Below are 61,046 nucleotides of genomic sequence, written 5' to 3'. Positions count from 1 at the left end.
ATTTTGAACCTTTTTGTTTTCATTATTACTTGAAGGTTTACCAACTTATTCAGAAATTTTAATATTTTGGCTATTCATGACCTATTACATTACAGTTAGCAGACAATATAAAGTTTTAATTAATCATTTTTGTGTTGGGTCATGGGCCATGTCATTGCGTTAGTTGACTTGCATATTATTAAAGTTTCAATTATAATCTACAATGTGATTCTAAACTTATTGACAGATTCATAAAATAGTATTTCAATAAAATTTTGAATATAAGTTACATTCTTAATTTAAAAGTAAATATTAAAAGAACATCCAAAAATATACTGATTTTAGTTAGTCCCATGGTTTGTTGAATGAAATGTGAGGCCAAATTAATAAGTTTATAGAACCCTCTGAATTATGAACTCGAATTACCAATATTGACAAGCTAAATTATAAAATTAGAACCTTGTATTTTAGTATACCGAGATATGGGTTATGTACTGCATAAAACACAGCAGGCCCATGAAATATGAATAACCAATTGAAAACTTAGATTCCTAGTGGTTTTCTCAGACATTTTATTCTGTGAACAGGCCACCACACTCTTTAAAACTAAGATTTCAAGAAGGTGGGTTGTGTCTTTTAGTTTGCTTTAAGTTTCATATTTTATTAAAGCTAAATACAGCTTAGTTTCTTAGCTTAATAAAATTATAGTAAAATTCTATAGTATTATAGTTATGATTTTTTGTTAAATGTGTGTGTGTGTATAATATACAGTTGCATAAACAAAAAATTCATAACTATGATACCATAGAATTCCACTATAATTTTATATATAAAATCTAAATTGTACATCTTCCACCTGCAAACTTTAAAAAGGCTTAACCCGTGTCCAGCAGCAACTGCGTTTCTTAGGTGTAGCTATAAGATAATTTTTTTTTTATATTGTTCTATATTTTAAGAAAAATATGTTTAATAACTTATTTCCAAATAGTAATAATCTATATACATGTATAATAAATGAAATATGACTGAATGTTACAAAATACTAGTCTACCAAGACAGGAAACATAAGGTCAGTTTTATACTATTGTACACAGTAAAACGAGTGCACACGTCCACTGCATGAATGCAAGTAATTTAACCTTAACAAGACATGACTGGAAGGTAAATATAATAAATATATACAATAATGTTATGAGACTAAACATTTGTTTATAATAATTAGCCATTCTAACAGGAAAAAAAGCATATTTCCTATTTTTTTATGGTTGTTACAAGGTTGGTCAGTTGACAGACCCAACAGAGGGTAAAGAAAATATTTGTTTGTATGTTTTGGAATTTCGCACAAAGCTACTCGAGGGCTATCTGTGCTAGCCGTCCCTAATTTAGCAGTGTAAGACTAGAGGGAAGGCAGCTAGTCATCACCACCCACCGCCAACTCTTGGGCTACTCTTTTACCAACAAATAGTGGGATTGACCGTAACATTATAATGCCCCCACGGCTGGGAGGGCGAGCATGCTTTGGCGCGAACCCGTGACCCCCAGATTACGAAGCGCACGCCTTAACGCGCTAGGCCATGCCGGGCCCAGGTAAAGAAAATAAAGTATACAGTTTTACTGAAAACAAGCATTTGAAATGTGTTTGGAAGGTTTTAGAGATTTACATAAATAATATTTGAAAGTTTTGGGATGAAGAATTATTTTTAATCATAACATGAAATCGCTTTGCACTTGGACTAGTTACCAAACACACTATTTCCACAAACAAATCTAAGGAAATATTTCATCAAATCAAATTTTTTGGGTACAAAAAGTTTAATCTTTATTAAAATCCTACCAAATTTTGTAGCCTTCATGTAGCTTTGCGAGGAATTACATAATAGTTTTTTGTTTGTTTATTTTTAAGTTAATAGTACGCTACCTGATTGTACTAAATTAATTTCAAAGTAAAATATACAATGCATTCGTCTAAATTTTGTGTAAATTTTTTATATCCTACAACTTTGTTATGAAAATACTTAGATCTTTTTAATTATGTTCTTCCCATTAGCTTCTGGTAAAGTATGAAAAGTTTTACAGATTAGGGAAGATATTTTGATTTAATTTCATATGTTAGGTAATTGTGAAATTATTTTAGACAAATTCACACACCCGTACACAGTAAGACAACAATATTGATTTATTTCTTGGTATATTAGGGCTGCAACAGAAATGAAAAATCTTAAATTGAAAATAAAGCAATAATGATGTTTCGTGTTTAAGGCCTCTTGGACCCCTCTGGAAAGGCTTAGTCACTTACACAACACTGCATGATGAATTTCCTTCGTTATTCTGTCTTCTTACTCCAAATAAAATGATTCGTCAGTTGTTGCACAAACTCGGTTAACACATTTTGTCTGCTCCTTGTTGCTTAAATTAAGTCGTGCGCGTGCCATCGGTTCCTTTGAGGTTGCACTGCTAAGGTGACCTAATTTTAAACTATGATGAAATTCGTTTATTTTTACTTATTAAACTAGATGTCGAAATTCAACAAAATTTATTTTTGTGATATTTGACTCAATTCGCATTCCTATTTAACCACATCTTACCAAGGTTCTTTTAAGAGTTCTCATGTCTAGAATGAGGAATAAGATAAGACCAGAGATTTCTGATACTCAGTTTGGATTTATAGCCGATAAAGGCACTAGAAATGCAATTTTCGCTCTAAACATGCTCATGCTCTATGTTTTATCGATTATTCTAAAGCCTTTGACAAAGTGAGACATGGTGACCTATTCGACATGTTGTCAGACCTGAACATCGATGCTAAAGATCTAAGAATCCTTAGAAACCTTTGATAGCTGCCATTTGCTGCCAGTAAAATTGAAAATGAATTGAGTGAATATAGACCAATTAAAAGAGGGGTGAGGCAGGGATGTGTATTTTCACCAGATCTTTTTAACTTATACAGCGAAATAATCCTACGAAACATCAATGAACATCAGGGAGTCAAAGTAGGCGGATGCAATATCAACAACTTGCGCTACGCTGATGACACAGTCCTCATTGCGGACTCCGAACGAAATCTACAGACTCTCCTCACAACAACAGTAGACGAGAGTGAAGAAAAAGGCTTGCAGTTAAACGCAAAGAAAACGGAGTGCATGGTTATCTCAAAACAATCAATTACACCCACATGTAGCATAACCGGCAAGGACGTGAGAATAAAACAAGTCGAAAGTTTCAAATATCTTGGATATACTATAACATCAAATGCAAAGTGACACAGAAATAAAGAAAAGAATTGCAATGTCCAAGGATATACTCAATAAAATGAAGTCCATATTCACAAACAGGAACATAATATATGTCACTAAAATTAACACCTTGAAATCATATGTATGGTCTGTTCTCGTATATGGCTGTGAGAGCTGGACACTGAACAAAGATACAGAGAAGAGATTAGAAGCTGCTGAAATGTGGTTCCTTAGAAGGATGCTAAAAATATCATGGACTGAAAGAAAAACAAAAGGTCCCTCATGAAAACTATAAGAAAGAGACAAATGGAGTTTCTAGGACACGAAGGAAGAATGGGATAGAGAAACAGATGCTATGTGGAAAAATAGAAGGGAGGAAAAGCAGAGGGTGCCAAAGAACTAAATATATCGACAGCTTCAATAACTGTCACCAAGAACTCAATGAACAACATCGAGTTGATTAGGAGGATTGACAACAGAGAAGTCTGGCTTGCCATGGTCGTCGATGTCTACCGCAGATTTGACACATTAAGAAGATTTAACCACAAAACTTAATTATTGGTCGTTAAGGTATGCTTTTTCTAAACCTTCTTTTAAAACTAAAACCCAACTGCACCTTAAGTTTCAGTCGTGTTTACGCCCTTTAACAGTGAAAGAACTTTAACACTCATCCTTCAATATTTTGAATTATTAACACACATTTTCGCACATGTTAACAATTCTCAGAACTCAACACACACTGAATGTGTAAACACTATTAGAAAAATACATTTTCGAAACTCGCAACGTATTGTATGTAAATTTTACTTAAAATAGTTTTTGAAGTTTTATGTTAATAAAAATTTGACAATAGAAAGATTTATGTTTATGTACACAGACGTTAAGATGAATTCATAAATTTCATGCGTAATAGGCCCATACAATTTTACATACTGTATTTGCGTATTTCGCTTCTCCTTCCCCTGTATTCATACGTAATACATCGATAGACATTTTCCCAAATTATATTATGCTAAAAAAGAAGCATGAGGCTTTTCGAGTAAATGTTATAATTGTAGTATTTCAAGTCCCGCTCTAAAAAATGAAGGCTTTTGAATTCACACTGGAAAACTTTTCAAAATATCTTGTAAACATTTGCGGTATGTGACTAAGGGTCATAAACGTTACCGACTGAATGACTGTTCCCGTGGTACAGCTGTCCGTCAGAAAGAAAATCACTACTCCGCATACATATTCCCATTTCTAGTTTTAAATCACAAATACGTACATTTTCGTTTATTTTAAAGAGCATCGAGATAAAATATGTAAATAGGATTTCTTGTATTCCACCTCTTGTTGCAAACGTGTATCGTGAAAACTGATCATTTCAAAGTCTTTTTTTTCTTTTATTTCAAAAATTTATATTGAAAATATCTGAATTATTCAAAATCTAAAAGTGAATTATTCACATTTCCTTGTTCAAATTTGGTAGTAAAGAAATAACAAAAATGATCACGTCACTGGCGGATTCGAGACCAATGGTCAATTCGGTTTTACTTAGCTATTTTATAATTCGAGCTCAAAAGAAATAACACCTGCAGTGGTCATACAATATTAGTTTTTCTAAAAACTAAATTTGCCCAGTGTCTTTTGCAAGTGATGTTTGAAATATTTGTTGGTAAATATACATTGTGAAGACCTTTTGTATTTAATGACTATTCTTTTCAAGTATAAAATCGCAGGAATATTATTCACCGTGTTTTTGCTGCACTTATTAAAGATGTTTTTAACGTAGAAAGGTAGTTCGCTAGTGTCATACGTTAGTAGAGAATTTGTGTTATTAATTTGAAGTGATAAATTAATTTTTAAACTAAACTTTGTTAGAAAAGTTTCCTAATATGTGAAACTAATTTCATTGTTATGCGTTCAACGAGAGGAAGCTGAACTTATTAAAACTTTGTTCTTCACACTTTTATGCATCCCCGTCGCACCAAACAGCAGTGGGGGCGTTATATATGATGGTGAATTCCATTATTCGTTGGTAATAGCTTAAGAGTTGGCGGTGAGGGGTGATGACTAGCTGCCTTCCCTCTAGTCTTACACTGCAAAATTAGAGACAGCTAGTGCAGATAGCCCTCGAGTAGCTTTGTGTGAAATTCAAAAACGCACTTTTATGTAATAGCCCCCTGTGGCATATGTCTGCGCACTTACAACACTAGAAACCTGGTTTCGATACTCGTGGTGAGAAGAGCACAGCTAGCCCGTTTAATAACTTTGTGTAACTTGTAAGAAAATAAACCTTTACTTATTGTGAAGAAAGCGGACTTTCCCCTGTACGTGTTCCTGTTTTCTTTCTCCGCGTAGACCTACTCGTTGATATCTACGCTTGATTAAGAAACGATCTCGTAACGTAACAGCTGCGACTTATAAACGAAACCTAATTGTGATCAGTTCTTAATATATTGAAATTGTGTTTTAATAGTTTGGATTGCATTTACTTTTCAACCAGTTTAATAATGATAACGGAGCAAGAAACAAGTAAGTGTTTTCGACCTGTGCCTTCGTGTGGTTACTGGCAACATTCTGAATGCGAGTATTGTGATGCTGTATTCGGCCCTTGCTTGAAAAGGATGTTTTTAAGTTACTAGTTGATAACAAACCTGGAGCTTTTATGATAGCCAACGTCGATGAAACTTTATACGTGGGAATAAGTGAGATTTCAGTGAAAAGTTATTTAAATGAAACTTTAAGAAATATATCGTTAAATGAAAAGCAAAATGGTAAGGAATGCCTTAGGATTCGTTTTACTTCAGACTTGGGAAATAAACAACTTGACAAATGCTTTTTGTGCTCATTGGTTAAACAGTAGCGATTCTCCCCTACGGCAAAATAAATGGCCTGATTGGCAGGAAGATGGAATGAGGTGGAAATTATGAGTAATAACAATTTTTACCTTCGATGTGAGGGCAGAAAATGGGGTAGGTTTGTAATCAAACGTAATTAAACCTTAACAGGTAGTTCTCGTACGTTTACGCAAGGTTGAAGTACCAGTTATTTTTGCCAATTGATTTTAGGTAGAAGGTAATTATCTTTTGGTCAGTGATATAAAATGAAAATTGTGAACCATAATCTTTCAGTTAATAACTTTTAATTATGCGGACGTATTTAATTTTAAAATTTAACACCTTTATGATTAGAACTATTTGCATTATATTCCCAGTTACACTTTGTTACAAGCGCTTTCGGATTCCATTCATTTAATATATATATATAAGGGTGCGTCAAAAAACAAAAAGTTGTGACACTCAGTCGCTCGCTTATAATTTGATTCCATTCAATGAAAAAAATATGCTAGCGTAAAAATCAATCCAATACATTAATATTTAGGGGTTGCGCAATGCGCACAAAATAACAACGTGCTTCCGGAACCAAACGAAAAGTTGGCATTAGTGAAAGGCTAGCTTCGGCTTTAGACAGAACCCAGATCAGTGACCGAAAAGCCGCGCAAATTTTGCTTCTTTTTGCAGCTCATATTGGACATGATATCGAGGATCTTGCCATTAGCCCAAGTTCCATAAGGAGAAAACGAATTACTAACCGTACTCTTCTAGCAGCTGAATTGAAGGAAAGTTTTTCTCCAAACGTTCCTTTGACATTACATTGGGATGGTAAGCTGATGCCTGACTTGGTTGGCAGAGAGAAGATCGAACGTTTGGCAATTTTAGTTTCAGGTGAAGGTGTAGAGAAGATTCTTTCAGTGCCCAAGATTGATAGTGGGGATGCAAATTCAGTAGCTTCTGAGATCGGATCAGTTTTAGTAGAATGGAATGTAAAAGACAGAATTAAATCGCTTTGCTTTGACACTGCGGCGACCAATACAGGATCCAAATCTGGTGTCTGTCTGAGGATTGAAATGTTATTTGAACGTGAGCTCTCGCACCTTGCCTGTAGACATCACATTTTGGAGATTCTTCTGAGCGCTGTATTCTCTACTCTCGTGAGAAACATAAAAAAGTCCAGATATTACTTTGTTTTTAAACTTTAGAGATTAATAAAACTAAGTACATAACAGCAGTAGAAGCAATGCCACTCCGAATACAGCCTTGGAAGGATGATATTATTCAATTTTGTCAGAATCTCCTTCAATCTCATCAACCACGGGACGATTATAAAGAGCTCTTGGAATTAGCTGTCATTTTTCTTGGATCTCTTCCACACCGACGTTCTTCAGTTTCTTTCCGTACTTCTGGTGCCGTACATCGTGCACGATGGATGGCTCGAGCAATATATTCTCTAAAAATTTGGATGTTCCAAGAGAAGTTTGGTAGACTGCAACCACGGCCTGCTTCATCTCGTGTTTCATTTCACGCACATTTCTGCAGCAAACTTGGCGATTTGTGTGTCTTTATAACTAAACATTACTTGCTCTCATGGTTTACAGCTAAGGATGCTTCCGTGGCAGCTCGAAGGGACTTTACACTACTCAAGGAACTTGCATTGCATGAAAATCATATGATTAAGGAAGTTAGTACAAAGGCAATGAATCGGCATTTATGGTATTTATCTGAGGTTGGAGTTGGGCTTGCGCTCTTTGATGACGGTGTAACGAATAGCGACAAACTCAAGATGGTCTCATATATGAATACCGTGAAAGGATCTCCTAGGCCAACTCCGCGTTTAACAGTTGATGCTGCAAGCAATGCTGTTTCCAGAAAACTTCCAGATTGTTTTACCTCGGCAACGAACAAAATTTTCTACCATCTGGATATTAGTAGCGCATTTTTATCATTACCACCGAAAGAGTGGAGCGCCTCCAAAGAGTACAAACAAGGAAAGGACAGAGTAAAGAAACTTTTTGTGACAAATGACGCAGCTGAAAGAGGAGTAACTTTAATTCAACAGTTTACGGCAAAGGGCCGCACCAAGAGCGAAGATCAATTTCAGTATATGATTCAGGTGGCAGAAGAACATCGGCGAACATAATGCAAAGGGGGCAGGCAAGATAAAACTTCAATGAAATAAATTTTTCTTTCAAGTTTTTATGTTTTTGATAATTGTATAATCAATAAGTATTAAATAATTTAATTACCATTAACAATGTAATGTAGGGTAAATTTAAGGAAAATAGTGAACTTTGTGAGGGATGCGCGACCCCTAAATACTTCGCGATTGAAATGAAACTTTGTCTATGTTCTTTTCTCATGCAGTGGCACAACTGAGCAAAAAAATTGGGACATTTTAATTTTTATCCTTTATCCGCTGACGCACCCTAATATATATATATAAGCCAATTGTCTTTCGGTAATGCACGTGCTGTTTACCTCTTTCGCTTAGCAACAAAAGTAGAACCAGATATACTCGTATTTAAGACATCAGTATTAGTTTGTTCACAAAGACTGGCATGAAGTCCACTTTTTTGTGTGGTTTTACTTTATGCATGCACTTATCATGATGTAGAATTTTGGCGAATTTTAAAAAGTTAGAGACGAGTGATTGTAATTCTTGTGTGTTCATGAAGTTTTTCAGTTTTTGTTTTTATTACTACCGTTTTGTATAAACGTTTCTTAAACGCATGGCCCTTAATCTTCAATAATGATGGTACTCAAAGTTAATTTTCAGGTTTAAACTGTATGATAGAATTTTTATCAAACCTTAGGCTTACTGATTTTGGGTGCTTTTGGCGTTTAAATCGGAATTAAAAAATATGTTCTGGTATATGTGAAATATCAATGGCTTTGTGATTTAGGTGTGGAGAATAAGCTGAAAATGAAGGAAAAATTTAAAAGTTTGATACGATTTTCATAAAATTCATGATATTTGGTGTGATACTACTTTTCTCTCAATTAAAATAATTTGCCATCTTGTATGTGTTTGTAATGTTTTCATCATTCTTATTAGTTGTTTGGGAGAGTACTTAAACTTTTGGTTTCATAACAAAGAGGGAAAGATCAGTGAACAATGCTTGGTGGGTGGAAGGTTCCCACCCTGCCTTTAGATTTTTACTTTTTTTTTTTTTTTAAATGACAATTGCAGTTTGTATAAAAGTCAGACAAGACTAGTAACTATTAATAGCTTTAAATTAACATACTAGGTTCTACTTTAATATACTTATAAAATTATTTCAATAATATATCCTCTTATTTTTCATAATACAGCACAAGGAAATTGAGCTGCAGGTTGTAAAATTCTTGATCAGTTGTGAGGATATTATCCAGAACTTTAATGAACATAACTCCTCCTATAATTTTGGGGTAAATGTTTTATTTTTTACACAAATTTTACTTAAGCATTATTTGTTTGCTGGTGGTATATGCTATGTGAAACGTTGTCTGTTTTTTTATTCAGAAAATTACTCGTTTTTGCAGTTTTCTAAAACTGACGAATTTGGTGAAAGCAGTATATTCCTTGAAATTTTTTGTAACTTACATTAAAGGTGTTGTTTCTGAATCCAATTTTTGTACATATAGAAGTAGTTTAGTTTAGACAATTTTAGACTTCATTGTAATATATATTAGCAAAAATTTATTCATTATTGTAAAATAGGGGCTTGATAATTTAATTTTTAATGTTTTGAGTAAATTCAACCATATATACAAGCTAAAATTTGTTTTCTACAATTTTACATAGGTTTCAATTGAGCATTCGTAGGGATCATAAATGAAATTAATCACCTCAAGAGAGATTTTATGGTAAAAACTTTTCCTTTCTCTATCATTTCTATACTGATTTGTTTAGAAATTTTGGTTAAATACAAAATAATTGAGGAAAGCAATTCAGTATGTTATGGATACCAACAGATTTAATGTCACAAAACTAAACATCAGATGCGTATTAGAAAGTGATGAAATTGGAAACTGAAGTGCAATAACAAGAACAATAAAAAAGAAAAATAAATTGAAATATACATCATGAAACTGTATCCCTAGTAGTACTTGTCCTCCACAGTTCAACAAAATATATAACATACAAAAGTATACCTATAATGTTTTGATTCCAAGCTACTCTTGACAGTGTAACTGATTTTATGACAGAAACAAATAAACTATCATGAGAACTTCGTGGGCAAAGTAGAACATAAAATTAGAAAAAAAAAATACCATTGTTTTTTTTTTATAAAATAATATATTTTTAATTACTAATTTTAATAACTTATTTGCCCCATTTTACCATTTTTGAAATAAGTGAGATCAGCTAAGGCTTTAAAAATTAAAAACTACAAATTGTCTATGTAAAGTTTGGGTAATGATGACAAACAAACCAGAAATTGGGCAGTTGGTGCTCCCTCACTTCAGTACTCAGCCGATTGTCTATAAATATTGCAAAAAACAAAACTTTGCTAGTGCTTGTATCTGGTGAAGTGTTGGAACACTGGCTGGTAGGTTCAACTGAGACATTGACGACAAAAAAATTAAACCAGTGTACCTCGTGCGCTAATTTTTATGTGCAGGAAAAATGTTTTGCATAAAACTCTCTATTAAGGAGACAATATCTAATAACCAGCATAACATAAATCAACATAGTTTAAAAATTATAAAGGCGTTTTTAAATTTGGTAAAATGTATCAAATAGTTTCATTACAAGCTTGTTATGAATAGCTAAGTTATCATTTTCAAATATATTTTATACAATTCTTGGTCTTTAGGTTTAACTGACATTTGTGTATTAAAGCATTTCTTAACTAATGTAAGGCTTAAGAATTAGCAAAAATAATTGAATTTAGAATAGAGCCACATAAATTATGTAAAAAATATAGAAAGTTATTTTAAAGGATATATTTATGAAATTAATATGTCACAATACATGAATAATAAACTGGCCTTTGGGTAGATATGATTAACATCAAAGAAAATATTTTTAAAACTAAGAGTATTATAAAATCCAACTTAATTGATAGTTATTTATTCAAATATTTACTGAGTTAGCAATTTGACTAAATCCAGCTATAGAAGTACATGCAGATAATCAGCATTACCATGCATGAATAATCTACACAGAAATGAATGAATTTGATATTTTCCATTCCAGGAAACACTACCAAAAAAAGTTTTAAACAAATTATTTTGATAAAGCTGATATTTGTACATACTAGTAATCACATTATTTAAATACAATCAGCGTTACATAAAATACTTGAATTCTTTCAGTTTGATTTTAACTGAATTTTATACACTAGTCAAGTTCACACGCAAGAAAAAAAAAGGTGATAATTCCCAACAGTTTATGACCATAGGAAAATGAATATTAATTTTAATTATGTATCCCATTATAGGTAGCATTTCTACTTTCCTCCTAAAATGTTTAAGTAATTCTTGGTGGGATATGAATATTCACTGTCTGACATACTATTTTTTGAATTTGTTTCTAAAATATTACACTTGTCACCATTTACTGTTCTATGGTTTCCAGTTATTTTAAATGTAGAATTTATCTTATTATAATATAAAATGATTAATTATGTGTAAGTGTTTTGTTTCTTTGCTGCCTAAGAGTTACAATGTTTGCCAAGTTGTGAAGTATCCATGTAAATCAAATAGAGTATTAGCTAGTCTGATTTAATAAACAGTGTTAGAATATGTTCGTATTTTAAACAGTATTGTTTCAAACCAATTTAGTAGGAATACTATGTAAGCACTAGTTTACACATTAACTCAAATTTCTTAATAGATCTATGGAAGAAAGTACATCAAAACTTTTCTAATCCTAAAGAAAGAGTTCAGAAAGTGGATGGGGAATGTATGACTGATATTAAAACAGATTTAAAAAATAAAGTAATTAAGGGAAGTGCACTTTCAATAACAAGTTAATTGAAAATTTACACATGCATGGGGGAAGGGAAAGATTAGATATCACACTTAACTGTTGTTTGAAGGAGTGTTCAACATTGATGGTTCATTTATATTTGATTTTGTCTGTATTTGTCTAAAAGAAACAGTTGGTGCACCTACTTCGTTGCTTGCAGCTTGTGATAAATTCTGAGAAGTTGTCTCAACTCTACTGGAATTTTGAGCTGGAAATGGTTGAGAACAGTCAGGTACAAATGACTTATTACTTGACTGAGAGATGGATGCCTTTTCCTGTACCATTGGTACCTTCACACAGTGTTCTGCTGAAGATGGTGATGAAACTCCAGTAGAACTTGAAGCTGTTACGACTTTTAATTTTACAACTCCTCTTGATGTTTGAGGATTTCCAGCCAGTTGGATATAAGCTATCTGTTGTGAACTTTGGGGGTCATTAAAAATTCTCAAAATAGAATCCCACTGCATAGGTGTCAGAAGAACTATCTGATCTTGTTTCTTGGAACTGCATAATTCAGAAACCTGCAAAGAGCCATCGATAAGAACTGTTAAAAAATGTCTCTGTGTGCACATTCAGAGTAACATTAATTTCCACAGACTGTTTTCACTGAATTTGTGGTAATTTAAAATGGAGGGTTGATTACATGGCTTCTTGTTGAGTAGAAAAATAATTTTACAACTGAACAAGAAGCTGTGTATCCACAAAACATTCCACTCTTCACATATGCTACTCAAAAATATCTTAAAATGACCAATAAATGTATTGATCTTGCATTTCCCTAGGTATATTGAACCAATATTGTAATATCCCCATGACCAGTTTCTTGGCCTGCTGCAATTTTAAAGTAAAACCTTCATTTTTTTTTTTAAATGTTACAATTGTATGTATGCAGTTTATATGTAAGGATCAAAATTCTGATTACATATATAGTAATAAAGAGATTTCACAGTTGGTTAATGAAACCTTAAAACAAAAGGTGCCAGCTTTGGAAATGTATCTAAATGTTATGATCCTCAAAGACTCAAATTTACAAAGCAGACTCTGAACAGTAAACAAAGACTATACACTATAATTTCTTCATACTTTTCAGTCACAAAAAGACATTTCCAACTGTTTTAACAGCAGTTATGTAACAACTGATAATTTTGCAAAATCTTTTATAAAACTAATAAATTTTATTTAGTACTTTATAAAATAAGTTGGAAACTACATGGGAATAGTTTAGCATTCAAGATAACTAAAATACATTTGCAACTTAACCAAATAAATTAATTAAACATTGGCTACAATCAAGATGAATTACATAGAGTTAAAAACAAATAAGTTACAACCTTTTAATATTTACTACAGATTATCTCAATCAGAAGTAAATAAAAATGAAAATCAGTCCACTTATTTCACCAAAATAAATAAACCATCTTTCTAAAAATAATAGTATTACAGTAATAATTATTGTTCAAAATTTCTTTGATTAGAGAAGTATTCAAAACCATACCTTGTGAATTAAATCATAATGAGAAAAAAAATTGTACAAGCATGCAATTTACCACTTATTTCCTCATCAGGTTCATGATAAACTGTACTGTGTGATTAGTGTACTCACTAAGTATATTTTATGGATTGCCTTTATTTCTCTTTAATTTTCAATGCTACTGGTAACTTCAGTCAAATACATGAAGCAGTCGAAATAATTAAACATTAAATTACAATAAACTAAATAAAAATATTAAAGTTAGCTAGAAGTAGCATTATAACTTACCCACAAAGGGAATAACAGAAAATAAACAGCTACATGGACTTGATGCTGTTTATCATTAATGTTCGTTTTAAATGGCCAAGAGCTTTAATGTAAGTACACTATCATTTAAAGTAAACCTTAACAATCTGTCAAGGAAATAAACATGGTGCTTAAAAACAGTTTTCTGGGTCTGTATTTATGTACGACTTTAAATATGCATTAGTCCAAAATAAGCAAAATTATGGTACATACGAAATGCCTACAATAAATTGTCTACAAAAATTTTGCTATGATTAGACTAGCATATTATTCATATTTACATATATGAAAGAGTTCATTCTTGTTAAGGTAGTGTAGATAACTGTTAAGCAGGTGGAAAGACTATCAAATAATCAGCACTATCACTCACGAAAATATTTTAAACAGTTCAATATTTTTCATAACATTTGCAGATGTAGCAAATCATTTTTAGTGTATACTAAATACATTTTTGAAAGGACTAATTCATCACATATATATTACCTACATATACAATAGCCAACTGTCTGTCATGTTTAGTTATTTCCCACGTGGTTAATTGTAAATGTATATATCAAAATACCTCTTTTTTTAAGAGTACATTAAAGGAAAATTAATATTTTTTTTTTGCAATTCCTAAAATTTCTTATCAATACCAACAGCATTTATGTGCTGAACTTTTAATCTGAGAAAAACTTAAGAACAAAAATGTTTCTTTTTTTGAAGGAACTTTAAGAGAAATGGAACTTCCTTCTTTGACTGATTAAATGAATAATATACTATTTATAGGAAATTTACAAGAATATAAGTTCTGTATAATACTTGTATAAGTTACATTTATTATTTTGTTTACTTAAATATTCACTTGAACTATTTTGCATGATATTTTAAGTCCACTTTGTACATTAGATTAGGACCTAAATTCTTTGTCTATATGTAATTGTTATATTTCATTGGACTATACAAATCATTAACTGTTTAAGATCAACAAACATACACATTTATACATACATTACTAAAGAGAACTTTTATATTACACAGATTTGCAGAGTGTATGTAGTGTTCTACTATTACCTTGTTTACTTCACAACACATTAAAGACTGGATTTCTCTGGTTGACAGTACTTGTGGTTTGAAATCGATGCTTGGTTTCTCAGAACCTTCTAAAAAAGAATAGTAATACTGATATGATGTCGAGAAAACCCACTTGTAGAGAAATATATATGTAAAAATGGCTCGTTTGGGTTGAGAAAATATTTTATGTAGAGGAGCAAACAACGTTTCGACCTGATGATGACTGAAGAAGGTTGAAACGTTGTTCGCTCCTCTACGTAAAATATTTTCTCGACCCAAACGAGCCATTTTTACATATATAAATATAGAATTGATATGATTCTGCTATTAAATGATTATACAATGATGATTTATTCAGTCATGTATTGATAATGACTGCCTTAATAATTGCTGGAATCATTATTCAAGGATGTATGTTAATTGCCAAAAATTCTACAAATAATACATAAATATTATATTTAAAGTTCAAGAATTTGATGGAAAAAATTAACAAAGTATGATTATCATTAAAACTATCCTACATAAATTCACAGCTGACTTTACTAAGCATTGATGCTTGATGCACAGTTAATAATGCTCTTATTGTAACCAGTATTCTGTCAGTGTTTTCCCCGTTCATCACTTTTTCAAACAATTATGATGTTGATAGGAATAAAACAAATTAAAAACTTTGTGTACCTGTTAAATTGTAGCTTATAGTTTCTGTTCCACTTTCTGAATGTTCAGAGGAAAGCTCAAATCCATCACTTGAGAGAGAGAAGGAGAAAGAGTCTAAGGATCCATTTGAAGGTGTAGAAGGTAATGAAGAGTATAGTTTTTGTCTCTCAATCTCAGCCACTTCACATATATCCTGCAATGAGGCATGCCGAACCAGAGAATGGGGGATGTATGAAGACTCTTTCTTTGGTTTATAAAAACTTACACTGTCACTCTTTGTACGTGGAAGACTAGACCTCATACGTACTGAAAATTGTGAAGGGTTTCAAAACAAGTTTGTTAGTTTTGTAACAATACACATTTTTCAAATAAAATACAATTTATATAATAGATTTTAGAGTCTTTCTCACCTACTATCTTTAAACAATTGAACAATTAAGAGGTATGTGAATTCACTTTAGAAAAATCTTTATGAACAATTTTCTTTATAAAACATTATTATTCGAACAAATGCTTGCTTAATGATGTATTGGAACACACAGCTAGAACCTATTCCAACAAACTGATGATTGGAATCATCACAGATCTGACAGTAAACAATATACAAGTTTTGTAGTGTATATTGGAGCACAAAAGACATTTTAGTGCTAGTAATAAATGACCTTATAAAGAAAAAAATAACAATGAACTGCTTTAACTATTGCTTTTCTCAAGGATTTTATATCTGTTGTGAAAGTACTTAACTCCTTTGGTGCTAAATGAAAATTCAATATGAAATCAGAGCTCGGTATATTTTCCATAAATATGAAAAAAATTTCATATCTGAAAAACAATCATAGAAAAACTACAAAAGATATCACCACACAATCAAAAGTATAATTTCAACTGATAAAACATTAAGTTTAATTGACATCATTCAATTATATAATCTACTGTTAATTGCACTTTTTTCATTGTCTGCTCATTGATCTGTATTATTATTATTGTTATTATTCTGAAGTCTTTGAATTGTTGATTGTCTGTAATCACTATAGAAGTTATACAGTTCATGGCATGAAACTTAACACATCAGTATTTTGCATTGTTGCTTTCTATACTGGTCATTACAGACTACATGGTTGAGTGTTTACTTTGAGTCATCAGACTGAACAACAGAATGTTTGTTTGGCAAAGAAAGTCAAAGCTTGATGGTTGGTTTAAACCTTTACTGCTTTTTGAAGGTTATACAATAAGCTCTGAATCACTTTCTCACAAACATTTTCCTTGGTATTTTTTACATTTTATCCTTGATCAGCACTGTACAGGATGTAAGCATTTACCAAGGAGACTTCTAGTACCATGGGGTAGAGGGTATCATGCTACTCTGAGACCTTGTGAGGAAATGCAAAAGTGTCAACTTTATGATCCAACATGTCAACACTGCCAATGTGTTGATTATACAACTGTAACTGCCCTCTCCACCTCTAGTCTATTTAGCAATTATATTGTTAGTGTAGATAGTGGACAACAGGAAGACCTATTTTATATTTTGCCAAGGACAATCAACAAGTTAATTGAATTTTATTATGCCAAATAGTGAAAACTTCTGATCTGTATAGCCTTATAGGAAAGTGTTCAACTGTTATCATGGGCACTAACTATTAAAATGAAGCAGAGATTAGGGATACTTCATTGATTAAAAACATCCACATTCAAACTTAAGACTTATACTGTTAACACATTTCTTGTGTACAAGACATTGTTTTAAAATTTATGGTTACATAATTTAGTTACAGAAATCAATGAACTGTATATAAAAGTTTGCAGATAGAATTTAAAACCACTTTAAAAATAAATGTAGTACGTGATACTGCATAATAATCATGGTATAAAACAGGTTTTATAAAGTCCTTTTGTTTTGCTTTTCAAATAACTTTTATGATATTGGTGTTCAGTACAAAAAATAACCAACCAAAGAAATATTAATTAATACCTTCAGACACAGGACAGGCTTCTGGTTCTGGTCCTATATATTGATAAACTCTCTTCCTTCCTTTTGATTTAATTGATTCCATTTTCTTAATTAGGCCTAAGCTGCTCAGAATATTGGCAATATCATACAGTCGTCTAACTTTAGCTAAAAGATTAAATTTGATTAGTGTCAGAGTATTTTTAGAAATTAATATTAATATCTGTCAATACACTACCTATTACTTTACTAAACATTTTACGTGTTTGATATTTTTCAGTGAATGTAAAAAAAACATCCCACTGATTAAACAAAGTTTTAGCAATACAAATCTCAATTTCAAATTTTGCATAAATTCTCAGGCTTATATCAACATTTATTTCTTCATAAATGAAGAAAGTTTAAAATACAATTTTATTTTACTCAAATTATTTGTCTATTTGACACTTTTTAAAATTTAAAAACTATTGTAAATTAAAATTTCCTTGACTTTTGTTGTTAAGCAAAGTTACACAATGAGTCATCTGTGGTGTGTGGCCACCACAAGTATTGAAACCAGATTTTTTAGTATTGTAAATTCTCAAACTTATGAACCACTGCATGGGTGAGGAGTTATAGCTATTTATTATGGCAGTTCCTCACACTGATATAAGTGTTGCTTGTGCTTATAATACATATTATGAGATGACCATGAAATATTAATATCAGAAAGGAAAACAAAAGTATTTATTAAATTGGAAAAAAAAAAACACATCATATGTAAATAAATGAATATAGTAAAAGATAAAGAATTTGCCTAAACTATGTCTTTTTATAGTGTACATGAAGTTAAACACACCTTGTTTTTTGGAATTTAGTATAGAATGTTTGTTTGAGAAATTTTTAGAAGTTGGCTTTTGTGTAAAATTGACATTTTGAACCAACTGAAAAGTTGTATCTAAAGCTGGGTGGAGCTACATTACAAAACAAATTGTAATATTAGTAATTCATCTGAAATAAGATTTGTGGATGTTAAAAAATCAGTTTTTCTACTGTAAGAAAAAGAAAGTGAATTCTTGGTGTTGATTATGATTACTTGTCATTTCATGGCCAATAAAATGAACAGATAGTAAGAACCTGATGACAAGAAACCCACTTGGAATAAAAATGTATCTCAATACCCATACCAGCCATTTTGAGATACAGATAGTAAGAACATACCTCTTAAATGAATTTATAGAAATAATAATTTATAAAAAAACATCATTAAAGAAAATGAAAAAAGAAAGAACTTAAACTACTCTAACAATATTTTACTTGTAAAAATGTAATTAATATTTAACATACATCAACCCAAGCACAACCTCATCTATGATAAAATTTAACTAGAAACTTTTAAATCTTCCTTTTTTAATAAAAAAGCAAAAATTGAGAAAGGATGGGATTAAATCCTGCAGTCCCATTTAACATGTAGGTACATTAGCTATTTAAAGTATATAGAATTTCATATGCCCAAAGTTTCAGTTTTAAATTCTTTGACTCTTAATGACTGAATTTGACAGGACTTTAAAAAGACATTGCAGTTCAATTACCTAAAGATTTTGTGCAATTCTTTAATGATCCGTAAGCTAAACAGATGGTAAGTTAAGGATGAAGACATATATCCTGACTGCATTATTAGTTTCACAAAGCAAGATGAAACAAGGTTAAAAACTTAACCTGTTTTGACAATATTTTGCTTTCAAGAATTTATTAAACATCATGTAACACACATCAACATAAAAACCACACAATGTTCAGTAGAACACAAATATAAAGCCTACCACCATTTAGTAATCTAATTATTTCTTATAAAATAATTTATCGCTTTACAGGAAATCAGGTGTTCTGACTTCATTCTTCTGAACCAGTCTGATAAATGAAGTACTCTCTCCTATAAGCTATTTCTGAACCCAGATATTTCATTTGTTATTTTATGTTTATTTTTCATTTCATTACCAAAACTGAAATTGTTTTCCCTTCTAACAAAAATAGTACTTTTGTGTTATAAGCTAGACCTGATAGATTGATCTTTGCATGTCTTCCTATCACCAGTTCTAAGATAGGTTTAGTTCTGAGGTTAGTAATGTCTACTACAGATCATTCTATACTAATTATTCAGTATCTCACAGTAAAATGAATAAAAATATATCATTTCAAATATCATACAAGAAAAATGCATGGCCTTAAATAATGAGGTCCAAAATAATTCTAAATAAGTTTCTTGTAACTCTAAAATTAATATTTTCAAAGCTGAAATTAAGAATAAGAAAAAATATATACACTACCAGACTCATCAATGATATGCTGTTGTATTATTATCTCTATAGCAACAGTATTTATTTAAATTCAAGATTTGTAGAATAATACAAATGAAATATAATCATAGACCAATATGTGCAAGTTCACTTGTATTTATAAAACCTTAACTAATATTAGGTCTAAATTTGATTAAAAAGAATTCAACACTGTACCATGTACGATTTTTACATTAGCTTAGTTAGGATTAAACATAATAATACCTAATAATAACTAACTTATAATGCTAAGATTTACTGTTAGACCTTTTTTAAGACTTCAAGCTTTTAATATTATTGTTGTAAATGGTTCATAAAGAATTATTTAATTCATCTTTTTTGTTGTTCCTTCATTAATAGAACAGTTGTAGTAATTTGTACTGCCTTTTTGCATACAAGATGTACCAATAGCAGAATTATAGCACAAGATTTTGACATTTGAAATTAGAACTGTTTTGTATTATTCTAGAAATCCTGCATTTAAAAATGTACTTTTGCAATAAAGGCATTAATCTGAATGCAAATGTCTTGTGCTATTCTATTATAATGATACTCATTTTTTTGTCCATCACAATAATGTGAATGCACCTCATTTAAATGCATATACACATCATTTCTGTAGCAGACAAGAGTATTTTTATATAGATTTATTTCTACTCACTTTTAAACTTTGCTGATTCCTTTACTTTCACCTTAGGATTGCTAATCAAGACTCTAGCTGCAATGTCTAAATCAACAAATCTGGGCTGAAAAATGCAAGTTTGTAATGTCATAAAAAGTTGAGTTGAAATGTAAATTTAATTTACAGAGTTCTTTAGTTTGAATTCCAAGCTCTTAGAGAAAGTGTATAAACATTTCCATGCAGAAATCATGTAATTTATATATTTAAAATACTATTTTCAATGTTTCATAGTTATTGTAAATTCCTTAGTTCTTTGTGAATAGTATATTCTGCTAGCACACATACATTATTTAGTAATGACTACAGAAACAAAAGCCTCTTTAATACACAATTTTCTTGACAAAATTAATTGAATTTTGAGGATGTTGCACTGTAGAAATTAAAAAGTTGAAAAAAATGACAGTAATCTGATGTTGAAGTTGTGAACAGTTGGTACCAGAAGGATGGTTTGGGTGTTGTTTAGCATCTTTAAAGATATTAGTGAGGGCAACAAAACCTTAAAGACTCTCACTGGACTTAACAATTATCAAAATCTGATCAGTCATAAAACTGAGAAATAGTGGTAAGGATTTATCCCCTTCCCTAGATAGCAATGTTTTAAGTAATAAGAACTGGTCTGAAGATGTAGGAAGAATGATAAAGCATTCTGCAGACAATCAGCACAAACCATTGAACAGTGATATCTGCATGTCAGCAACAATGAAAATTAAATCTTCAGGTAAAGGTGATATATGACATATGAGACTAAGGTCACAAACAGATGTTAAGAAAAGGCATGTAATGTAACCTTAACATACTGGTTAGGTAACTGAAATGATCATTTAGAATAAATGACCCAAAGTGATTTGAAGAATCCAGAAAGTACTGGGGAGTTGAAGAATTTTTTTTCATTGTAAACTAAATGGTATTCAATAAGGCTACCTTATACAGGAATATTGTGGAATTTGCAAAAACCCTTTTCAAAGAGCCACGTCAAAAGACGAGTTATGGTTGGCACTTCTGATCAAAGTGGGTTTAACTTCCTCTTAATACACCACTGCTGATATCTGTGGTGTTTTCACTGATAAATGTCCATCATGGAACTAAGCAAGGACTGAAATAGATACATGGCAACTTTAGAAATTAAACCCTGACACTATGCAAAGGACTGTATAACCAATACACTTAAAGCTTGAGCTTCTAAATAGCCAGGTGTAACATGTCAGATCATGGCTGCCCCCATAAAGAAGGCCAAAAAAGAAGTAGAAAAGGTGGGCACTTCTGAAGGTACTACAGAAATAGAGATCATTGTGTAGCTGCCAATTTGATGGTATCAACAGGATCTAACAATGGATTGGAATAAACCATAGTATCTTAGGTAACATATGAATTGGAGGGTAGGCCTAGAGTTGTAATTCTATCCTGTCCTAAAAAAATACATCCACTGTGAAAGCCAAAAAGTGAGATACTAAATACCAAATTGCCAGTAGTTAGGTGTTCATCAAATGAGTGGCCGGATCCCCAATTAGTGTTTCAAAATACAAGCCAAACCAACAGAACCTTGCAATGCAACATCTATTCCACTGGGAGAATCTATTCGAGTTGAGACAATTGAGCTGCTACCAAAGTCATCACCTGTGGAAGATAGCAAAATAATAGGGTATTATGATAGGAGTGGTTTCAATAAAGGAGGTCCAAGGTTTAAGAACAAGGAGCCCTGGATAAGTTCCTCTTCAATGGTAAACACAACACTTCACCATAAAATTGTTGGAGCAAAGTCTTAATAAGCTCAGATTATGAGACAAAGCCTTTTGAAGAGAAAGAAAAACTAAAACACTACATAGAGAAGTCTTGTTATACATACGTAGACCACAAAACTCATGACTGTTCGTATATGCACCCCATCTCTGAAGCAAGGCATTTGTGAAGAGATGGATCTCTGGATTAGGTGGTGGCAGAGGAACCCATATCTTAGTGCCCAATTTAACAACCCCTTGAGATCAAAGAATGATCCTGAATAAGGAAACTGGGGAATACAATGGATCAATGTTTATGACCCCTTCGTCACATAAAGACCATTGAAAGGATCTGTTGTATGCTTGTACCAAAGGCATGATGGATTCAAGTGATGCCTACATTCTTAAAAACAAGAACCATTCATGTAGGGGAAGGAAGAAATAAGTAAGTTTCAGACCTCCTGTTCCATTGCGTGGAGCCAGATGGGACTCGGCTGAGCTTGACTGAGATACATGATGAAACAAAAAATACACAGACTGGTGATAGATTAAACTGGAACAAGAAGAGATACCTCAGCTTTACCTTGGTTGTAAAATCTGGATGTGACATTAAGACATTTGATAAGATGATGCCAGTAGTAACCAGCCATCTATGGAGTGGTATGTGCACACAGTGCTAGTGAATGGAGGTGATGAGAAAAACCTTGTACAGTTTGACAGAACCCATGTAATCATGATGCTAGTCTGAAGGTAAAAACCCTACACTGCAATACCTGCCCTTGTGTACAATGGAAACGTGCAGATAGGAGCTCACTGCAACAAACTTGAATATCCACAATCCCATTAAAAAAATGCCAACTCAGATTGAAAAATGAGTTACTTGTAAATCTTGGAGAATCTGAGTATTGACAGACATGAAAAACTGATAACTGGACACAAACTTACAGGAATAAAACTCTAAAAGAACTAGCACAACTCCCTCAATAACCCAAGACCAATCAAACACTGATAGTCATAGAATTAGGTTCCCAAGTTCAAGAATCTGCAGGAGACAGATACCCCACAGGTTGGGTGGATAATGGTGGTGAAGATGTAAAATGAACAATGAATTCTGATTCAAGGACCTGTAATGCCCACAAGTTTGTGGTTAAGGTTATCACACATCCAGAAATTCTAAGAACTGAACCCCCAGAGACCCTGAAGGCTTACACTAATCACTGACACCAATATTGGCATTCCAACCAAGCAGCAGAACCCTTGGATGTAGACAGAATTTGCTCTGGGTACAAAGTGGCTGACGTTGGGAGGTTAAGACTCTTGAATAGGGGCAGAACTATGATTCCTGTAAAAGCCAATCCCAACATTTGAACCAATAAGCATGCATAACAGTGGTTCTAGTTTGTTATCAATGAAGTTGGTGATCCTAAGAGTCTTCTAACAAATTTTAACATGGTGAATTTTAGAGTTGTAAGTCTGAAGATGTATCACTGTTCCACGAGAGGATATTGATCCATTCAGGTTAATTATAAACTCTGTCTAAGAATGTCTAATTTCAAGGAGCAGATGTATTATTTGAGAGTCAGAATATGATTCCATCTGACAATGGTAAGCTCAATCATGTAGTTCCAAGAACTGTGGTGGATAAGACAACTATCCCTTCACATAACTAAGCACTAAACCTCTCTGCATGAACCACAATGTCTGTCGATGGATAGAAAACTAAATATTCATTATCAAACCTTTTAGATATCAAGTAAGGTGCAAGTTCAAAGGCAACTTGGGAAAGACCCAAGCATCACACTCTTAATGAACCAACTAAAGAAAACAAAATAGACAACTTATCCTAAAGTGGCATGCTTTTTTCTTTTCTTTTTTTAAACTGTTCTTATTACCATTGCTTGGAACATTTAATCAGGTAAGTTTGTTTTTGTTAGAGCAAAGCAACGTTGGGCTATCTGCTGTGCACACCATAAAGAATTGAACCCCAGATTCGAGCACGATAAATCAGTAAACTTACCATCGTTCCACAGTGAGACTGAGAAGCCAAAAGACTAAAAGAAGGCTCAGGAAAAAGTAAATCTACATTCCATCCAAAATATCAAGGATTATCTTCAAGTGCAGCCTCAGAGCTTCCCAGGAGGAATACATAAAAACACCTAATACGTCTTCACCTCACTACAAACAAAATCACTGATAGTCTCATTGTTTTGTTTAAAACAAAAATCAACTAGGTAACACTGAGAATGCTCAAAGTATTTCCAAATGATCACACCACTGAGAAAACCACGAGTGATGCCTCATCAAGAAAAAGTGATAATGTTATCTGAATGAGGTGCTTATATACTGCACCAGGGTAGAGAACATATTAATGCAGGTGGAAAGTGTCAGATGACAATTATCAATAAGTGGGGTGTACGAGACCAGGGCAAGTGAAAAAAAATAATCAGACCTATGCTTAGGCAAAAAGGAAGAAACCCTAGCAGTCAAGTAACAGCTGTAGTCTGATGAGAGGTAAGTATGTTTTGGAATGTTAATTATTGTGTTGCAAAAAACTACTTTAAATTATTTATAAGAATGTGAAAAACCTAACTGCTTTCCCCCCAATACTTTTGTATTATGTTCACTAATAACTGAAAGGAATATGTTAAATTGACAAAGATGAACATTTTTTTTCAGGATGTGTATTTCATTATTTAGTAAGAAAGTTTACAGATGCAAAGTTATTTTGCCAAACAAATAACAGAAATAAAAATAACTTAAATAATAGAGTAAAATGCAGTAGCTTTACATATAACTTTTAGGCTGCATTACTTACAAATTGATACACACTATAAAAGCAACATATATCTCAGTCTTGTTATAAATATAGAAAAAAATAATTCTTACAGAAGAGGCAAGGAAGACCATCAAAAATTGTTGACTCATTACACCCAATGATTTCTCCCTACGCAACACAGAAGTACTTTCTTCTACATGCTCTAAAGAATTTGTTCTATCAATTTCATCAGTCAGTTCAGTTTTTAATGTTGAACAATTCACCAAAAGTTCTTCCATTTCCATGTCTCGAACTACGCCAATTTGTTCTGCTAACTTTTCTTGCTCAGCTTTTTTCTTTAGTCAAAAAAGTGAAAAAGTGAGTTACTTCAAATCTCATATCAGTCACATATAGTATTTTCTTATCTTTGAATTTTTTATATTCAGAATAGATATTACCTTATCAATTTCATTAAAAAGACATTCTTAAGTCTGATCAAATAATGCATACATTGTAACTTCTGCATATTTTTTTTCACAAAAACTATGATAATCAAACATTAAAACTGAAATTTGAATGAATTGTTAGGTAAGAAAAAAAAAACAAATGTTTTTCTCATGAAGTTAAATCTCTTGACAAACTACACACACACACACACTAAAAATTAACTCAATTAATAAAATAACTCAAAAAATAACTGATGGGACCCAACCATCAGTTTAATCAATTTTTCAAAATGTTTATATACAAAGTTGTTTGTGAGTCCAATGTTTTGTCAGTTATAAGGTTATTAACAGCAAAAGAGCAATATAAAATTTACACAAAAATACCATCAATATTATGGCTAACTTCACTAACAGACAAGCAAATATTAAAATTTGAGAAATAGTAATCCCTATAGGCATTTTATGTTGCAAAGCAACTAGGCTATCTGCACCAAACATCCAGTAAAAAACTGAAAGTATTAAAATTCGTAAGAAGGAATCAAGGTAAGACAAAATAAAGTTTAATTTTTGAATTAAAACTTAAACAGCATAAAATCCAATTTTTATATCTAGTAAGAGAGAAATTACAGTAATACTAGTTTTAAAGGACATTCTGTAGTCCATAAGTTGAATGGTCATAATTTGTCAGGATGACTAACAGGTAAGTTTAAACATCAGTGTTAGTCACCTGAAGTTGGCCTTTCCAGTCCTGGTTTTGAGTTATTGATGTTACAGCTATTTTCTAATCTCATATCGAACTTGTTGTACATCAGAAAGGAATAATGAAAAAAATAACTACTTTATGAATAAAAAACTTAAAAAGGTCAATGGCCTTAACTAAAAACATTTGTAAGGTGGACAGTGTCACTATCACCAATAACATTGTCCAACATTATAGGTAAACCCTGGGACAAAACATGTCTAAAATGGTGCCATCATTGAGAGTCATAACAAAGGCAAGACAGTAAAATCTGGCTTATTGTGACCCAAGTGTCATACAGACAACACATTTGTGCATCAGTCCAAGATAAAAGAAAATGATGAGTTAAAAAAACTGTGACCAATGCGTAGTCTAGTGAAGACAACTTCCTCTTTCCAATTCTTATGGAAACAAGAAGCCAAAAGTCCAATAAAGGGTTTTATTTGGAAAAACTTGTTTTTACGTTGCTCACTCCACGTCGACTGCCAACTGGCACAGAGCCGAGCCTTGAATACAGGACAGTAGTCCACATATGGAATAGGCACAGCAGTGATAATGCTGTCTGTTTTTAACTGTCTGTTTTGTGAAAAATAATCTTACAAAAAAGAGACATTAATTCCATTAAAAACCTAAAACAAGACAAAAATAAAAATTCTAAAAGCAGATAAAGGTAAAGCTATGGTCATAATGAATACGAATGAATACATTCAAAAAATAAAGAACATCCTATCAGACACTAACAAATTTAAACCAATACACACAAATCTAACAAAGACACACAAAACACAACTAAACAAAATACTACTAAAAATGAAAAAAGCCAACACAATTTCACAAACACTTTATTCAAACCTACGCAAAACCGACTCTCGCACACCACAAATATAAGGCATCCCCAAACCTCATAAACCAGATTGTCCATTACGACCAATAATGTCCACATAGAATCATTTAATTACAATCTTGGTAAATACATAGCATAGGCATTCTCCAAATATGCAACATCAGCCAGCTCATTCATCAAAGACTCTTTTAATTTCAAGTTTTAATCTTAATCAACTTAATCATAAAGTCTTAATGGCCAGTTTCGATGTTATATCCCTCTTTACAGAAGTTCCACCCTCTGAAGCCTGCAAGATAGCCTTAGAACTCTATATACGAGACCCTAAACCATCTATAGACATTCCCAGCAACCAATTAGCAACCCTCATAGAATTCACCACGATGAAGACAAACTTCATGTTCAACAACCACAACTATATACAAACAAATGGCCTAAGCATGGGCAACCCAGTATCACCAGTTCTAGCCAATATTTTTGTGACACAAGTTCAAACACAAGCAATTAACACAGCATTACATCCACCACTCTACTGGTTCAGATATGTAGACGACATGATTGCGGGATTCACATCTACAGAACACACTTAATTTTTTCAATCACATTAACGCTATACATCCCAACATCAACTTCACATGTGAACAAGAAGGAAGCAATCAAATATCATTTCTTAACCTCAAAATTACAAGAACCGATACACAATTTAAAACAGAAATCCACTGAAAAATCACCCATACTGGACTATACATTCCTTAGGACACAGTACATGAAACAAAACAAAAACTCAACATACTAAGAAACCAAATAAACACAGCCATAAAACTATGCTCGCCAGATAAAATCAACGATGAATTAGACAAAATAAAACAATACTTCATCAATATCAATAAGTTTCCTCCACAAACTGTAGAAAACACCTAGAAAATAGCAAAATCAACTAACAAAAGTAAATATCCCACGAATTAAAAAATCGCGAAACCATATATGGCTGCATACCATATATTCTCAACATCAGCAGAAAAATAACCAGCATTTGGCAAAAACTGGTAACAAAATATGACATTCCAGTTAATACCAAATTTATTCAAAAAACAGGCACAAAACTGAGGTCTATACTATGTAAAAACTACATGGACAAACACCATCCCAACATTATTTATAAAATACAATGTGATAACTGCCACGACTTCTATATTGGAGAAACAAGTAGAAAAATGGAAACCAGATTTAAAGAACATAAAAAGTCACCTTCACACGTTTTTGAACACTGCAAGTCAAATAAACACAACATAACCATAGAAAACACTCAAATACTAAATAAAGAAACAAACATAAATGAACGCAAAATTAAAGAAGCCTTACTTATACAACAACTTAAGCCCAAAATAAACCAATACAAAGGAACACCTTTATATTTATATTGAAATATAATATAATAAATAATAATAAAAAAAAATAAATATAAAATTGTATATTCAACATCTAAGCCCGCCCTCTACATTCCGACACTCATTACACAACCTCTTTCAAACATGTGGTCAGCTTCCAGTCAGTTACCTCTCTCTTTCTTTGTGAACCATGACCGAAGAAGGTCGAAACATTGTTCACTCCTCTATGTAAAAAATTTTCTCAACCCAAATGAGCTGTTTTTACATATATATTTCTCTACAAGTGGATTTTCTCGACATCACTGATTATAGGGGGTAGTTGTCCACTGATGCCATTAATCTTTATAATGAAAAGTGTGACACTCAAGAATACCCTGAAGGACTCCAAGTTCCTGTGGGAAAAATTGTGGAAGTATCTAACACATATGGACTTAGAATTTCCAGTATATTAAAAATTATTTCAAAAAATCAGTAAATTGTCACGCAACCCATACGAGTGAAGGTCTCACACATACCTCCACAAGCTTTCTCAAAGTAAAAAAATATACCGAAATAAGATGCTGTCATTTGAGAAAGGTTCCTTGATTGATGTTTCAAGTCAAATCAGGTGGTCCATGGTGGAGTGCTGTAGTAGGAACCCACACTGAGTGGGTGAGGAGGTTGTTTGATTTGAGGAACCAAACAAGATAAGCATTAACCATTCTCTACAAGATCTTGCAGAGACAGCTCATCAAAGCAATCTTGGGATCCTTCCCAGGTTTAGGAAATGGGAGTACAATAGCATGGTGCACCAAGCATTGGATAAAACATTCTCCTGCCAGATTTGGTTAAAAACAATCAGAAGAATAGCAAGAGAGGCAGGAGGGAGATGGCACACCATCTTGTAATGAATATCATCAAGTCTAATTGATGTACTGCCAGACTGATGAAAAACAAGTTCAAGTTTCACCAGTGTAAGGGGGTGATTATAGTCAGAGACAATCAGCCTGAAAGAGAAGAGGTGATTGTTCTGCCTGTGTTTTGATGGTTAAGAAAATGGGAGATGAAGCAGAAGTGCTAGATGCAAGAGAAAAGCTTTTGTCAAGAGTACTGGCAATGTTCTGGATATCAGCAACTTTCTGTCCACCACAGAACAAGATAAAAAAAAGGAAAAAAAAAAAAGGGGGGGACCAAGGATATGTGGCCACTAACTTTTTAAATTTTGTCCCATTTCACTTTGGAATTGGTGGTAGATGAAATGCTAGAGGTATATTTAATCCAAGATTCTTTCTGGCTTTGACACCTGACCTGCTGAAAAGCAATGCAGTGGTATCCCAAGCTTGTTTTTGAGCTTTTCTTGTCATTTGGCGAGCAGGATTCCACCAAGGACGAGGATACTGTGGGAGACGTGTCAAGATTTTAGGAATACACTGAGTAGCTGCCTGGAAAATACAGTCAGTTGCTGCTGCCACACAGTCATCTATCAATGGTTTACACATGATGGCAGGATCAAGTTCTGAGAGAGTGATGAAAGAAGGCCAATTAGCTTGGTCCAACTTCCATTGGGGCACATGGGTTGGGTGGCACCAACCACATCCAATCTCTCTCAAAATGATAGGAAAATGATCACTGCCCCATGGATCACCATAAACTCTCCAAGAAAAGTAAGTGAAGGGGAACAGATAAAAAGATCTATAGCAGTAAGAGACTGACTAGGTGCATGAAAATAAGTATAAGAACCAGTATTGAAGAGAGAAAGGTTGTGGTCTAAGAGCAATATGCTCTATAGCACAACCCCTCCCCATCAACACTAGCACCTCCCCAAAGGGGATTATGTCCATTAAAATCCCTCAGTAGTAAAAAGGGGGATGGTAACTGCTCAGTGAGGGCATCAAGGTATGACTGATTATAGGTCTCTTCAGGAGGCAGGTAGAGAGAAGAAATAGTGATGGTACAACCCAAGGAAACATGGATGGCTACAGCCTCCAAGTGTGTATAAAGTGACAAGGACAGGGTGGGCACACGCTGATCAACTAGCAATGAAACCTCACCATGCACTTGTCCATCACACAACCTGCCTTTTCTCTACAAGGAAAATTGCAGAAGGGTGACTGTATCAGCAGGTTGCAAAAACGTTTCTTGTAAGGAAAGGCACACAGGATGGTAAAAATTAATCAAGTCCTTAATGTCATCTAAATTTGATCAAAAACCTTGACAGTTCCACTGGATCAGAGAGGCCATTGTTATTTATGTGGATGAGAATGTGGCAAGGAGATCTTCTGTTTGTGACTATGTTTTTTTTTTTATTTATTGGAGGAAGATCTATCAACCTCCATGGATCCTGCCCTGGGTTGGGTAGGCAGGTCTCTGTCTGTGCTGTAGACAAAGATTCCAATGACTGAGGGCATGAACAAATGGTTAATTTACTTTTCAGTATTGCAGAAGAGGATGAACCCAAGGAAACATTTGAACCTGAAGGAAGTGAAAGTGGGCAGTCACTGGAAGGAGTGGTAGGGACAGAGAAGGAAGTACACATAGGAGTGTCAACATTTTTAATTATGGAGAATGCAAGATTAAAATATTTTGTAAACAACTTTGCTGAAGGCATAGAAAGATCTGTCTGCACTCTCACAGTGGTAATGGAATGGAGTGCAGCAGCATATGTCTGAGATAGAGTTGGTGATATTAAGTTTTTAAGCATTGCACCTCTTTCTATTCTACTCATTTAGGGCAAGAAAGAGAGTAAGATGGGTGTGGGCCACTACGGTTAATACAGTGTGGTTCCAGGTTGCACTTGTAAGCTTCATCGCCTTTACCACCAACACAAGCACATACCAAAGAACCACGACATGATGTTTTTGAGTTACCAAACCACCGACACTGGAAATATCTGAGAGGGTGAGGAATGTAAGGCTGTGTCTAGCAGTTCAGATAACCTGGTTTGACTGTGGCAGGAGGACAAGGTGACATAAACGTTAGTACCAGAATACTGATAGGGTCCATAATTCCATCTTTACGGATGAAGATTTGGGGTACCACATTAATGCCTTGGCTGGAGAGGATTTCCGACTTCTGAATGCTCTTTAAATCCCTCTCAACTATAACTCTTGTGGAAGAATTCAAAGTCAGTGGGTACATCCCCAATGGCTTCTGATTTCAAGTGGAGTTTGGTATGCTGTGGTGAAGATGTTTCCACCAAAATGTCTCCAGAGCACAACTTCTTTACTGACTTTGGGAGCCATCAAGTCCCTCTAATCACTTCTAAATGAACAATGGAAACTTCTGCCCCATGAATTTCTCAGATAGGGAATGAAGTATCAGAAATCGAGATGTAGAATCTGGCTGTAATGTTGACTGTACAACAGAGTCGTCTATGCATGGTCGTTTTCTAATGATCTGCTTATTTCAATTCTTTCATTTTTATTTATTTTGTTAGAAAGAGGGGTATCCATAAAGAAGCTACATTTTAGTGCCCACTGATCCCACCCACCATGGAGCCCTACAAGGGGAAGCACGACAGTGCCAAAGGACACTGCAGCAATGTCAGGGTTTCGTGAGAACTATACCCAAACACCAGCATCAGATATAAAGTCCACAAAACCTGTTGAGAACATTCAACATTGGAACTTGGTTGACCTTACCCCAAGTGGACCAGCCAATTAACTCTAGGGGGACCACCCCAAGGCTACCCCTCTACAGGAATTCAAGGCCAAAGTGGTGTCTCAGGGTTAGACCCCTCAACCACCAGGATTCTCTCCTCCCCTTCACAGGTCACCATGCATGGCAAACATGTGGGTGAATGTTCAAATCCCAGAGAAGGTGAATTGAAAGAACAGAACCTTCCTTGGGAGGTCCCCCTCACCACGTATAGGAATCCATATGGCGGAGGGACATGGGAAAAATGACAATGGTGTTGTTACTAATTATGTTTTATTTAATACTTATTAGGGTGAGCTACTAATTAAGAGCCATGTAAGTAGTATTCTTGGCATCCATATATTTTAGCAATTTCTGAACCTGGAAACATTTTGGTATTTTTTGAAGCATGTTCCAAAACTGTCAAGGGAAGATCATATTTCACAGTGAAGGAGGTGGGTAAAAATTCTACATTGATCATATTATTTTCTGATTTGATACAAGGTTTTATGAGAAATATGTTCAGTTTATTAATTCCAGATGCTTTTGAACAATTTTGCTGATGTTTAGTAATGTTCATATTTTTTTTTTGTCATTTACATTTTTTAAAGCAATATAGAAACCAAAAACACATATTGTACATCTTGCATAATTCATATATTTTGAAGATGATACAAAACCATAGATTTTTTTTTGAATAATCCTGCCTAAACGTCTGCTTACTATAGACTGTTCTTTGTTTGAGTTATTGGGGATGAAGCAGTACCATGTTTTTACACCATTTTCCTCTAAAAAAATTTTTATCACCACACCTTGATGTTTAATACTTCATCCCTTTTTAATATACTATTTCAAACATTAAGATTGAGATGCAAAGCAGAGATTGGTTAATTATTTCCAGCAAATATTAGTAGAAAAAAAAAGAAGAATTATGAAATTTTACACAAATTAACACAATAATTCATACAGGTGTAAATATTAAAAAAAAATTGGATCAATTACTCCTAGATCCCTTATGGAAAATGAGCAATTCCATCCTTTTTCTCCTGTCACTTTGAACAAGTGTTGTTAATAAGTAAGCATAAAATATACTCAACAATATGCAATGCGGACCCCACTGGAAACAAAAGGCTTACAAATTAGATAATAATTTTAAGGTATATGATTTTGCAAAACCATCGTAGTTGTTAATAGTTTTCTTACCTTCAGCACGGCTAGAGTAGACTTTAGACAAGTTTTACCAAACCATTGGTATCGGTTTTTGGCTACTTTTGTCATCATTTTTATGCTTTCTAGTACATTGACAATATCATAAATCCTTCTCCTTTCAACTCCTATTTCCAAGAAAATATTGCTTTTGTTAAGTTTATAATTCAAAAAAATAAATGCCTATCTTTTACAGTATGATATAACCATTGAAATGGTGACTTATATAAAAGTTATATATTCCTTCTCAATAACTTTATCATAAATATAAGATCTCAATTTAAGTAACACAAATATATTTTCCTTGTATTAGAAGTATTATAGTGGTTCAAGAATGAATTGAATATACGATTACACTAAATACTAAGATTTTGAAGACCTTAGTGTGTGGAAGAATTTTTTTCAAGTAGATAAACAACTTTATTATGGCAACTGAAGATATAAACTGGCTAACTGAAATGGTAGAATTATATACTACATTGATGACTAAGAGTTAAAACATAATAAAGTATGATTCAGTAAAAACAAACTATAAAAATATGTACAGCAGGCTGGAGCAAGGATGAGAAAAACTTCACACGAGTCTTGATTTTTGTCATTAAGAAACAACTATTTGAAAACACCACAATGTTTCATCATCTTTCTCTCTAGGGGCCTAGTGATCAGAAAATTATATCATAAGAGCATCCCTACTCCATGTGACAGTCCTAAACTGTCCTTTATACACAAGATAAAGTACAATACAACTAGCCTTGAGAAAAGTAGTTTGTGTGACTGATCCTTCCTACAAAAAAGTAACACTTAAGGTTGAATTATGCTAAAAGATGTCAGCATTAACAACTACTAACAGTTTAAAGTTATAATTAGCTTTATTAAAAAAATTATCATTTTAAGATTGCAAGCATCAACACTTTCACAAACAATAATTGAATTTCACACATTCACACAAGTTAATACTATTGTGTTATGAAATTAATACCATGTCTGTTAAAAATGGTAAATAATCTTTTACTTTATCCCCAACTGTTCAAAACTGCAAACTCTCAAAACTAGATGGTAGTAATAACAAATAATTGTAATAACTGAGTACAAAACAATAAAGCAATACATACTCAAATGATTATGATACAACATCCACCTAATATACAAATTAAAAAGCACGTACTGCATTTTCAGGACCATAACACTGCTATGCAATGATAAAATTAAGATTCAAGTTAATCTTGCAGTAGATATATATTAACAATAAATTTACCTTTATTTTCAAGCAACTTAAAATTACATGTTACCAGGTAATACCTTGCAGGTAGTCCAACACATAAAAGCATGGTGGTAGCTGTAGTTGTTAGAGTATTATTGAAAGTATAAAGCGACTGTTTATTCATAGAGAGGATGCACATTATTATCAAGAAATAAGAATGTACTATCACAAAACTTACTGATAAAAAAAAACATCTGTAGTGTCCTACATTTTTCTTAATCCACCATCACATATAGATCTCTAGCATCTTTCACAGAAATATCAACTCAGACTTATAAAAGCTTCAGATCAAAATCTGTCAGGATGTCTACATGGGCTAGCATAGGACAAGTACTCACTTATATTTACAGACCATATAATAATGAAAAAGGCTGGCTAATAATATACCAACATGTTTACAGTGGACTAATGTTACTTGCATGAAATATATGCTGTTACACTAACAATATCTGCTTTTGATTTTTTGTAATATTAATATTTTGAAATTTAAAATATTAAATGACAGTAATTTTGAATAAAATTCACTTGAAAACATTGTCATAAACTGATACCTAAGTAGTTCTCCCTATAATTTTGTTTAATTGACATCCATTTATTTAACATTCCTTTTTTGCAATAGCTTCATACATTTCAATTTTTTTATTAGAAGAAACACTGATTTCCTCTACATAAGTGGTTTTACCATTTCACTCTGACAGAAGTAAACTGCCTTTTCTTGTGTCTGTCTTGTATGTAATATGCCTTACATGTTATATGCATGCATTTTTATAGCTGCAACTTTCAATTTTTTGTTACAAATTTTGTAAAGTTTAACAATTAATTTTACAGATGTTTTAGGTTATTAGTCCACGTTTATGTAAAAGTAAGAATTTTTCTGGGATCATGCAACAGTTATGCCACTTATACAAGATAAAATAAATGAACTTCATAATGACGGTTCTCAAAAAATGGATATTAGAACTAACATTTGGCCAATTGATAAACTGTTATAGAGTTATGCTTTAAGCTTTTGATTTTCACACTTTAATATTATGACTAAACATTTACATTAAGAAAACACAACTTTAAATCATTGAATATTGTTATTTGTCAGATTTCAACTCACCTAATGCTTCTGCAACATCATCAAGACAGAAAATAGTTTCTTTTGAAGAATCTGGATTTTCTGGAAACAGCTTTAAAAATCTGAAAACAACATTAGAATAAAGACATTTGAAAAGTTGATCAATATTACTAGTGATTGTAGAACTAACAAAAATTATACGTTGCTTACATGTACAAAACTTTGTTTTAAGCTAGATTTAATCCCATTTATCTTCATATTGTGTACAATTGACAAAAAATACGAGTTTTATTAGCTAAGTTCACACTAGTTTTATAATATAATTAACTTTCAATTGTCTTCAATAAAAATGTTAAAATTATTAATCTAATTGTTAAATGATACACATGAATGTTCAATACAATATGGTAGGCACATAGTTGTGGTTAAATAGTCCTAATGTGCCAAACAGTTCATAAGTAGCTGTTACCCAAATAAAGGAACTGCAAATACCATTTTCAATGGAGAGTTTTCATAGTTTCGTAATATTGTGCACGCTATTAGACACATTCAAATCACTAATCTCATTTTGTTGAAAGAAAGAAAGAAAAGAAATGGAAGCAATGCTAGGTTGTGAGAAGTGATTGAGATATTTAACAGACTATTAAAAATGCTGGCTGATAATGTACCAACATGTCTACAATGGATTAATGTTACTTGCATGAAATATATGCTGTTACACTAACAATATCTGCTTTTGATTTTTTGTAATATTAATCTTCTGAAATTTTAGAAGAAACACTGAATTCCTCTACATAAGTGGTTTTACCATTTCACTCTGACAGAAGTAAAATGCCTTTTCTTGTGTCTGTCTTGTATGTAATATACATTACATGTTTCTGGTGAAATTCCTTTAACAGCAGGTAATCTTTATATCATAACCATTATGTTTTTTGCATGTTAATATGTAGATAGGTAGGTATTTCATGTTTATTGGCACAAAGCTACTAGGCTATCTGTATCAAACAAGATGTAGTATACTAAAATGGTGTATGGAAATTAAGGTAAAAAGACATAAAATATGTAAAATTAAGACTTGCCAGGAAGACTGAAGCAGTAAGTTCAAACTTGCTATCAGTCATCTGAAGCTGGCCTTTCCAGTCCTGGATTCAGGTCAAAATAAAAATTAAAATGTGTAAAAGAAATCATGCAAAAACAGTATATAGTCTAATAAAAACCTTAAATTGAGTTAAAAAGACCAATGGCTCTTAAAAATGTAAAAACATAAGTGAGGTGGCCAGTATCACCTATGACATTGGCTAATGTCAAGGGGTAACCTACATTAAAAATTTTTAAAATAACATGATAATAAAATATGTATGACTGAGACTCAAATGCCACACAAACCACACATTAATGCATCAGTACCAGATAAAAGGAAGTGGCGAGTTAAAAAACTGTGACCAAAGCATAGCTTAGCCAAAACAACTTCTTCCCTTTAATCTTTACAGAAAGAAGATGGCCAAAGAGCTAAAGAAGGCTTGATTTGAAAAAGCTTATTATTTCGTTGCTCACTCCAGGTCGACTGCCAACTGGTGTACAGTCGAGTTTTGATTACTGGACCATAATCCATGTATGGAATAGGTATGATGGTGATAGAGCCAGAGAAGACAGACTTTGCTGCTCTGTCAGCTAGCTCATTCCCACTAATACCTATGTGATATGGTATCCAAAAAAACTGGACAGACAGATACTAGAGAGAGATGGGCCAGTTTGTTTTGGATATTGATAAAAATAGGGTGGTAACTAACATGGAATGATATCAGGGCTAATAGACAGCTGAGTGAATCAGTATAGATTGTACAATTCGTATATTGCACAGTTTCAATATGATTCAGGGCAAGAGAAATAGCATACAATTTGGCATGGAACACAGAAAATGTAGAGGGAATTCTGTGTGCTACAACTGAACTGTGACAAACCATGGTAGAGCCTACAGAGTCACCTGATTTTGAACCATCTGCATATCTGGAAATGGACAAATTGTTTAAAAGATATTCAGCAAATAAAGAGTGATATTTCCAATCAGGAGTATCTGCCTTCCTCAGATGACTCAAAGATAGGTCACAGTTGGGAATAGTAATTAGCCATGGTGAAAGAGGTCAATCTGTGGATACTGCTATGCTATTCAAAGATAAATCCAATTTTTCTGATTGTGAATGGTTACAAAGGATAAAAGGAACAATGGAAGATTTTCTATTATGAAAACGTGTGGCCCACTGAGGAAGAAAAACACAACCCCAAGTAGGATGCTGTTGTAAAGATCAAAGTTTGGAAGCATACACAAGAGACAGGTGAAAACAGCAAATATACAGAGGGGGTTCATAGGACGCCATGTACAATCTTTGGACTGGAGAAGTACGAAAGGCCCAAGTACAAATCCCTAATGGTGGATAGGACCCAATATTTTCAGTGCTGAGGTTCTGGCAGAACCATAAACCCATAGTCAAGTTTAGATCAGATAAGGGCACAATACATTTCAGGCATGGAGTATCAATCCACTCACCAAGAGGTGGAAGAGAGGACACAGAGGATGTTCAGTACTCTTATACATTTGACATGAAGTTGTTGCTTGATATGTGAAATAAAGTTTAATTTACAGTCAAATATAAGACCTATGAACTTTGCCTCAAGGATAACAGAAAGTACATCATCATCAATACAAAGTTCCGGATCTGAATGAATACCCCGTTGGCAGCAGAAATGTACATAAACAGTTTGAGAGAAAGTTGAAAACCATTTGCTGTGGTCCACTTAAGTATATGATTGATTGCAGTTTGTAGTTGCCATTCAATAAACCTCATGTTTGATGACTGACACGAGACGTGAAAGTCATCAACGAAAAGACCATTTGCAACTGTAGGGAATAGTTGTACACTGATGGCATTAATCTTTATAATGAAAAGTGTGACACTCAGAACACAGCCCTGAGGGACTCCAAGATTCTGTGGGACAAAATGGGAAAGTGTTGAGCCCACACAGACCTAGAATCGGCAGTTCATTAGAAAATGCTTAATAAAAAGAGGCAAATTGCCACACAATCTGTATGAGTGAAGGTCTTGCAAGATGGCATATCTCCATGTATCACAAGCTTTTTCTAAATCAAAGAAAAAATAGAAACAAGATGTCACTTCAAAAAGGCTTTTCTGACTGATGTTTCAAGGCAAATTAAGTGGTCTATCATGGAGCGTTGTCTTCAGAACCTACACTGAGTGGGTGAGAGAAGGTTGTTTGATTCAAGGAACCAAACAAGATGAGCATTAATCATCCTCTCTAAGACCTTACTGAGATGACTCGACAAAGCAATTGGACAGTAATTTGAAGGAATCTTTGGATCCTTCCAGGTTTAAGAATAGGGAGTACAAAAGCCTGATGCCAAGCATCAGGAAAGACATTCTCCTGCCAAATCTGGTGAAAGAAAGGTGGTGTAGCATCTCCTATATCATCAGGTCTAACTGATGTATTGCCAGACTGATGAAGCTCAAGTTTGAGTTCCACCAGTGTAAGAGGGCAACTGTAGTGATATGGATGATCAGTTGAAAAGAAAAGAAGCAGATGTTCAACTCGTGTTTTAATAGCTAAGAAGGAATGGGATGAGTTTGAAGAGCTAGATACATGAGAGAAACATTCAACAAGAAAATTGGCAATGCTCTAAGCATCAGCAACTTCACAGCCATTGGATATTAAGATAAAAGGGTGGTAAAGGTATACCATCCACTCACTTTCTGGATCTTGTCCCATATGACTTTTGAACTGGTGGTTCAAAAAAGTGCTGGAGGTGTATTTTCATCCAAGACTCCTTCTGGGTTTGATGTCAAACTCGCTGAACATGTGCAAGGGGTTGTTGAAATGCAATGCAGTTTGAAAGCATGGGATTCCTATGATATTTATCCCAAGCACGTTTCTGAGCTTTTTGTGTTACATAACAAGCAGAATTGCACAAAGGGTGGGGATGCTGTGGGAAAGATGTCGAGGTTTTGGGGATGTACTGCGCAGCTGCTTGGACAATACAGTTAGTTACTGCTGCTACACAATTATCTATCAATGATTTCCATAAGATAGCAGGATCAAGTTCTGGAAGAGTAGTGAAAGAGGGTTAGTTGGCCTGGTCCAACATCCACCGAGGCACAAGGGTCAAGTGGCAATGATCACAGCCAATCTCTCTTAATATGATAGGAAAATGACCACTACCCTGTGGATTGATGTCAACCTCCCAAGAAAAGCAAGTGAAAAGCAAAGGGGAGCATATAGAAAGATCTATAGCAGTAAATGACTGACTGGGTACATGAAAATAAGTGTAAGAGCCAGTATTGCACAACCCCTCACATCAATACTAGAACCACCCCAGAGGAGATTATGCCCATTAAGATCCCCCAAAATTAAAAAGGGGGTTGGCAGTTGCTCAATGAGGGCATCAAGGTCTGATAGGTTAGAATTCTTTCCAGGGGTAAGGTACAGAGAGAAAACAGTGATGGTACAACCCAAGGAGATACCGATGGCTACAGCCTCCAAGGGTGTATTCAATGACAAGGACCAGGTGGGCACATGTTGATCAAGCAGCAGTGCTACTCCTCCATGTTCTTGTCCTACACACGACCTGTCATTTCAGTATAAGGAGTATTGTCAAATTTTGACTCTATTAGTAGGTTTTAAAAATGTTTCCTGTAAAGAAAGACATTTGGGATGATAAAAGTCAATCAAATCCTTGATGTCATTCACATTTGATTGAAAACCTCGACAGTTCTATTGGATTAGCATGTCCATTTTTCTTTATTGTTGAGGAGACCTTCTGCTTGCGACCAAGCTTTTTTTCTTTAATGGATGTGGGTCAGTCACTCTCTACTGATCCTGCTCTGGATCAAGTAGGCAGGTCAGAGTTTGTAGACATACAATCTAGTGATTGAGGATGTGAACGAATGGGTTGTATAAGATGTGGTAGGGACAGAGAAAGAAGTTGATACTGATTTGTTAACTTTTTTTATTTTGGAGGGCACTAGATTAAAATACGCTGTTAAGGATTCTGTAGGAGGCATGGAAAGGTCTGTCTGAACTCCTACTGTAGTAATGGAACGGATTACAGCAGCATAAGTCTGAGATGGAATTGGGTTTGATTGATTGATTTAGTGTTTTATGGCACAAAGCAGCGAGGCTATCTGCACCAGACATTTGGTAAAAATGTAAAAATAAAATAAAAAAATAAATAAATGTAGTAATAGACATAAATGGAAATGAAGGTAAAACAAAAAAGTATAAAACCAATGTTGACACCTAGTCTACAATGTTAAGATAGAAGGCAGAGGATAAGAAGTTGTAAGGTATTTACTCTAGCAAAAAGGTAATGATCATAACCCGCCAGGAAGACTAACAGGTAAGTTCAACAACCACCGTCAGTCACCTGAAGTTGTTCTTTCCAGTCCCGGTTCTGGGTTATGTGTCATAGCAACCAGTATCAAAATGTAAAAGAATAGAAGTTTTAAAAGATACATAGCAAAATTGTAACGAGTAGTCAAATGTCCAGTAAATAGATAAAAGTCAAGTAAATGGAGTAAAATTTGTAAAAGTAATTGAAGATAAAAGCAAAATGGCAATTAAAACAGAAAATGGCGTAAAAACCAATGTTGACATCCAGTCAACAAAGTTGTAAAGGACTACTTGTAGCAGAATGGTAATGATCATAACCCGCCAGGAAGACTAACGGGTAAGTATAAAAACCACCGTCAGTCACCTGAAGTTGGTCTTTCCAGTCCTGGTTATGAGTCAATATGGCCAGTACTAAAAAGTAAAGTAGTAAAAGTGTGAAATGATATGCAGCAAAAGTATAACAACAACTCGCCAGGACGACTAACGAGCAGTTCAAACGGATAGTTCAAACAGTAGCGTTAGTCACCTGAAGTTGGTCTTTCCAGTCCTGGTATGGAGTTATTTAATGTTCTGGCCATTGTCCAATGTCAAATTAAATGAGAGAGATTAAAACTGTAAAAAAGGAACCACAATTAAAAAGGTGTAACGAATAAATATGCAACACTTAAATGAGATTAGAAAGATTAATGGCCATTAAAAAATTAAAAACATTATCAAGGTAAACAGAGTCACCATCACCAATAACACTGTCCAATGTTACAGACTGACCCTGGGAAAAAATATGTTTAAAATATTGCCGTCGTTGAGAATTGTAACGATGGCAAGAAAGTAAAACGTGGCTGATAGTGATTTGAGTGTTACACAAACTACACATTGGTGCATCAGTTCCAGATAAAAAAAAATGATGAGTTAAAAAACTGTGACCAATGCGTAGCCTAGTGAGAATAACTTCCTCCTTCCGAACTTCGAACTTTACGGAAGCTAGATGGCCAAAGTCCAATTTTGGGTTTGATTTGAAAAAGTTTGTTGTTGCGTTGCTCACTCCAAGTGGACTGCCAGCTGGCACGGAGCCGAGTCTTGAAGACAATATTATAGTCCATGTACGGAATAGGCATAGGAGTGATGGTGCTGAAACAGACATATTTAGCTGCCATGTCTGCAAGCTCGTTCCGACAAATACCAACATGGCCTGGTATCCAGAAAAACTGGATTGAAGTAGCTGCTAATGAGAAATGGGCCAGTCGGTTTCGAATATCAGCGAGAATAGGATGTGAGCTAACGGGTAGCAATTCCAAGGCAAGTATAGAACTAAGCGAATCAGTATAAATAGTGCAGTTGGAGTACTGCTCAGCTGCAATATGATCCAGGGCAAAAGATATGGCATACAGTTCAGCAGTGAACACAGAAGCTGTAGAAGGGATTCTGCGTGCAACTACTGACCCATAGCAAACCATAGCAGAGCCCACTGAATTACCTGATTTGGAAACATCTGTATAAATGGGAACTGAATGATTGTTTGAAAGATATTCATTGAATAAAAGACGGTATTTCCAATCTGGAGTATCTGTCTTTTTTAGGTGACTGAAAGAAAGGTCACATTTGAGGGCTGTAATAAGCCATGGTGGGATGGGCCGACCTGTGGAATCTGCAATGTTGTCCAAGGACAGACCCAATTCATCCAATTGCGCCCGGATGCGAAGGCCAAACGGAGCAATGACAGATCGTCTGTTCTGAAAAAGTACTGCCCACCGAGGAAGGAAAGCACATTTCCAGGTGGGATGCTTTGGGAAGGAATGAAGTTTCGAAGTATATTGTAAAGATAGTTGCAAACGGCAAAGGTGTAGAGATGGTTCATGAGATTCAATGTATATACTTTGAACTGGAGAGGTACGGAAAGTCCCAGTGCAGAGTCGAAGTCCTTGGTGATGAATGGGGTCCAGCATCTTTAAGGTCGAGGTCTGGCAGAGCCATAGACCATTGATCCATAATCGAGTTTCGATCCAATAAAAGCACGATATACCTTTAACATTGAACAGCGATCTGCCGCCCAACTGGTAGAAGAGAGAACATGGAGGATGTTCAGTGCTCTTGTGCATTTGACCCGAAGCTGCTTTAAGTGTGGTATAAAGGTCAGTTTACGATCAAAGATAAGCCCCAAGAACTTGGTCTCTGGGACCACTGGTAGCAAAACTTCACCGATATGAAGTTCAGGATCAGGGTGAATACCCCGTCGACGGCAAAAGTGCATGCATACAGTTTTGGAGAGAGAGAAATTAAAGCCGTTCACCAGAGTCCACTTCCGTACACAATTGAGGGCAGTTTGTAGTTGCTGCTCAATATATCTCATGTTTGACGACTGACATGAGATGTGAAAGTCGTCGACATACAGCCCATTTGCAACAGTGAGAGGGAGTTGTTCAGTGATGGCATTTATCTTTATACTGAAAAGTGTAACACTCAATACACAGCCTTGAGGGACTCCAAGTTCCTGTACAAAAGAACGGGAAAGTGTCAAACCCATACAAACTTGGAATCTTCTGTCCATTAAAAAAATTTTAATAAACATGGGTAGATGGCCACGTAACCCATATGTATGGAAGTCTTGCAAAACGCCATACCTCCATGTTGTGTCGTAAGCCTTCTCTATGTCAAAGAATATTGATACAAGATGTTGGAGGTTGAGAGAAGCTTCTCTGATAGATGTTTCAAGACGAATTAGGTGGTCTGTGGTGGAGTGCTGTCGACGGAACCCACACTGGGTGGGCGAGAGGAGGTTGTTTGATTCAAGGAACCAAACAAGACGAGCATTAACCATCCTTTCTGAGGTCTTACAGAGACAGCTCTTCAAAGCAATTGGACAGTAGTTTGAAGGAATCTTGGGATCTTTCCCTGGCTTAGAGAAAGGTAAAATAATAGCCTGGTGCCAGGCATCAGGAAAAACATTCTCCTGCCAGATCCGGTTGAAAACAATCAGAAGGACATCAAGAGAAGCAGGAGATAGATGGTGCAGCATGTCATAATGAATATCATCAGGTCCAACAGACGTACTGGCAGACCGATGAAGGGCCATTTTTAGTTCCACCAGGGTAAAGGGACAATTATAGTCAAAGAAACAGTCAGTTTGAAAGGAAAGAGGTGATCGCTCTGCTTGAGTCTTGATGGCCAGGAAGGTGGAGGAACAAGCAGAAGTGCTAGATACCCAGCAAAAGCTTTCACCTAGAGTGTTAGCGATGTTCCAAACATCAGTCACCTCCTGACCATCAGAGAGTAAGATCGAGAGGGGGGACAGAATTGTAGTGCCCATTAACCTTTCGAATCCTGTCCCATATGATCTTGGAACTGGTGGTAGAAGATATGCTGGTTGTGAACTTAATCCAAGATTCCTTCTGGCTTTGACAACTTACTCACCGAGCATGTGCACGGGCCCGTTGGAAAGCGAAGCAGTTTGTAAGTGTGGGATATCTACGGAAAGTATCCCAGGCCCGTTTTTGAGCCTTCCGTGCTAAGTGGCAAGCAGGATTCCACCACGGACGAGGATATCGTGGAAAACGTGTGGAGGTTTTAGGAATACACTGAGCAGCTGCTTGTATAATACAGTCAGTTACCGCTGCCACACAGTCGTCTATTGATGGCTGATTCACGATGGCAGGATCAAGTTCTGCGAGAGCAGTGAAAGTGGACCAGTCTGCCTGATTCAGCTTCCACCGGGGCAAGCGGGTAGGGTAACATCGGCCAGTCTTTCTCAAAAGTATATGAAAATGATCACTGCCTAGTGGATTATTGTCAACCCTCCATGAAAAATGAGAGAATAATGAAGGGGAGCAAACTGAGAGATCAATAGTGGTAAAGGACTGACTAGGTGCATGAAAGTAAGTGGAAGAACCAGTATTGAAAAGAGAAAGATTGTGATCAGAGAGCATCCGCTCTACAGATCGGCCCCTCCCATGAATAATAGCACTTCCCCAGAGGGGATGATGTCCATTAAAATCCCCTAGGATTAGAAATGGAGATGGCAACTGTTCAACGAGAGCATCAAGGTCTGATTGGTCATATGTCTCTCCAGGTGATGGTATGACCCAAGGAAACACGGATGGCTACGACCTCCAAGAGTGTGTTGAGTGACAAAGACAGGGTGGGCACATGCTGATCAACCAACAGTGCCACCCCTCCATCACACAGCCTGTCATTTCTGTTCAGAGAAAACTGCCGAAAGGTGACTGTATTGGCAGGTTTCAGAAATGTTTCTTGTGAGGAAATAAATACAAGATGGTAGGAAGCAATCAGTGTTTTGATGTCATCCACATTAGAACGTAAACCTCGACAGTTCCATTGTATCAAGGTGGCTATTTTTAAGAACGGGTAGGTGAAGTGGCTGGAGAAGTCGGAGGAGGTCTATCAACCTCCATGGATCCTGCTCTGGGTCGGGTGGGCAGGTTTTTGTTATTGGAAGGGGAATCAAGTGACTGAGGACGCGAACTAATGAGTGTTTTGCATCTTGAGATGGGGAAAAAAATGTATCAGAAGAAATGCCTGTTTTTGAAACTGAAGGACGTGCATCTTGAGGTTTGTTGGAAGGTATGGGAGGAACAGAGACGAGTGTAAAGTCAATTCATCAACCTTTTTAACCATGGAGGTCAAAAGGCTTTTCATTTGTTTTGAAAACGATTCTCTTGGAGGCACAGAGAGATCTGTCTGCACTCCCACTGTAGCTGTGGAACGAAGTGCAGCAGCATATGTCTGAGATGGAGTGGCGGACAGCAATTTCCGAGCCTCAGGATAACTAATGCTATGAGTCGTTTTCAAACGCTGCATCTCTTTTTCCTCCAACCATTTATGGCAAGAACAAAAGTAGAAAGGGTGGGAACCATTGCAGTTGACACAATGTGAGTCCGTATGACACGCATAGGCATCGTGGTCCTTGCCTCCACAATGAGCACATGTCAGGGAACCACGACAAGATGTCTTTGAGTGGCCGAATCTCTGACATTGGAAACATCGAAGAGGGTTTGGTATGTATGGCCAAACCCTGCAAATGAGATAACCTGCCTTGATGGTTGCCGGTGCACGTGGTGAAGTAAATGTTAAAACGAGGGTATTTGTTGGCAGTGTAACTCCATCTTTGCGAGAGGAGATGCGCCTCACTGCAGAAACTCCTCGAGTGGAGAGACCAGCGAGAACGTTCTTCAAATCCCTTTCAACAATAACTCATCGTGAAGAATTCAAGGTAGCATGGGGTGTAACCTCAATAGGTATATCCCCAATTGCCTTTGAATTCAAGAGGAGTTCACTGTGTTGGGATGTGGATGTTTCAATCAATATGTCACCAGATCAAAGTTTCTTTACTGACTTTGGAGAGCCAGCAAGTTCCTCTAGTCCCTTTTGAATAAAAAAAGGGGACATTTGCCCTAAAGGTTTTTCCGAAAGAGAATGTAATATAAGAAAATGAGGTACGTGTGTTACTGATGTTGAAGATTGCTGTTCTGAGTATTCAAGACGTGGTCGCTTACCCATTGACTGTTTTTTTACAATTTTATTTAAATTTTTTGGAGGATCCATAGGAAAAAGAAAAAGTTTCGGTACCCACTGACCCCACCCACCATGGAGCCCTACAAGGGGATGCACTACAAACTCATGCAAGGACAATGCAGCAACGCCAGGGTTTCGTGAGTACTATATCCAAACACCAGCATCAGGCACAATGTCCACAACACCCGTTGAGAACTTCCAACACTGGTACTTGGTTGACTCTAGCCCAAGTGGACCAGCCAACTGACCCAAGGGCCGTCCATCTACAGGAATTCGAGGCCAAAGTGGTGTGTTAGGGTTGGACCCCTCAACCACCAGGATCCTCTCCTCCCCTTCACGGGTCGCCACGCACGGCAAACTCGTGGGTGGATGTTTAGATCCCAGAGAAGGTAATCAGATAGAACAGAACCTTCCCTGGGAGGTCCCCCTCACCATGTACAGGAATCCACAGTGAGGGGTGGAATTGGGAAAAGTAATTTCTGAGCCTCTGGATCAGTAGTACTGTGAACTGTCTTTAGATGTTGTACTTCTTTCTTTTCTACCCCTTTAGGGTGAGAAGAGAAATAGGAAGGATGTAGACCATTACAGTTAATACAGTGCAGTTCTAGTTGGCATTCAAAAGCATCATGGTCTTTACCACCTCAACGGGCACATTTTAAGGAACCACGGCAAAATATTTTCAAATGACCAAATTGTTGACAATGAAAACACTTAACAGTGTTAGGAATATAAGGTCGTACCTTACCATTCAGATACCCTGCCTTGATTGTGGTGGGAGGACGTGATGTTGTAAATGTTAATATTAGAACATTTGTCGGCTCCATAATCCCGTATTTATGAGTAAAAATTCAGCAAATGGCTATTACACCTTGGCTGGCAAAACCTGCAAGGATCTCTGACTCAGAAATGGTCTTTAAATCCCTCTCAACTATAACTTCTCTAGAAGAATTCAAAGTAGAATGAGGAGTAACTTCAATGGGTATATTCCCAATGGCCTTTGGTTTCAAGAGGAGTTTGAAATGTTGTGATGAAGATGTTTCCATTAAAATGTCCCCAGACTGTAGCTTTTTTACTGATTTAGGAGAGCCAACTAGCCCTTCCAAACCTTTCTGAATGAAAAATGGAAACATCTACCCTAAAGATTTTTCAGTTAAAGAATGTATAATTAAAAATTGCAGGACAGATTCAAGTTGTGAGTTTGACTGTACAGAGTCACCAATGCGTGGTTGTTTGCTGATAGTCAGATTTTTCTCTATGCTTTCATGCTTGTTTCTTTATTTTTTGAAGGGTATCTATAATAAAAAAAATATTTCAGTGCCCACTGACCCCACCCACCATGAAGCCCTGCGAGAGGATACACTACAGTGCCCTTTATAGTCACTGCAGTGATGCCAGGGTTTCGTGAGCACTATATCTGAACACCAGTATCAGACATAAAGCCCAAAACACCCATTGAGGATGTCCTACACTGGCATTCAGTTGACCCTGACCCAAATAAACTAGCCGATTGATCTTGGGGGTGCCATCCCAAGACTTCCCTATTACAGAAATCCAAGGCCAAAGTAGTGTGTTGGAGTTCGACCCCTCAACCACCAGGATCCTCTCCTTCTCTTCACAGGTCACCACACATGGCAAACATGCAGGTGGATGTTTGGATCCGAGAGGAGGTAAACTGAAAGAATAGCACCTTCTCTGGGAAATACCCTCACCACGTACAGGAATCCACATCAAGGGGTTAATATGCAAAGAAATTTATGATTAGAACAATTAGAGCCCACTAACTACCTATCACTTTAAATCACAAAAGTTGTTTTACTGTATTCAATTACTCAAATATGAAATGTTATGTAACTTATTTATAACTACTGAAAGATATTATTGGTGTAGAAACATAATGAAACAAATGAAAGGTGTCTGAATATTATACAACAAGGAAAAATTTAATTTATTATTTATGTGACTGACTAGCATGTTATATTGTTTTCTAAATCTGCAAAAAGTACTAAATCTATATTTCAATGACATAATATACTTTATACACGTGTTTAGGTCAGTGTTATCATATCCATTCTACCCTTAGCATCCAATAAGCTAAAGAATTTAATATCCTTTCATTCCCTTAAATATTTCAAATAGCTAACGAAAATCTTACATCAATTTCTCACAGGTCAATAGCATCTGTTCAAATATTTCAGAAGAATTAGTTTGTCAAACTAAACAAGATAACCTAATATTAATTATTTAGTTTAATAACTATTTTTTTCAACTATTGGAAAAAAGCTTTCCATATGTGCTTTCAATGTTTGAAACAATAATCATTTCATTTAAATTACAAAACTTTGGTTCAAATTTGAATATAAAAATATAACATTTTTTGTACCTTTGACACAACAATCCCAAAGATTTTTCTTTGCGATTTCCTGGTTTTTTGCTATCAAGACTATCAGTTCCACTATTTTCATTATTTTGAATACAAGCAGAAACATCTTGCTTTGATTGATCCAAGTTTTCCTATTTGAAACAAGTGATAAAAGATGAAACATATACATAACTACCTGGACTAAAATAACATTAAAAAATTATATATCTACTTCTCATAACGTCAGAAATCTTGAGTAGAAGTATTTGTTTATTAACCTTACCAAATGATTTCCACATAATAACATTATCCAACATTAGATTTAGGTACAACATACATGCACACACATTATATGTCTTAAATAACATCTCATCTAAAAATAAACTTAAAACTAAAGTGACAACAGTTTTAAAATTTATTGATGATCTTATAGTTTCTTTTAAAGTATACGAAGTACAATATTATGAGACATCATGTTAAAAAAATTTCTTGACACAAACCTCATTTTCTTCAAATGTGAAAATACAAGTATTCTGTGTAGGATAAATATTTATAAGAGAAGAAAATTTTCAACCTATATATATTTTAGATAAAAATTTAAAATAAGTATCACACAATCTAATCTACATTAAAGCAAGTGCATGTTACTTTATGTCATTCTTGATTTCTCAAAAAAGAATCATAAAAACCAAAATGCATTTATCCTGATAGAATAGATCAATTTCTGTCTGCCCATAAAAATTTTAGTGATGGGAGTGCAAGTGTGTGTGTGTGTGTGTGTGTGCACACAATGAAACCTTATAAATGTATTGTGTTGAAATCACCTAACCTAGAGGCAAGTGCATAAAATTTATCCTGAAAGTAAAATATTTGTTCAATTTTAAACTTAAATCATTTCTGAATTAAGCTATTTTCTGTTATATCTACAGTTTTTAACCTCTTTAACTAAGAGGGATTAATTAAGAAATCTACAACTCTTTTTCCAGTTTTTTCTAAACATTTCATTTTATAGTTCCGGTACATAAATCAACAATATTAGGTTATACTATTGTTGCTAAGTGACATGCCACAATCCATTATTACAATGTAGTTTCACAGACTAGTGTCTAATATATAGCATTCTATATATTATAAGTTGTTAATCTAAGTAATGATCATTCTATGAATACACCATGAATTCATTTCATACTTAACAGCACGATATATCTTTAGCATAGAACATTGATCTGTTCCCCAAGTGGTGGAATAGAGGACACAGAGGATGTTCAGTACTCTTGTACATTTGACACATAGGTGCTTGATGTGTGGTATAAATGTCAGCTTATGGTCAAAGATAAACTCCAAGAACTTTGTCTCAGGGACTACAGGTAGCAGAACTTCAGGATCAGGGTGAAAACCTCATTGGCAGCAAGAGTACATGCAAACAGTTTTAGAGAGAGAGAAGTTAAAACCATGGGCAGTCTGTAGCTGTCACTCAATACACCTCATGTTCTTCAACTGACGAGATGTGAAAGTCATCAACAGAGAGCTTGTTTGCAACGGTAAGAGGGAGTTGTTCAGTGATGCAGAAAAGAATGAGAAAGTGTTTAACCCACAAGAACCTGAAATAACCTGACCATTAAAAAATTTTAAATAAAAATGGGCAAATGGCTACGTAACCCATATAAATGGAGGTCTCGCAAATTGCCATACCTCCATGTTGTATCATAAGCCTTTTCAATGTCAAAGAATATTGATACAATATGTTGTCATTTGAGAAAGGCTTCTCTCATTATTGTTTCAACTTGAATCAGGTGGTCCATGGTGGAGCGATGTTGTTGGAACCCACACTGGATGGACGAGAAGAGGTTGTTTGATTCAAGGAACCAATCAAGACGAGTATTAACCATTCTCTCTTAGGTCTTACATAGACAGCTCATCAAAGCAATTGGTCGGTAGTTTGAAAGAATCTTGGGATCCTTCCCAGGCTTAGAGAAAGGTAGGACAATAGGCTGGCAACAAGCATCAAGAAAAACATTCTCCTGCCAGGTCCAGTTAAAAACAATGAAAAGAATAGCAAGAGAAGGAGGAGAGAGATGGAGCAGCATTTCATAGCGTACATCATCAGGTCTGACCAATGTATTGCCAGACTGATGCAAGGTCACTTTGATTTCCACCAGAAAGGGACAATCACCTCGAAAGGAAAGAGGTGATCGCTCTGCCCGAGTCTTGATGGCTAAGAAAGTGGAGGATGAAGCAAAAGTGCTAGATACCTGGCAAAAGCTTTCACCTAGAATATCGGCAATGCTCTGGGTATCAGCTACTTCATGGCCATCAGAGAGCAGGATCGAGTGGGGGACAGAATTATACTGTCCACTGACCTTTCAAATCTTGTCCCATACGACTTTGGAACTGGTGGTAGTGATTGTGAACTTAATCCAAGAGTTCTTCTGGCTTTGAAGTCTTACCCATGAGCAGGTACACAGGTCTGCTGGAAAGCAATGCCATGCAAGAGTGTCGGATATCTACAAAAAGTATCCCAGGCCCATTTTTTGAGTCTTCCGTACCATGTGGCAGGCAGGATTCTACCATGGACGAGGATATCGTGGAAAACATGTCGAGGTTTCAGGAATACATTGAGCAGCTGTCTGTATAATACAGTCAGTTACTGCTGCCACACAGTTGTGTATTGATGGCTTACAGATGATGGCAGGATCAAGTTCTGTGAGAGCAGTGAAAGAGGGCCAGCTTGCTTGATCCAGCTTCCACCTGGGCACGCAGGTCGGGTGGCATCGACCATGGCCAATCTCTCTCAAAATTACAGGAAAATGATCACTGCATTGTGGGTTATTGTCAACCCTTCATGAAAAGTGGGAGAATAGTGAAGGGAAGCAAACTGAGAGATCAATAGCAGTAAAGGACTGACTAGGTGCATGAAAATAAGTATAAGAACCAGTATTGAAAACAGAAAAGTTGTGATCAGAAAGCATATGTTCTACGGAGCAACCCCTCCCATCAATATCAGCACTTCCCCAGAGGGGATAATGCCCATTAAAGTTCCCCAGGATTAAATCGGAGACAGCAACTGTTCATTGAGAACATCAAGATCTGATTTATCATAGGTATCTCCAGGTAACAGCTTAAGATTATTATTGTATAATCAAATATAGTCTATGGACTAGTTTGTGGTGAAGTTTAATTGATAACATATTTTAATAGAAGACCTGTAATTGTGGATAATTACCAAGTAGCATATGATACTAATAACCATAATAATAAAAATATAACTTTTCATAGTTTTTAAGTTTGTACCTTACACTGCAAGATTTATAAAATGCTCATAATTAAAATAACAGTAGATTTTTACAAAGGCAGTTTTTAAATAAAAAAAAGTGAGAAGTATATTCATCACTGAACATCATGAAAGGAATCAAGCTACTCTGTGTGAGTGATTTGTAAAATCAAATGTAAAAACTTCATAAACAGAGAATAATTCTGAAAAGGGAGCAGCAATATGTTTATATGCTACAGCTCAATGACTCAGTTATTTGATAACTTCATAGCATAGATTACTTCAATTAGCTTCACATTACATGACTACTCAAAATCACTATTAAATTGATTGATGTCACAAACAATTAACTAATTCAAATTAGTTTTTGACTGTTACCATTTTCCACCATTCCAACTATCCAAGTACTCAAAATATTGCCATTACGATTCTCATTGAGTAATTCAAGAATGTTCAGCCAAATTAAAAATTACAATTATTTAAATTAGCATTGATTATTATTCTTACTATCCAAGTCTCTTGAAAGAACAATCAATTAGTTAAATGGAATTAATGAGACAAACAATTAATTATTTAGCAAATTTCACTAAGCATTCACCTCTAGTGCACACAGAACAATACAGTTTAAATTTGGTTTAGACCTACATAGAAAATAAGGAGTGACACTTTTGTATGTAAAAATGATGAATTATCAGTAAAATAATAAAATGTAACTTATACATCCTGAAATACTGAAATCCTCAGAAATTATTTTCTTAAATGTGCTTCCTCCAATACATTAATTGCAGTTTTAAAAGAAAAACCCAAAAAACCTTCATATGTACAGCTGAAACCTAAGTAACTGTTTTTTTCTTCCGAGATTGTTAACTCTAGGATGCGTGAGGCCTTACCAGAGATCTGTACAAAGAAATAATTACCTCCTTCACCTTGCATTCAATGTTCCTCTAGATGCAACTCAAAATCTTGTTTGCTTTCCCACTGGGTAAAGACACTACTTAGGAAACTTAAAAGAATAATCAACCAAAACAATAACATCCTCTTCTTTCATTACACTGTTGAGAAAATTACCATCAAGGTGGTAATTATAGTTTAGATTAATGTAACCCACATGAATTGCCTGAAGATAATGTAATTAAATACCATCTGCCATTTGTCCATTATGACAAATGATCCAAATCCCTTTGTAATATATCCTCTTCGTCACAATTTCATCACAAAGTTTAATATCATTATCCTGTTTCAACAATTCCTTCATTAATATCATTAATGTACATCGAAAACAGCAAAAGTTTCAGTTAAGATCCCTGGGATGGTAACCAGACAACTAGACTCAAAAAAATGAGGATATGGGATATTTAGACATCTAACAATTTTAGAGTGGGTATTAAAACTAAGCACTTTTCTCTTTAATAATACCATTTATAACCAGATAAATAGGATCCCCACTGGATCCAATGATAGCCTACAGTTTTATATACTATCATATAATGAAGTAAATTAAACTGTTAATCAAATATGCTTAGATATACACAGTTCATATAATGGAGTAAATTTAAACTAGTAATGTAGTAGACCTAAATCTATTTAGTTACCATTTTTTTTATTCTTTGACATTTAATTGTTTTTTAATCTTTTGGCTGCTAGACATAAATGTAAAATAATAATGACAACAGATATGTTCCATGTACAACATTACATAAGCAGTGTCTAAATGTTGTATTTCATCATAATTTTAGTTCCTTACTTGTAAATCAAATCTAGTTTGACTGAAATCCATTTATTTACAACCATTTCCTGCTTTTCTTCCAAACAGCCTTTATAATCCATTGAGATAACTTATCTCACATCTACAGATATGTTTTTTATTAGTTTTCTATATGGCACTTTGTCAAAAGCCTTCTAAAAAATCCAGGTATACTGGATCCACATCTCCACTTTCATCATTAGAGTTGGGAAATTAACAGAATTTTATAATTGATTAATTGCAGGAGACAGTAATAAATTACATTTAACTAACTTGTTATTCTCATACGAGACTTGAATGGCTAGAGTAAATGAAAAAAGTAATAATTGAAAACACTAATTCGAATTAGTTGGCCATTTTTGTGCCAGTAACAGATTAAATTGCATTTTAATTAACTGATTAGATCAAGTTAATTGTTCAGCAATAAGTTTTTGGAAGAAAATCAAAATATTTGCAAGATAGCTTCTCCATGTGAAACCACATTCCTTTCCAAAAAAAATTTTAAACATGTTCAGGTGTAAATCATATTTCATCAGTATCTCCCAAACTTTCACCAGCATAGAAGTAAAACTAACAAGTTTACCTATAATTATCTAAACATTGATTTTCATCTCACTTAAAAAGAGGTGTAACATTGGCCAGCTTCCAGTTTTTTTGCACTTATCCATTACATAAATGGCAATTGTTTTTTTAAAGGGATTACTTGTGCAATTCTTAAGCTTTTTTAGCACCCTTAGCTCAGAAATTTTAGTTTTAAACTTCCTAATTTTTTCAAGAACTTCATGTATAAATTTCCTACCAGTAATTTCTTAGTATCTGGAATACTGTTCACATATTCTCTAATGAAAACTGAAGAAAAATTTAGCAACTCAACCATTCTATAATCTTTCATAATAAACCCTTTCAGCAGGACCTCTTGAATGCCAAATTCCCATTTTAACATTATGCTTACCTTTAATGTATTTGAAAAAAAATCCTGTGACTTCTATGTTATCAATTAACTTTTTCATGTTCTTTTAATTTTTTAAAATCCTTTTTAACTAACTAAATTGATTTTATTTAATTCCTGAAGTATTTCACTTTAGTAGTTAAACCTTTTTAGATGTGTAAAATTTATTTCTCTCTAATACTTCTTAGTGAGTAACCCTAAAGCCACGAATTTTTCCCCAGTAGTACATACCCATCTTGAATATTTAACAATTTATTTTCAAAAACCTTGTACTTTTCATAAGCATTTCCTTTTAACTCAAGTTTTCCAACCCATTAAAATCAACTGATGCCCCATCATCTCCAAATCAAGAACCAAGGCATTATCATTCATGATTTCCATATGAAAGTACTACATCAAACCTAATTATATAATTAGTACTTGTACCCTAGTGCTCTACCCATTTCCCCTCTCGACATCCACACTGGACTTTTCTACTGAATATAAAATAGCATTCTCCCTGCTAGGTACCCTCACCATTTGATGGAGAAAATCACCTTAAACTTATCATCCACACCCTTTAACATTAAATTATCAAATAAATATGGCTAAAATGAAATATGTCCATGATTAAAGCCTTTCTAGCTGCTTCATCAAAACATTTCTCATTAATTTTATCAGTTTGAACATGTAAGTGAAACATTTCAACGATCTTCATTTTCTTCAGTCATCATTTGTTCTACTTTAAGCAGGTGAAATTTGTCCAGTTTATTAGTTGAATTATGACCTAATGCAAGTAGACCAATTAACAATCAGTGAAAAAGTCAGAAGAATAAGCTGGCTAACATTCATCTTATCAGGCGAACAACTCTCCCTTCTAACAATTATAGTACACTGTGAAACAACTGTTCTGTTATATGCCCTATTATAATAAATATTACACTAATTATTTAATTAGAGAGAAACTGAGACATAATGTCTTCAAGACAGGCTCTTAAAGAAAATTTTCATTTACTGAAATAACTGAACAACATATCATTTTTCTTTAATAAAATGTAATTAAAAAACAAAAACATCCAAGTCGTTTATACATTTTGCCAAAGTTTAAGGAAAATAATCTGATTCACTTCAGAATAAGTGAGTAATGACAAAATACAGATATAAATGGTTTGTAATTTTCTTTTTTTTTTAATTTACATACCCTTATAACAAGTTTCTTAAATCTTTATCAAAACAAAAAATAAACTGCTTAGGCGCACCACATACGAAAGAAGAATTTCTTTCTAATTGTTAAGTATTGCTTAGAAACTAACTAATTAGTTCGCAATTTCATATTAATTAATCTTGATAATAATTTTATGAAAGATTATATTAAAGTTATTAACATATTAACCCTTGATATATGGGGACAAAGTAAACAATAACTCCTACCTCAAAGCTGTTTACATTTACTGCTCGACTTGCAGCTAGTGAAGCAAACATACAAAAAATCGAATTTGGAAATCCAAGTTCTTCACTTTCAGGTTCATTTGTTCTTGGATTCTGATGCTCTTTATCTTGGCTCAGCAAATTTTGGTGATTTTTACCATCACTAGATAAGAGTTCATCATGACAAGATGGCTGTGAAACATTGGTTATTTCTTGCAGTGGATATTTGAAAACTTCGCTGTTTATTAGAGAGTCTCTAGATTTCACTGGAGACATATCACGAATGTTTTCTTTTAGTATACTTTTTTTAATACATGCTGAATCATTACACTTTTGTAGCTTATTTTCTGTTGCTTCAGGATTTTGCTTTTCTGAGGAACGTTTCAAAGGTAAAGACAACAAGGATTTGATTGAATCATCACTGACAATACTAACAAGCCCTTCAACATTCACTTTTTCTGACATTGCAAAAATGAAAATAGTCAAAAACCAAACCTAAAAACAAAATTTAATAAAATAAATATCAATATGTAGAAAGGAAACATGGGTATTGAAATATACAACTATGACTTTACTGAAAGAACACTTGCTTGTAGTGTATAGATAAGCATCTAAGAATTAATTCAATTCCTTGTTAATTATTTATCTGAAGTAGTAGTGGTGGTTGTCATAGTTGTTACAATCACTCCAATCAAAATATTTAGATATATTTCTATTGTAAAAATATAGGTATATGAGGTACAATGTACAAAAGTTATTATTCAAACTAGTTTTATAATAATATCAAATTTCTCACATTAATTACAAAAATTTAGGGTCTTCAATAATACTTGTAAGAAGTTAAAGAGAATTCCTAAAATTTACTCACGGATGTTCTCTTAATCAGGCATTTGAGCACCATTCAAGTTTTGCAAATGATAATAAAGACAGACAGCTCAGTAAAATTTAAATTTATGATTTCTCAGTAACAGAACTGAGGTCTACTATAAATCAAAATAGATTTTTATTACTCTTCTATTCTGTTTATTGAAAATCTTAAGGGAAAACACTTATGAATACATTAGGAGATGGTTATATCAAATTAGCAAACTTTAAATATGTGAAATCTGTGGAAAAATAGCACTTGTACTAATTTGTGTACTTATAGCAAATCCACATTGACAGCAATTGTTACATATTCCATTAATTTGTGACACACACACATATATATAAGAACAGTGTGAAAAGTAGCATACTCTTAATGTAATAAAATACAGACTAAAATGTACACTGGCTGATCATGTTGCTAGGACCTTCCTTTACATTTGTAAAACTTTCCAGTAATTTGGATAAACAAAATACTTGTGATGTGTTAGGATGATTGCTTGAGCTCTAGAAATTCAGATCTAATCATGTTTAAAATCTAGTAACTGATTAAAATAAGTTTCATATTTATAAAAATTAAAAGTTGTAGCTAGCATTAATAAGTTTTAATTGTTTGCATAAAAAGTGTTGTATTTTAATTGTTTATTAGCTTGTAAACATTTAGCAGGTGCTATTCATTCATATTTTTTCAATTATAACTCAGCACAAACATAAATAACAAAGAATATCTTCAACTTCCAAAGAGGTACATAAACATGTCTAATAAAAATGTAGTTATAAAAAAATTTGACTACCTGTTCAAAAACATATTTTTCATCAGAGTTTACAACAGTAGTGATAAAAAGCAAATAAATCAGCTAAATGTTTATGAGACACAGAAGGGAAAAAGAGAAAACCAAGACCGGTAAAGTGCTACAGGTGTCAGACTGTAACCAAATCCAATTAACAGATTCTTTCAACACTAATTAGACCTTGAATATTTGCAACCATACCATAAGGACTGCAAAAACTGTCATATGACAACCAATAACCAGTCAAAATCTCCTTGCTTTATATAGCAAGAGGAAAGCACACTTTTATCTATGCTTAGATCACAAAATATGGACAATAAATGATCATAAATGTGACATAGCCCAAGCCTTTTTACTTTTTTCTGTATTAATAGTAAAGCAAAAAATATGGAAATACCTATTCAAGGCACTTGACTATATTGTTCAAACACTGCAATCTGCTGGAGATAGAATTTTGATTAGATCCATTTCACTATAATAAATATTTATCCTGATAGTCAAAGGCTTAACTGAGACATTAAATTAATAATCAACTGCATTTATATTGCCAGAAACACATTCGATGAACATGACAGGTTTTAGTCACTTTCCGTGGCCTAAATAATCACCAGATTTCAATTCAATTGAGCATTCTTGGAATCAGATTGAACAAGCTAGCTGATAAATCACCATATTTAAACTATACCTATTGTATATAAGCATTGCAAAGAGTCAAAAAATGTTATTGTTCAATGATTCAGTAAAAGAATGTTCATATAAGCAGCACCTAACTCCAGTCAATAATAATACCAGGAACATGTAACAAGGCAACCATTATAATTGAGAGAGAATACATGCTGTCAGATTAGTTCTGCTGTCAACAGAAGGACACATTATAAAGACTAATTTCAGAAAAATAGAGTGGATTAGTCAGCTTTCTTTATATAATGCCACAAAATGTCTTGAAATTATGAGAAGCATGAAAAGTACCTACTAAGAAAAGTATTATTTTATATTGTATTGACCCTGAAGAAGAAATGGTTGATTGCACAAGAGTACTTGAATACTGGATATATTATTAACTTTCATGACGATGCAGAAAACCAGTACAGATAAAAATACTAGTTTTAAAGCATTTGTTTAGTCTTTCCCAACACTGATAAAATGTTTATAAAAAATGAAAGATTAAACTTTCTGACCATTTACCTATGACCTGATATCATAGTTAAACTAATTCATTGAATCTTCTATTTTATTACTGTTATTTTGCATTCTTGAACTCTCAGACCTGTACATGAGTAATTACAATATACCCATCTTCTAACACTCCTTAAAAAAAACAAAAAAACTTAGAATTCTAAAATGTATTTTTCATTATAATATTCTGTAATTCTTCTGTTTCTATCAAACTAGGTCCTAAACAGGTTACATAAATATTAAAACTAATTAAGAACTTCTGCAAAGTTCTAGTCAAACCTAAAGCTTGTTATATAGATTATAAAACAACACATAAGTAACTCCATTAAATATAATTAATGTAACAAATCAGTATAATGAAAAAGTTGCTACTAGTAATACAGTAACAAGCTAACCTTTTTGTATGCTTTATAAATTGTAGAATTAACTTTAACTGAAGCCTGAGACTTAACATCAGCAATCTCCAAATGTTAAAAACAAAACTACAATCTAGAAACCAGAAGCACAATGAAAACTTGTATGTAAAATTTTATATTGTAATGTTAAAACTTAGTATCCTTTAAGTGAAGTCTAAGCTATAACTGACGTTATAATTAGAGATATAGCCTAATGCTAGTGGTTTAACTGAAGGTTACAATAAGCTGGTTATATAAATTTAAGAGATTCATTTCAACAATTTAAGCTTACGGTCCAACTTAACTTTCGAAGCGGACAAATGTATTAAGTACAATAACTTTTTAATTTTATTTTTAGGGCTTATAACTTTTGATAATTACTTGAAATAGTAATATTAGAACTAACAGTGATTATAATTATAAATTTATAAAAAAAATAAAATAATAATTAATGTAGCAATTGACTTTGTTTTATTATTATTAATGTTAGGTTTGTTTTGTTATTCACAGTTTTCAATAACGAGGTTTCAGAACTTAATTGATCTGGTATTCTACTACACTTAAATTCTGTACTTACACAAATTAAAAGCTCCACTACACTAAATTTCAGATTTAGTTCATTCAGTTATTATTTTCTTGAACACGTCATAGACTCCATTTTCTTCAGTAGTTCGATGCCAAAATAGGCCATTCCTAATCTCAACTTGAAATCCGCGCCAATCGGATATGTCACGTGCCTTTCCAGGTGACGTTCTCAGAAAATTAGTACGTAATATTTAAAATATATAAATACGAGTTTGTTTGTTTAGAATTAAGCACAAAGCTACGCAATGGGCTATCTGTGCTCTGCTCACCACGGGTATCGAAACCTGAATTTTAGTATGTAAGTCCGCAGACATACCACTGTGCCACTGGGGGACATATAAATTCGAAAACAACGGTTACAAACCGGTAATGAACAAACAAGCGAACAAAGTAACTTTAAGTTAGTCAAGTCGTGAAGATTTTGCAAAGCGGAAAACATGGAAAAGATTTGTAAGATGTGTGTGATATTGCATATTTATAATATTATTCCATTATTCAAGAATTTATATGTGTGTATCCATGCGATTACAGGCTCTAGCTATAATTTGGCTATTCACAAAGCTATACAAAGGGCTATCTGTGTATCAAAACCCGAACCTTACCGTCGTAAGTTGTAAACCTATCGTTAAGAGCCCCGGCATGGCCAGGTGGGTTAAGGCATTCGACTCGTAATCCGAAGGTCGCGGGTTCGAATCCCCGTCACACCAAACATGTTCGCCTTTTCAGCTGTGGGGGCTTTATAATGTGATGGTCAATCCCACTATTCGTTGGTAAAAAAGTAGCCCAAGAGTTGGCAATGGGTGGTGATGACCAGCTGCCTTTTCTCTAGTCTTACACTGCTAAATTAGGGACAGCTAGCGCAGATAGCCCTCGAGTAGCTTTGCGCGAAATAAAAAAACAAACAATATCGTTAAGCTTCTGAGAGGCAACTATTTAGCATCACGAATAACAATGATCTCAAAACAATTTTATTATAGTCAACAATAATTATAAAGCAAGAACACCCCCCCAAAAAAAAAAGAAGTCTAAATTAGGCGTTTCAGTATGAAGTAGTTGTTAAATGAGTTTTATCTAACAAAGACAAATAATATTTATAGCTGAATAATAAATAAATAGAACAATTAAAAA

General features: G+C 34.1%; 2 protein-coding genes across 7 annotated transcripts; one reads left to right on the top strand and one right to left on the bottom strand.

Annotated features, from left to right (window-relative positions):
• Positions 1-5,019: 5,019 nt before the first annotated feature.
• Positions 5,020-12,994, top strand: LOC143222221 (uncharacterized). Of its 6 annotated transcripts, none has more exons than XM_076448358.1 (4): positions 5,020-8,669; positions 9,347-9,442; positions 9,819-9,880; positions 12,118-12,994. In XM_076448358.1, exon 1 carries the CDS (start codon positions 7,275-7,277, stop codon positions 8,172-8,174), a length of 900 nt encoding a protein of 299 aa, XP_076304473.1. In that variant the 5' UTR covers positions 5,020-7,274; the 3' UTR covers positions 8,175-8,669; positions 9,347-9,442; positions 9,819-9,880; positions 12,118-12,994. The 6 variants fall into 6 exon arrangements, with proteins under 6 accessions (XP_076304473.1, XP_076304472.1, XP_076304476.1 ...); XM_076448357.1 differs by having other exon boundaries at positions 5,020-8,789; XM_076448361.1 differs by lacking the exon at positions 9,347-9,442.
• Positions 9,702-60,048, bottom strand: LOC143222220 (uncharacterized). Its single transcript, XM_076448355.1, has 11 exons — positions 59,911-60,048; positions 56,111-56,602; positions 48,758-48,888; positions 35,494-35,573; positions 33,125-33,255; positions 25,024-25,248; positions 20,402-20,486; positions 17,450-17,593; positions 15,499-15,783; positions 14,821-14,909; positions 9,702-12,511 (listed from the first exon to the last, which is right to left on the bottom strand). The coding sequence occupies exons 2-11, from the start codon at positions 56,570-56,572 to the stop codon at positions 12,044-12,046; spliced, it is 2,100 nt and encodes a 699-aa protein (XP_076304470.1). The 5' UTR covers positions 56,573-56,602; positions 59,911-60,048; the 3' UTR covers positions 9,702-12,043.
• Positions 60,049-61,046: the final 998 nt, after the last annotated feature.

The sequence above is a fragment of the Tachypleus tridentatus genome, chromosome 8 (genome assembly GCF_004210375.1).
Source record: "Tachypleus tridentatus isolate NWPU-2018 chromosome 8, ASM421037v1, whole genome shotgun sequence".
Lineage (NCBI taxonomy): Eukaryota > Metazoa > Arthropoda > Merostomata > Xiphosura > Limulidae > Tachypleus > Tachypleus tridentatus.
This window is presented reverse-complemented; position numbering and strand designations above follow the sequence as displayed.

Excerpts from the sequence above, each read along its gene's own strand:
- LOC143222221 (XM_076448361.1), top strand. The coding sequence starts at position 7,275 with ATGCCACTCCGAATACAGCCTTGGAAGGATGATATTATTCAATTTTGT.
- LOC143222220 (XM_076448355.1), bottom strand. The coding sequence starts at position 56,572 with ATGTCAGAAAAAGTGAATGTTGAAGGGCTTGTTAGTATTGTCAGTGAT. Across the intron at positions 35,574-48,757 it reads TTGGGATTGTTGTGTCAAAG|ATTTTTAAAGCTGTTTCCAG; the intron begins GTACAAAAAATG and ends TGTTGTTTTCAG. Across the intron at positions 14,910-15,498 it reads TATAAGCTACAATTTAACAG|AAGGTTCTGAGAAACCAAGC; the intron begins GTACACAAAGTT and ends ATTCTTTTTTAG.